Below are 72089 nucleotides of genomic sequence, written 5' to 3'. Positions count from 1 at the left end.
AGAGGCCAATTAAACTCCAAAAGAATTTCATTGTACCTCCCAAGTTTTCCCTGCTGTGTATTGATATCCTTTGGCATTGAAATTTAGTTTCAAACTTTTCAAAAACTTTGGCAAGGCGTTGGAGTTGATAGAGGACTACATTGAAGTTTTCAGCAAATAAAAAGGAATGCCATGTCCTCCTTCCCCAACGTGGTGCAGAGCCCAACCTCCTTTGCCCAGCGGTGAAAAGATGGAATAGAAAATAAAGTTTAAAACTGTAGTAAAATGCATTGGCATATGTAAAACCAAATTCCTTAAACTCTTTTCACATCTCCTTTGCGTAGCAAACAAAGCTGAATACATGGTATGGCATTGAAGTTCAGTAAAATGCAAATTCATTGGTGAAAAAGCAACCTTGTAGTCAGAACATGGTGTTAAAGGCCAATGTCTTGTCCTACATGGTGGAGTGGTGAGTGAAGAGGCAACAGAAAACTTTTAAGCAAATGCTTTGGGCAGCTTCTCCTTCCAGAATGTTGCATGTGATTAGAAGAGGCAATAAACTCCCAATGAATGTGCATTGGTAGACATCCTGTCCCTCACGTGAGCCATGAAGCTTCTAGCATCCTCTTCCTTCTGCGTGGCACATGGTATGGTGTTGAAATTCTATAAGCTTTTTAAACATGTGCCAATCCTCCCTGCCATGAGTTGAAAGATACAGCCCCTGTGTGGATGGTTGAGGAAAGCCAATGTGGAAACTTTCAATTAAATGCAGGAAGCAGTCGTAATCTCCTCCTATGTGGTTTTGGCAAAGGGCATGCTTTAAACTTCAACCAAATGCATTGGCAGTTAACACAGTGATGAAGGTATTTGTCAAAAAACCTTCGAGCAAAGGTAAAAACACCATTAAAATGCATGGGATAAGCTCAGAAATTGCAGTCCCAGGAAAATACATTATCCCACATTAGCTGGGGAATGTAACTTTTTTATATTTATATGCAAAGCTCTACATAAGTATAGTGTCGAAAGCTTGAGGTTTTTGACGGATGGTGCTGATGGCACCCAAGTGGACCCCAGGCGTGTGAGCGTGCTTCTCGAGGTGGCCAAGGAGGCTGAGTGGTGACTAGGTGGACCCACGTAGACATGGATCTCGAGGTAGGCAATTTTTACAGGCGTGTGGGCATGCTTCCCGAGGTGGCCAAGGAGGCTGAGTGGCGACTAGGTGGACCCACGTAGACATGGACCCACGCAAGTTGAGGAGATCGGACAGTGCACGCAATCTCGTGAAAGAAAGACGCTCGAAGAATAACCATCACAAAATAGCGAAAAGCACGTGCTCAAATAGCTCAGGATGGTGAAGGTTAAAGAGTGAGCAGGTTCAAGATGATCCAACAACTCAGGTGACTTCATGGCCTGAAGGTGCACATTTGTTAGCCTTCACAAAATGGCGAAAGATAGGTGGTGGGTCCAGGTGGAGGTCCAGCTCGCGGGTCCTATCCAGTGGTGCCGAGGTGGTGATGATGAGGCAATGACATGGCATATAGATGGTAGTCCAGTGGTGAACAGGTGGTGGTGATGAGGCAGTCCAGGTGGCAAATCAGTGAGGTGTCATCCTAGTGGATCCCATCAGCCAATCGAAAGTTGCCACGTGGCAGGATGTCAAGGCAAAATGGATTGAAAAATCAAATTTAATTGTATAGTGCAGACTATAGGAAAAATTCAAAAATTTAAATGATGGCTTGCATAAAGTGGATTAATTCGCTCAGAGGATATTTTTTGCCAAAAATGACAAGTATTATATACCGTTGGAAAGCTCTCGAAATGAGGAATCTATGAGAGAAATTTCCATGGGAAGGAGAATGGAATACTTTTCAGTTAGGGAAGAAGGCACCTGGCAAATTTGGTTGCAGACCTAATCTTTTCCCTCTTCTTCTTAGTCTCTATTCTTCTCATTTGTAAAGCATCTCAAGAATTTTGTAAAAAAAACTCTGGCAAAATATATTTTGGGCCTTTTCTAATTTTTGGAAGATCACTCTAAGTTAGATGTAGAATTTGATAATGGATATAAATATACAGACTAGATCATTTTGAGCTCACATTTCTGTTGTCTTCTTGCATGCATTTATTGATTTACTGTGCTCTTCTAAATAATCAAGGTTTATTTGATTGGATGGGGATTGCAAGGCAATCTTACAGAGGTATTTTAGGTTTTTCTTTCAAGGGGAAGAATTAAATATACGTAGAACCCCTTTGTTAGTGAATCAATTGTGTTTTCTGCTTGAATTTGATGAATAGGTTTAGCATAAAGGAAAAACTTACATATATGTCAGGCATATATTAAGTTAATGAAGTTGAAGTGATAGAATGTATTGAAATGTCCAAATTCAGAATTCTTGTATAGCTTAGGTGACTCTGAAGCCCAGGATAAGGCACTAGTTGATAGTTCTGATACTTAATATAAGTACAGATCCGATAGCCAACAAGATGAGACGGGGGGGGTGAATCATACAAACTTAATCATCAATGAAAACATCATATTCAACCTCGGTAACATATATCAGTCATAGAATAAAAACTATCAAACATGTAAACTCCAAAGCATATGAACAATATAAACCTCATAACACCAGATTTAACGTGGAAACCCAAATAGGGAAAAACCACTGTGGGATTTTGGACCCACTAAGAAATATACTCTTCTAGAGTATGCTCGGTTAAAAGCCAATCCTGTTAAAGATTACAAAACACATTGCTAGATGTGACCCAGTTAAGGGATTTCCCTCAGATCTGCTAGGATCTTCACTTTGTTAGAAGTGACCTTGTCAAAGGATTTCAAACACTCATTTAGAATGTCACCTTGTTAGAGGATTTACTTATAAGACTGTTATGTCCACTTGGTTAAGAGATTTCCTGTTACTTTCACAAGCTAACAGTAATACAATCTATCTGCAACTTTACATCTAAAATGCTAAAGCAGATTCTTATTTGTTCAACACAATCTAGACATAGAACTATTCTTGTCTATCTGCTGGGCATCAATACTCAGTTATTCCAACAGGTCTTCAAGCTTCTGTGCTCGGTGATCACTATGTAGCATCCCTGTGCATACACTTGCCTGCATACACTGTTTATCAACAATTCCTTATTTATAAACAATCATCTAACTGCTTAATCTCCTTGATCACATTTCCCATGATAAATCATAACCGTCAGATCTTCAATCTTGTCCAGGTTCATTGTATCTTACGATCTGAAAAATGTTTTACCTTGCCTCGGAACTTGCACAATCATCTTGGAACTTGTGTTAGGGTAATGTGGTTCAATCTGAGCTGTAGATCTTCTTGCCAACTTTCCATTGCCTTAGATTTGTTAACAGACTTCTTCCACGGCTTGCCAATCATTGATCCGCTCCAGCTCATCAGCTTCTTTCATTAAATATCACATGTAAACATTTAATGCATTCTGTTATAGCGCAGTTACAACTCGGTGAATACTAAACTTTACTCGGTAGACATTCTGTCTTTATTAACCGACTGCTATAACCTTAGGGTTTACCGACTAGGTTCCTTAGGGTTTACTGAATAGGTTCTTTGCTTGATAACATAGTGTAGTATTAACCTTTACATTTTACAACATATGTATGATATTAAAACAATCTAAAACATCAAGATCTTATCATTGTCTGACTCGGTAGAGTTGCTCATTGAATAACTTATCCCTTTATTCATCATATTCTTTCCTGTGTCTTTACCGACTTCTTTATAATCTTAATATCATATTTCTTAAGATATGGCAACATCATACTAAATTAGAAAATCAATTTCTTGACATCAATGACAAAATAATAATATCAAGACAGTAAAACATCTTTAATCAGTTATGTCCATAATCATCAACAACCTTCTTAATATCTTTGTTATATTGCCAACACTAGTATAGTTTTTCTAGGTTCCATAACCTTCTTGGTGATCAAACAAAAAATGATTACAAGTCTTTCTTTTATATTCAGTTATATTCAAAGTGATAAGGTTTGCATAATGTTGGCACTGGTCTTCTCTGTAAGTTTTCAATCATAGTTGTGAAAAGTAATCACAAAGGGTAAACCCACCTAAGCTAAGTGAAAGGTTGAAGTGTAGAAGGTTTTTGTATAAACCTTGTTATATGTTGTCTTTTGTTTTGGTTTCATGTTGTTTCTCTCCATAAGCAACAGAGGCTTGAGAACTCTTGCAGAGAGAATAAGGAAATCAAAATTTGAGACCAACAATGTGCACATAAAGTAAAGTTATCATCCTTAGGCTACCACAAGCCATATTCTGATGCACCTTGCAAATATCAAAAAATCCTTTTCACCGTAGTCTCATGATTTTGTCTAGGATCACTCTAAAATCTTGAAACAATACAAACAACATTCATAATGTTAGGCCTAGTTTGAGTCAAATAAAGAAGACCTCCAATCATATATTTGTATCTTGTAGGATTTACTGGTGCAGAAACATCTTCTCTTGTCAATTTCTCACTTGTAACCATATGAACCATATGAGTACTTAGCGGTTTAGAATCTCCCATACCAAATTTCTTCAATAATTCCTTAGCATATTTAGTTTGACAGATGAAAATACCTTTGTTAGTCTGAGTAATCTGCAAACCGAAGAAAAATTTCATCTCACCAACCATAGAAATCTCAAATTCTTTCTCCATATTCTTAGAAAATTCTATGCATAACTTATCTTCACCTCTAAAAATAATGTCATCAACAAATACTTCAATAATCAGTATACCATCATCAGTGATCTTATAATATAAATTAGTGTCAGCACTACCTTTAGTAAAACCAAGCTTCAAAAGATATTTATCCAACCTAACATACCAAGCTCTAGGTGCTTGTTTCAATTCATATAAAGTTTTCCTTAACCTTTCATGCCATAGCCAAATCTCCTCGATTTGTGTAATCAAACATGTCTTCTCACCCGAGTTCAAATGAAATATATTACCTTTTGTCTGTGTACTGGTTGCAATCTCCAAACTAGATCTGTTAATGATTTTGCATTTTCCATCCTTGAACTGTAATTGAAATCACTTATCTACCAATTGTCCTATACTCAAAATATTATGCCTCAAACCTTCAACATAATAAACATTGTTAGTATTTTTCTTACCATCCAATGATATAGTTCCTTTTCCTTTGATCATACATGTTGTCATCTCCAAATCTAACTAGACCACCATCAAATTCTTGCAAAGATAGAAACTTCCCTTTATCTCCAGTCATATGATATGAACAACCACTATCAATTACCCATTCATCCTTATCTTCAATTTTAGCAGCAAGTGCCTTCTCTTCCAGTGTTGAATCATCTTCCTTGATATCCAGGAACACCCATTCCTTCCCATTGCCAGACCCACTAGGAGAGTCTTCTACCGATTCATCATTAGAATCAGTAATGCCTTCCTCATCTATGTAGCATGATTTGTTTCAGTTTTTCTTGAACTTATACTTGTTTTGATATCCAGGGTTAAGCTTAAATGATCTTCTAGCTCTTTCTTCAAATATTGAATTTATTTCAGGACATCTAGATGCAAAATGACCAATCTTATTAAATGCAAAACATTTAAAAGGTGCTTTTCCTTCATACCTACTTCCTACCGGTCCTTTAGGTACTCTTCTAGTAAATAGCACTTCAAGTTTCTCAAACTCATCATCTTCTCTCTTCATATCTTCTAATTCCTTTGCATACAAGGCTTTCTAGTCTTGCTTTTGATGTAGATGTTTGAAAAAAAGGTTTAGTCTTCACAACTCCAGAAGGTCCAAATTCTTCAAGTTCAAAAGAAGATAGTTTCCCAACCAAAGTATCTCTATTGATAGATGTATTAGCCAATAAAATCAACTCATTAATAATAGTAGCCTTCATTTTGTAAGCTGGTGGTAGGGCTCTTAGGACTTTAGAAAACAATTTCATCTTCGCTCAGATTTCCACCACAACATTGAATTCCCATAACAATCTCATTTACTCCTTCCATGAATACAGTAATCCTTTCATCTTCTTTCATCTTCAGGTTTTCATATCTCACCTAGTAACCATCAAGTTTAGTAATCTTCACTGTAGGGCCACCTTCATTAAGAGTCTCCAATATATCCCATATAGCCTTTCTAGATGATTTGTCGGTTAATCCCATTATTTACTGATTAGAAACTGCACACAAGAGGGCTTCTCTTGCTCTACAATCATTCTCAAGCTCCTTGTCCAGGTTTTTCGGAGGAGGATTGCCAAATCTTGGATTATAGGATGTGACACCATTCTGCATGATCTCCCAAATCTCCTTGCCAAGACATCTCAGATGAGTCTTCCTCTGAATCTTCCATACTGTGTAATTTGTTCCATCAAGCCTTGGAATATCCCTCTGAAAGATAGCTCCAGAAGAACTGGATGAACTTGAACTGTTAGTCACCATAGGATCTTCCTCAAGTGGTTAAGCTTTTTACAAAGAGGATGATGACTTTTATACTAATTGGTAGACAATTCAAATAACCAAAAGACAACTGAGAGGGGGGGGGGTGAATCAATTGTCACATATTACCAAAACCATTAGCAATTTAAACTTTAATACTAGAATCCAAAACATTAATACCAGAATAACAGATAAACCAATTAAGTATAAATAATAATCACATAATAAATACCATCCATATGACACCAAGATTTGTACGTGGAAAATCCGGTAAAGGGAAAAACCACGGTGGGAAGCCTACCTATAGTCAGATAATACTTATGGAGTAAGTATATGAATTACAATTGAGGGGTCTGCACTTGCAGAAAGACCAACAATCTAGAGCACATTGCTCATAACAAAAGGAGTTTCCTTGACTACATAGAAATCTAGACTACAATTTGGAGAAGTGTTGAACTACAAAAGATAGCATCTCCTATGCCTGAGTATATTTCCGGTTAATCTAAATACTAGAGGACTAAATCCTCTTATATAAACCCAATTTTATCTCCAATGATCGACCAACTCCTCTGCCATGACCTCTAATATGATAATCTTCAATGAGATCTTATTTCTCTATATATATACTATATACACTTAAAAATGGTCTGAAGATAATTAATTAAATAAGCAATTATTTAATTAATCCTCCTCCCCAATTTAATTAAATTCACTAAGTAATATGATTAAATTTCCCCTTTCATCTACTTATTAATAAATCCAAGGATTTATTAAATAGGTTCATTTCACCCCTTTAATTAATTAATTCCCTCCATCCAAAATCATTTCTTCTAATCCTTTAATTAATTAAAACAAATCAAATTCATGAGTTGTTGAGATTAATTATCCTTTTCATATTATTTGAATTTTTAAATTCAAATTCTCCTAACTTCTACCACTCCTAAACCTAACCCATTCTACCTACCACTATGTCCCCTTTCATCCAACATCTTCTAGAACCTTTGTGACACTTGTCACTAAGTGTTCCCTTTCATCCTACTCCTTCTAGAAGCCTCTTGACACTTGTCACCATAGAGATGATAGATTTTCCCTTTAATCCAACCCCCTTTGCCATCCTCCTCCAATTTAACCATTGATATCTTCAGATCAATCTTGATCGTTTATTCCTGCCACATCACCCCTAACCTTGGAAAATACTATAAATAGACCTCATTTTGGAGCAATATTGGTCCCAATTTCATGTCCTAATTTTAGGTCCCAATTTCATGTCCCAATTTCATATCATTCTTGCATATCATGATTGCATCCCATCTCATTCTTAGCTTATGCATTGCTATTATAGGCATCTAGCTTCTAGTTTATCATTTTTAGCAATGTTATCATGCTCAATTTTAGCTTAAATCTTAACTTAATCATGCTAGATCAATCATTCATGTAGCTTAATCATGCTATTCTTGCTAAATCATGCATTTTCAGCATTCAAATCCTCCATCTAAGTGTAGTCAAGTCACTGGAATTTGCATAATTAGATCTGAGAGCATTTTTCATACTCGCATTTACTAGGAGGCAATAAGTCGATTAGGTATGGTTTTGTCTTTCATTGTTTCAATTTACTAACCATTGCTTGTAATGATTTATTGAGTGCATTGTGGTTGTAGGTACAGGTACACTTCATAGAGCACGTCATTTTGGCTCCCACCGTAGGGCAAAAATCATCATTTTCGGCCTCTCAAGCTTCAACAAACATTCATCTCTGCCAGATCAGAATCAGAATGTCGTACGAGTTGATTTTCCAACTCGTACGAACTACCTTTTAGCCCAGGATGACACTTCATCCTGACTCGTACTAGGTATAATTCTGACTCGTACGAGCTTTTACATTAAAAATTCTTTATTTGTTCTAGCTCATTCCTGTGTCGTACGAGTTGATTTTCACTGTCGTACTAGAGCAAATTTTGTTTCGTATGAATTTTTGGCTTCAAAATCTTATGTCGTATGAGTCTAGTTTTATTCCTATGCAAAGTCTAAATTTGTGTCATATTAACTGGTAAATCATGTCGTACAAGTCTCTGGTTCTGTGATTTTTTGAAAAACTGCAAATTAGAATTTTCAAGTTTGTCTATATGTTGGTAATTTGCATTTTTGAAGGCCTTCTAGTCATTTTTATCCCTTGAAGGTGCATAGCTAACATATTCTCTTTCAAAATCTCATCTACAACTCTTGGAGACCTTTCCAACGAGTTAAACAATTCGTAATTTCAAGTCCCGAGCAGAAAGTTATGCCTATTTGAAGTTAGGATAAAATTTCATATAGTTTTTTTTGAAAATTGCATAGTTTGGATCACTAATGCTAATCTTGTTATGTCTATGAGATGTTTGCAGCCTAACTCTTTTTTGCAGGACACTTTTCAAAGACAAATTCAAAACATAATCACGACTACTAATGGATCTATTTTGTAGGTTGCCTAAGGATTCAACAAAAACTTTGTGTATTCTTTAAGATTTTTAGGCACACTTCAATTTGGGCTAAAAAAAAAAAAGAACTATCATGTCTTATGTGCTTGTGATGATAGGCGAGTATGCTCTCACCTTTCTTAGGTGAGCAGAAAGCTAGACTCATCCTTTTACTTTCATTAGTGCATCTCTTTAGCAGGCCTGCCCTCCCGAGGAGTTATTAACTCTTAGCCCTTAAGGTTGGTGAGAGGGGAATGACCTAAGTGGGAATGGCTAACGCCAAGTAATCCAACCCACTATAAAATAAATGTGTTTTTAATGAAAATTAAAGCAACAATAGTGCTTGGGAATAGCTCTCCTCCATACCTTTGGGTATATCAAACCTTGGTTTTCAAAGCTGGGAGACCTCTTAATTGAGTTTATACCCCGACGCACCGAATGGATCCCTTACTAGTGTCGGTTAAAATAGAAGCTACCCGATTCACCTCCAAAAGGGTGATAATCTTTGTGCAAGAGAGATAGCAACTCTCCCAAGACACTTGCCATATCGTGCCCCCATTAGTGTTTGGAGTCGGATAATATGGCATTGAGAATCCATTGCGTGAGACTCAGCGGCCGTATTCTGATTAGCTATTGGGTGTGTACCTAAGTCAGCAAGCAAAGGTTTTCATTCTTAGCCAACTTCCTTAGGGTTTAGCTTGATTGAGAGTCATGTATCACATCATGTGTTTGTTGTGTATTCATCTCTAAATTGAAAAATCAGACACTTAAAACTGGAAAACCAAAGTAAAACATCAAAATTCAGTGATCAAAACTCAAACAAGCAAACAATTTTTTCAAATACCTATCATACGAGTTAGAAGTCTCTGTCATATTTCTTGATCCTCTGTCGTACGAGTCAGGATTCTTTGTCGTACTACTTGATCTTCTGTCGTATGAGTCAAGGTTCTATATCGTACAAAACACTGCTTTACATATGAAGTCACTAGTCTATCATTCTATTTTGTATCTCTTGTCGTTCTATGCTACATAATCTATCGTACGAAACTCTGCATCTGTCAGTCGAGAACTATGTCTTACATGCCTATTTCAGATTTATCATTTCTGCCTGATCAATTTGTAGTAAGCATAAACACCTGTTGTCTGTCAATCCATGTTTAGATTGTCTGCTTGGTTTGCTTGGTCAAGTTATCATCCGTCAAAATCAGACTTTAGAAAATATACACCTCAAGGTTTTCAAGTGCTTACCCCCAACAAGTTCAAAATCTAAACATCTCAAAGTGCATTATCACTCTCTTTGATAAACTGATCACTCAAACAAAGTTTCTCATTAGGATCAATCATCCTTTATCACGAAAGTAAAACGTTTGGTCAGGATAACCTTGTCCCACATCGTAGGATAGATTGTTCCTACTGGACTTGGTTCTTATCAAATCATCACCATCGCACTCCTAAACCGAAGATCAAAAAACTTGCAAACTTTTAAACACTTGAATTCTTTTTTTAGTGTCATATCACTCTATTGCCTTGAAATTGACTATTGATCACTTACCCAAAACAACTTTTAGACAATCAAACCCCTGAAACAGAAACATAAACATTTGAAATAGCTGAAGATCATATCAACATGACATACCAAAGAAAAACACAAGAAGAAAATAGAACAAACCAACATATAAGAGAAATCAAACAAGTTCAAAATCAAAATCCAACTATGTTAAAACCTCACAAGGATTTAAATACATCTCAAAAGAAAGGTGGCTCTTTTATGCACCTCTTAAAAAGATCCCTAAAGGATTTGGCTAAAGAAGATCAAAATCGTGCACCCATATCTAACAATGATCCATCCATCCATAAGAAAATTGACTCTCCAAAGGCATCTATTCCTACACCTTTTGAAAGCTTGCAAGAACCTTCCATAGCATCCTTGCCAAATAATGCATCCAAAGCTAAAGTTTGCCAAAGGATATCCAAAATTTCCCTCAAACCTATTTTAGAGGATCCTATTCAAAACTCATCTCCTTCATATTCAAGCATTGATTCATTGCAAAATCCCCATAGCGCTTCCTTGCAAATTTAAGTCCTCATTCATAGAATGCTTGTTAAACATGTCCTAATAGATGGGGGAGCTGGCTTGAACATTTTCTCTATGAATCTTGTCCATGCTATAGGCTATTCAGAAGATGCAGTTGATCCCTGGAAAAAGATAAAAATCAAAGCACATAATGAAGAAGAACGTTCTTCCAAGGGAATTGTGATACTACTATTCAGGGTGGGACCTTTACAAAAAGATACAACATGCCAAGTTCTAGACATGGACCTACCATACAATATACTCTAGGGGAAACCATGGATATAGGATATACAAGCTATTACATCAAAATGTCTTCAATGCTTAAAATTTCCATACAATGGATAGGAAATCACAATATCAGTAGACTCAAAACCATTGCAGTGTTGTAATAATCTGAAATCAGCTCAATAGGTCATTGTTTCACATAACAAAGAGGTAGAAACTTCAAGCAAACAATCCAAGGAACAATCATTTGCATCAATTTTGTCAAACATGGAAGAACAAATGCAACTAAAAGATCAAGGAACTAGAGAATATTTGCTATCATGGAAAAACAAACAAGAGCAACTTCAAATTGAAAGGGATGAAGAAGCAGACGTAGAAGTCGATGTAGTTCACACGTATGCAGAAAAAACATTAGGAACTAGCCTACTTGAATCAGAATCACATTTGACTGACATGGACTTAACCGAGGACGATCAGGATTTTCTTATACGAGGTCATTTTGGTGAGAGTATCATTCTAGACATGGAAATACATACTGACATCTCTATCATGACCCCTAATATCTTTGAAACTATTCAACCTGAAGATCCTTTATCCTTAAGCTATCCTGAACCTATGGACTAGGAAAATGAAGGACATACTGCTATTGATACCTTTCCGAATGACCATGCCATATCCTTATATCTTGATGAAATCAAACCCGCAACAACTTTCACCAGTGGTTCTGCTAACGTATCTTTAGGTCAAGTGGGTGCCAAATCTCCTAGTCGCAAAATTTAAAATCAAGGAAACAATATCAGGTCTAATGCTGAAAACCATTTATTGGCAACATTAGACCAAGAAAAAGTAAAAATAAAGGACACATCTAATGGTGAAAACCTCCTTGAGGCATCGAAAGATGGGAGATTTGACACCTTACCTAAATACTATCAAGAGAAGATATCTATCTTAATAGAACCAGTAGAGGTAGTTATCATTGGCACAATTGATTTACATCCAACAATCTCTCTATCATAACCAGCAAGACAAAAATACTTGAAACCATTCAAAAGATGGCAAGTCAATTTTACCTGGTCCTATACAGACATTTCAGGGTTCGATCCATATCTTACAATACATCACCCGAATATCAGTCCAGGAGCAGACATCAATAATGAAACACATCATGGATCAGGAGCATAGTATAAAGCATTGGTAACAAGTATCAAAATGGCTGTAGAATGGAATATTAAACAACTTCAAGTCTTTGGAGACTCTCAGCTTGTCATTAATCAAATCAATGATGACTATCAAACAAAATATGACAAACTCATGCCTTATAAAAAGATAGTGGATGATATCAAGAAATACTTTGTAGAAATAACTTTTGAACAGATTCCAAGAAATGATAACAAAGCAGCACTCAACATGGCTACACTTTCTTCTCTATTGCAGATACAGGAAAATCAACAACGTTATGAATTCTTGGTTGAAGAGTTGTTTCATCCCACCTTTAATTGTCCTGATTCCCAAATCATCTGTCAAATTATTGGACACGATTCCTCCTGCTATGGCCAAACTTACACATACCTGAAAGACAATATCCTACCTCCTAACTTATCGAAGAACCAAAAGAGAAACTTTATTTGTCAATCCTCTCATTTTACTCTTGTCGCAGATACCCTATTTAAACGAGGTCTAGACGATACTCTCTTACAATGTCTCAAACAAGAAGAATCTGAGAAAGCCTTACATGAAGTCCATAATGACATTTGTGGCACTCCTTCAAGTGGTCTTACCCTTTCAAAAAAACTCATATGCTTGGGTTATTATCGGCCGACTATAGAATGAGATTCTTTTAAGATAGAAAGAACATGCAAACAATGTCAAATCCATGGGAACTTGTTGCATGCACCAACACAAGAACTACATGCTTTAGCAACATCTTGGCCTTTTTGTCAATGGGGACTTGATCTAGTAGGAAAGATAACTCCTTCTTCATCTAATGGACACAAATTCATCCTTGTAGCTACAAAATATTTCACAAAATGGATTGAAGTGGTACCTCTCATCAACATCACAGGAAAACAAATTGCTGCATTTATCTTGAATTACATCATCTGTCACTATGGAATACTAATGACCATTATCACTGATAATGGGTGACCATTCAAGAATCAAGATGTACAAGAGCTATGTGAGAAGTTCAAAATCCAACATAGATTATCCACACCATATTATCCATAGGGAAATGGGCAGGCAGAAGCATCTAACAAAACTATACTGAAAATCCTCAAAAAGACAGTGAATGATGCCAGGAAAGATTGGCATATTCAACTAAACCCTACTCTCTGGGCCTACCACACCAGTATCCACACACCAACATGTGCCACACCTTTCTCTCTTGTATATGGATCAGAAGCCATATTGCCAATCGAAGTAGAGATACCTTCTCTACATGTATCACTAAAAGGTCTCATCCTAGATGAAGAACAAAGAGTATCTAGACTACAAGAGTTAGAATTGATCCATGAACGTAGACACAATGCCTTTGATCATCTAAAGGTATATCAGCAAAGAATGTACAAGAGCTATAATCATAAGGTCAAACCATAAATCTTTCAAGTGGGAGAACTAGTGCTAAAGGAAAATCCACACAACCAAGCAGATTGAGAAAAGAAAGGCAAATTTGAACCAAACTGGTTAGGTCCATTTGTGGTCACATCAGTATTTGGATCAAGAGCATATCAACTATCAACACAGGACGATGATCAACTTGAAGAACCCATCAATAACATGCACCTGAATAAATTCTATGTCTGAAAAATCAGAAAAAATAAAAAATAGTGAAAAAAAAAAAATTAAAAAAAAAGGGAAAAAAGAAAAAAAAAAAAAACAATGAAAAAGAAAAAAGAAAAAAAGAAAATATCAGAAAAAGTGCAATAAAAATAGATGGTGAAAACCAGGAAAACAAGCGCTATCTGTTAGCTAGCTCTTCCATCTATTAGTTCATGTATTCTTTCCGCTTGCATTCATTTTCCATCAGCGTTGACCATCATAAGCCTTTATACATACGCAAGCATCCCAGGTGGCTTCTTACCATGGTTTGGATCATTGGATATATCATAACGACTTTGTTTCTAGGCTTGGGGCAAAATCTTGATCAATTTTGAGCTTAATCAAATAGGTAGAACAAACAGTTAGACAACTCTTATCAAGCGAAAACTGAGAGACATCTAGCATTGAACACGAGATCAAACTATCAACTATCAAGCTATCACGAAATCAATCTAAGCACATCACACACTTTTCAGTGTATAATATTTTTTTGAATAATGATTGTAACATGATTGTTCAAATTTTCTATATTGATTTTCGCTATCATGATTTCTGAGTGACTCGAGGATGTCATTGACTAGAGGAACAAGGAAGAAACATGATATTTTTCTTGTCTACTGTCTAAAAATTAATCATTAATATGAGAAAATTTGTCTCGAGACATGATCATCGAAGTATCATTGAAGACATTTTCGATTTGCATATTAAAATGATTAATACTGCTTGTTTTACGCAAGCAACACTCAAATCATCTTGGTTCAATTATACCTCGATTCTTGTGTTAACTTTGTTGGTATTTTGGTATGGTTTTGTCATTGATGTCAACACCTACTAAAAACAAGCACTTTGGAGATCCAACAACATTCATCGACAAGTAAGTAAACTGTGCAACAGTTACTAGTATATGGTTCACCGGTAGGATATAATGTTCACCAGTACCTAGAATGATATGGAAGACACTTGATAATGTCAAAGACATCGTGTGGACACTTTGTTTTGAAGAATTAATCATTGGTATATTCATATTTGCATATTTTCTTTTACCGACAAATAGGTCCAGGGCTATCTAGGGTTACACCGGCATGTTTATCTTTTCCAGATCTACATGGCATGCTATGCAGATGATTTATTATTGATGTAAATGCATTAAGCCGACATGTTCAATTGGTTATTGCATCAGATATTATATTGTTTGTAAAATGATTTTATTGTAATGTCTTGTAGAGCCAACCTACTAAAATTGGTCTTAGGGTATGGTATATATGTAAGATCTTATTTGTAAGATCAAGTGTGGAATGCGAAAAAGAATTGAGTGAAGGTATATGCGAGATTAAATAGAGGTATACATGAAGACATCATTTGAAGGTGAAGTTAGGTTTTTGTAGAAGCATATCAGCATTACACCGGTACTGAATCCAACATATGAAGATGCTATTTTGTGCAGTACATTCTTATTGGATTTAACCATCCAACTGTAGTCAATGTGACTCCCATTTTGTGATTGAGTAGTGAGCTCTAGGCTGTTGGCCTTTCTGCATGTGCAGAACCCATTTATGTACACTTACTATCTGCAATAGTATCATCTGATTGTGGGTAAGGTTTCCCACCATGGTTTTTCCCCTTATAGGGTTTCCACGTACAAATATTGGTGTTATGTGTTGTGGATGACTTTATGTTTATGTTTCATGCATTAATCTTTACTGGTATAGAAATTTACTGATAACACTGTCTACCGGCACACTTAACTGGTTTATCGGTATTAAGCATTAAGTTGGTTAATTGGTTTTTGGTTTGAATTTATTAGACAATTGATTAACCCCCCCCCCCCCCCCCCCTCTCAGTTGTCTCTGGGACCTAACAAACTTTCTATATCAAAATCTAGGAAAGTAATGCTCAGGTCATCATGGTTTAATTATACCATCGATATTTGCACTCACTTCCCACATTTCAAAAGCTCAATGATGACAAAAATGCAAAATAATCCAATGACTGGTCTGGTCATAGCTTTGCATTCCATTGCATTTAATTTGCATTTTAGCTTGCATTTCATTCTTACATGGGATCTTACAATCTCCTTTTATCCAAGGTTAAATCTATCGCAGAAAACATCAAAGTATCATCACAAGTGTATACGCAATCAGAATAATGACTCATCTCTCTCATGATATTATCAACCCAGTAAAAGAAAATCTTATGCTATCTCTCTCAATAGAATCAACATCAGCATATCAAAATATTTTTGCAACTTGATATCAACAAACTATCAGTTCTTTATCTATCAACCTTATCAAATCAAATCAATCAATCAAACCTAATCAATTCTATCATGTCTTATACAGGATGTATCCTTCCTGAAACTAGACATTCTGATCATGTCTTATACAAGATGAATCCTTCTTGAAACCATACGCTTTGATCATCGTTGTCTTATATAGGATGAATCCTTCCTGAAACCAGACTGAATCTAATCAATCAAGATTTTTCAATCTTACCCATCTAAGCAATCAAGCTAATCGAAGAACTCGCATTTTCATCAACCATAGTTGTAGAAATCAAATCAAATATATCGGGATATCAATCTTGCAAAAACTCCAAAGATCAATTATCTCAATTGATCTCCCGAGGGGGCATCATCATATCAGGATTTAGCAATCAAGAGCTGGGGCATCCTATCAAATCAATAGCAACATCAAAATGAGATTATTCTTTGAATCAATGTGTCATCACACCTCGCTTCAAAGAGGGCAAAATGTATACACCTAAAAATGGTCTGAAGATAATTAATTAAATAAGCAATTATTTAATTAATCCTCCTCCCCAATTTAATTAAATTCACTAAGTAATTTGATTAAATTTCCCCTTTCATCTACTTATTAATAAATCCAAGGATTTATTAAATAGGTTCATTTCACCCCTTTAATTAATTAATTCCCTCCATCCAAAATCATTTCTTCTAATCCTTTAATTAATTAAAACAAATCAAATTCATGAGTTGTTGAGATTAATTATCCTTTTCATATTATTTGAATTTTTAAATTCAAATTCTCCTAACTTCTACCACTCCTAAACCTAACCCATTCTACCTACCACTATGTCCCCTTTCATCCAACATCTTCTAGAACCTTTGTGACACTTGTCACTAAGTGTTCCCTTTCATCCTACTCCTTCTAGAAGCCTCTTGACACTTGTCACCATAGAGATGATAGATTTTCCCTTTAATCCAACCCCCTTTGCCATCCTCCTCCAATTTAACCATTGATATCTTCAGATCAATCTTGATCGTTTATTCCTGCCACATCACCCCTAACCTTGGAAAATACTATAAATAGACCTCATTTTGGAGCAATATTGGTCCCAATTTCATGTCCTAATTTTAGGTCCCAATTTCATGTCCCAATTTCATATCATTCTTGCATATCATGATTGCATCCCATCTCATTCTTAGCTTATGCATTGCTATTATAGGCATCTAGCTTCTAGTTTATCATTTTTAGCAATGTTATCATGCTCAATTTTAGCTTAAATCTTAACTTAATCATGCTAGATCAATCATTCATGTAGCTTAATCATGCTATTCTTGCTAAATCATGCATTTTCAGCATTCAAATCCTCCATCTAAGTGTAGTCAAGTCACTGGAATTTGCATAATTAGATCTGAGAGCATTTTTCATACTCGCATTTACTAGGAGGCAATAAGTCGATTAGGTATGGTTTTGTCTTTCATTGTTTCAATTTACTAACCATTGCTTGTAATGATTTATTGAGTGCATTGTGGTTGCAGGTACAGGTACACTTCACAAAGCATGACATATACAAACCCTCGACCATAAACAATTAGGTCGGCCACCAGATAATAAACCAATTACATAATTACAAACCATGTTGGCCTAAGGCCAAACAAATAATATCAACACATAAGACATCCTTGATATACATCAATAGGTCCTATCCACATGTTTCGTTAATGTCGTTCCACAACCTAGATCAGTCGGGACCTAGTATAGGTGCATACGCTTCAACAATGATCTCCATCCACCAAGTCTCGAACATGATCACTAAAAATATCCTAAAACTCTACTAGAAGCTGCACCAACACCACTTATGCAATTCATCAAAGATATCCACCAAAATCTCTATCGGTGAAACCATAGCCGAAACCAGAAACCAAGCTTCTAGGCAAGCAGGATAGCATCCGATCATCAGACCAAATCCAATTTTCCATATATGAGCATGAGTATCATGAACAAGACAATTCCATCACCATAGTATACCAGAGCCTACCAGATCATGCGAGATCCAAGTTAACGAGAAACCACTCAACCTAACGGGACCAGAAGGGTGCCAATAAAGCATCCAAACAACTAGTGTTGGCATCAATGACAAAACATAAATGAAACACATAATCAATTCCACCCAATGGGCAACAAGATCAACTGGTAACCCTAACCTATTAATAAGTAGAACACTAACCGATGAAGCTTAGAGAATTGGTAGTGATGTTCTATGATCGAATGATGAGCAAAGATGATTATGCCATGTATGCATAATGCATGTGATGAGTTTCAAAGTGGTTTTGGTATGTAGAGATAATTGTTTTATCTTGGGAATTAATAAATGCATAGCATGAAGTGAATAATGAGTGATGAGTTATAGGATCCAATGTGCAGTGATCTAGGAGCGGTCAAAGTTGTCTTGAACAATGTGCAACTGATTTCTATGCAATCCAACAGTCATGTTTGAGCTGATATATTTGTAATCTCAATGAGATCTTAGGTTTTGTGGTGTGTTACTGACCTATTGTATTTATTTTTTAAGGTCGATGAGTTGTTTGTAAATTGTGTTGGCAAAATTTGGCTTAGTGTGACTTGTTGTTGAACCAAGAGTATCTATAGAATGTTGTGAAGGAAGATAGGAGCATAGAAGGATCTAATTAAGTAGAGCAGTGCTATTACCAGATCAACAAGACCATGTTGTTATCTAAGAATTGCAATAGTAAAATCCCCTAACCGGGTAAGCTTTAATAGGATTTTCGTTCAAATCCTCTAACCAGGTGATCCATTAGCTTGGATTTCAAATCCTCTACCGAGGTTACCTTTTACAGGGTATTACGTTTAACAGGATATTGTAGTCAATCCCTTAACTAGATGGTCCTTAACTGGATCTGTTCCTAACATGACATTTTTGTAAAGCTTCTAACAAGGATTGGCTCCTAACAGGGCAAAATTCAAAAGAGTTCAGAACACTTATGGGTATTCATCCCCACCGTGGTTTTTCCCATTTAGGTTTTCATGTGAAAAATCATTGTGTCAGTTGCTAAATGATCTTGTGTGTGTTTTTGATATGGTTAATATGTTTAACTGGTAATACCACTAAGACATGTTTAGATGACCATAAGTTGCATTTTTCAGACACAGAGTCTAAACTAGTTAAGTAAAGTTAAGTTTTGCAAGTTGTTTATAAGTTTGGTGAAGTTTTCTATATTTTCTATCTACTAATTCACCCCCCTCTTAGTAGTTGAACGGATCATTATTGATTCATCATATTATCAGATTTCAGTGACAGTTGCACATCAGAATTCCCTATTCAGCTTTGTACTCTGTATCTCAATTCCATTTCTGTATCAATCTATTATTTACTGTTATTCTAATTCTTTTCGTTACTTCTACTATCTTAGTTTGTTTGTGTCCTTCATTTGACTCATTCCTATTTCATATTAGCAAAGGAATAGAAACCCTAAAAGTATTCCTTGACTCTTTTTTCACAATAGTTAGTAAAATTGAATCACTTTCTTAGGCTCTTTTGTATTCCAATGTATGAATGAGAGTGGGATTAGGTCCTAGTTTACTTGAATCCCATTTTCATCCATCACAACAAGGAGGGAAAAGAGAATGCAATTAGTTTATGCTCTCAATGAATTTTATACAATTTTGAAATAAAGTTGAAGTACTAGTAATGAAACTAGTGATTAAACAGTGCAATATAGTAATATAATGATTAGTTAACTACTTAATTAAGAATAACATGTTATAGAAATGATAGATTTCTATTGACATATCTAAATATGAAAATGATATGCAGTTAAACTCAAATCTAAACATCGAAATAAAAATTATGCAAGTTATGTCGGGTTCACCAAAAATGTAATTGGCAAGAATGGGGTTCACTAGTCTTATCATGCACACTAGGGATCAAACCCATCAACATTAACATACATTAGAGAATAATCAATAAGCCCGACTTCAAACCCTTGGTAGAGTTGATAACAATGATTTGGTTATTCTCCTTTCGTGATTTGATATGATTTGATAAGATAAAATGAGAAATAATGCAAGAACTAGGGACTTTGACAACAATCAATATGAATATTAAGCTACAAAGTAGATATAATTTTTTTGAAGATAGTCCTAGAAATATGAATTAGAAAGGAACCTGTATATATTGTTTGAGCCTGAAAGTGCTAGTCTATGTGACTACGTGCCATTGGATAGAGATCTGATGCAAACTTTGTGAATGGATTTTGTACTAGGATGCCCTATAAATCATCTTTCTAAAATTTTATCAAAAAAGTATTAGTCACTGTGGCTGATTGGTAGTGATAAGGGTTTTCTACTTCTTCAAAGTATGGATGCCCTTGTAAGGAAGATGCTGAAGACCTTAAGGAAATGCATAATTGAAATATTATACCTTTGTTATGAATCTCCATGCATTTAATTTTTGATGAAAGGTTAATATTTCTAGGTGGGAGATCATGTATTCCTTCACTCATGGAGGAAACACATAAACTTGGTCATAGATACCATCTTGAATGCCTGAATTATTTATCTCTCCTTCACTGCCTTGAAAATGTGTGTTTTCTTTCTCAAATTGCTTGATAATAATTGAATTAGGATATGAGAGATGTTTCAAATGAGGGGGTGATACTTTCTTTTATACTCAACCTCAAGAAATGTGTTGAAATTTTGGAAAAGGTCGACATTGGGAAGCACTTTTTTGCTCAACATTTTCTGATTGTTGGAGGGTTCAAGTTTGGGCCTCTTTTGGCTAGACCATGGAAATAGATGCCATGGTAAATGAGATTATGATGCTAGGTTCTCTAGTTGAATCCTCTTGGGATGGACCAAGGTCAGAGAGAAAGAAAGGGTGGTGAGCTTAAAAAATCAGGCACTATTTTGAGCTGAATTAGTCAATCGTGGGGGCATGAAGGGAGAAAAAACAAAGTGAACCTCAAATGAGTATGAAATTGTGTGAGGATACAATTGTGACATAATAATATTATACTTGAATGTAGGTTAATGTAGTTTATTTCTCCTTTTACCCATATCTATTGTTGATTAAATTGTGGAATGCTTAGAGTTTCTTATTCTAGCTTGTGAATGATAAAATATTTCTTTATATAGGGTTCATAGGGTATTTACAAATATAGATCAACATCTAATGGTAAAATAAAAATATCAATATTGGATCACAAATGATAGAGGTTGACACTCACACAAGTTTAAATTTGGACCCGACTTGAAGGAACTAGGGCATTGGGCACTATAGTCCACTTAGACTAGGGCACTGGGCACCCCAGTCCTCTCAAATATGGACCAAAGAAAGTGGTGGTAGGGTGTTAGGATCTAGAACATAGGATCTAGTCTCGAAATTAGCTTATGAGGATAGTAGGATATGATAGGGTTGAAGTAGACAAATAACCTAGAAAAATGCACTGAAGTAGGGGTCTAAATAGAGTGTGAAATTATAAAAGGTTACTATTTACTACACTACATTTAGCCCCCACCTTAGTGGGAGTATAAAATTACACTCATACTCATGGTCAAGTAGAGATAATGAGATAGAGAAACTGAGGGAAAGACAAACTAGGGATAAGATGACACTACTGATGAATACTAAGAGGGTGGGGGGTGAATTAGTATACCAAAAAATACTGAACTCAAACTCTTAAATAGTTTAGCTAGAAAACTGGTATAATAGATTCACTATTAAACCGGTTAAGATAAATGCAAACCAAATAGCAAATAAATCATTCACCCAAAAAACCACAATCACCATAACATAAGATATTTGACGTGGAAACCCAAATGGGAAAAACCACTGTGAGCAGAAACTCACAAGTAACTATCTGCAAAATAGAAACCAGACCGGTTAAGGTCATACAATGTTCTTCACTAGAACAGATCCTGTTAGGAATCTAGATCTCTATTAGGAGATAAGTCCTGTTAAAGACTACCTTGTTAAAGAATTTCAGATCCACAGTTGTGAACCACCTTTTTAGAGGATTTACAAAGGCTTTACTGGGCCTACCCGATTAAGGGTTTCAGACTTGTCAAAGATGTGAGTAATCAACAAGTGAGTGATCTAGATACTAGCACAGTATGCTTGGTTAGATCCTTGATAGCTCATTGTGAATGCATTTCACCATTACTTCAGTCTTGAATATCTCCACACACTAACTCTTCACACAGACCTAATCTTCTCTGCAAAGATCGCACATAACCTTCTCATACATCATACATCTCTCCTCTATACAAACCCTAAACATGATGTCCTTATAAAGGAAACTGATTTCATGTCGGTCCAATAGGATTAAACTACAAGTTCCTAGGTTCAGTGCATCTAGACACATTTGGTAACACGACACAAAATCACCACCAAAGTGTCAGTGGATGATAACTCATCATAGAAATACCGGTTGGTAACTCATCACAGAGTAATACCGGTTCATACAATATACCGATAACCAGTTGTCAAAAATGAAAACTGAAAAATGTTAACTACCGCTTTGTTCCTATCTACTCCAACTATAATAATAATAACTCTAATTGAAATCTCAATCCGAAGTTTGACATTCATCTAGTAAAGTTACTATTTTCATGGCTAGTGTTCATTTAGTTATCAACCCAGGGACGTAAAACTTGAAATGGGTCTGCACTATATATGCACTAAGCTCCTTCAATGGCTATTCTGCATTGCTGCAGTAACTAACATTATGCAGAAAGGAAAAGAAAGAATGGAAATCATAGAAGGCTACTTGAAAAATTATAAAAACTATGCTGGAATGATCTAATGTAAATAACAGAAATAACTCTGTTCTGGCTTGGCTATAGGAACAGTCAGTGGATCTATTTCTAGTGGCTGCAGGAAGAATCCATGCATGAACTTCTACTACAACTAAACGAGAAATAATTTCAATGAACATAAACACAGGATCACTCACCAAGTGGCCCCCCTTGGATGAGTGATATCAAGCTTCCAACAAAATACTTTTAACAGATCAGAACAACATATTTTTCATTCATTTCTTCCTGAAAATGATTACATGTTCTAAAAGAAAAACTCCAAAATGCCTGTCAAAATTCTCTGCTCTATTCCTTTCTATTCTGTCTAACCTCTAAGAAAAAGGAAGAGATTATTATAAAGAAAAGGTCAACTACAATGGACAACTCAAATCACACCTAAAAGAAGAGGTAGATGATTGACAGATGAAGAAGATAACTAGAGCTTGGCTGCAGGAAACGTGGATCTAAACCGAACCACAGTCTTTGCACGCCATAGCGATATTTTGTGAATTCAATGCCCACTAGAGTTAAAATCCCATAGTGATGTATGGCTGCTCTAGTTATGCCATATCTTACGCTCGCTCGGCTGCTCTTCAATTTGATCTCCAGTTATCTCATACGTGATTCTTCATTCCCTAGGCGCGAAAGGAGAACATCCATTGCGACATCATTTATTATCTGCACTAAACAAGAACAACATACAAGGACATGCATATGTATTTTACTTAATTAATACATTCATTTACTCACATATAACATTATCCCAAATAATCCGCATAACAATAGGAACAAACCACTTGGCTGCAGGAATAGACCGGCAAAGTTCAAACATGATTTCATAAGTTCAGATTTAGACATGGAATACATATAGTCAATTCACAATACTTTACTACTAAAATGCAACCCAAAAGATGTCAAAAACCTAAGAGTTTTGATGGTAAAAACATGACAAAGTATCAACTTATCATGCCCCAAAACTTTAAGAGTTTGTTGATCCTGCAGCCAAAGGAAAATTTTTGATTCTTGCTACCCTTAAATCACCAATAGTGCCCTGACCTGTCCCCCCTGAAGCCAAGTTCCAATAAAATCCTTTCATTTTTTCCAGCCTGGCCCATCTAGCTGTTTCTTCTATGAATACATCATAATTTTGCTCTATTGGCTGGCATACCAAGAGTGGCCACATAAGGTCAGAGGTTGAAAGATCAATGGTAGCCAGTTGTTGGCTTTCTCCCTGCCTAACTGTATGTATCTGGGGGCTCCTTGCATGGCTGCATGAAAATTTTGTAGTGAGTAAGGTTCTCCCTATTTTAAATGTTTTGGTAGATTATTCCAACGTCGAGTTAACCCTTCCATTGTAGCTGTCTTGCTAGTTTGAACCAAATGCTCATATGCTTGATAAAATTATTCTCTCATTGGAAGCACTATTTTACTAACATCATCTCTTATTAGTAACTTTTGCCAATCATAATAAAAAAACCCTTGGTTCTTGTGATTCCCTTCTTAATGGAAATGGACAGTCAAGCTCTAATTTTTCATACTCCCTAGCTTGTGGCCCTATGATAATCTCATTTTGGATCCATGACATTAAAGCTCTAATATGGATATCCCCAATATACAATAAAGGATTCCACTCCTTGTCTGAAGGTACAACATAGTTATGTAAATATAATTCACATAGCAAATTTTTCACAACAGGTGGAGAAGTATGATAAGAAGAAAAGAATTATTTAGGTGTTTCTAAGGAAGGATTAAGGTCCCTAACAATGTGGTTTAATTTGAAGTTTAGATACCGCTCTTTCAAATGTACTACATAAATTCTTGGAGGTGCCCTACACTGCATCAACTTAGGAACTATACCATAAATTATTTCTACCTTAGCTTCTAATTCTTCAATTTTGTTATCTCTCTTTTCAATCTCTTTTTGCTATTTATCAATAATCCCTTGCAACCTATCCTTCTCTATTTCCCATTGTCTATAAAATGTTAAAGCAATAGATAAAATACTTAGGGATAAAGGAGGTCTTATAGGTACTACCTTAGATCGTGAGGTTTCTTCAATAAACTCCTCATTCTGAGCTGGCATACCTCCCATATTTTCCTCAGGCTGCTGTAGAATATCTTCAACATTTTCTTCAAATTGCAGTGCCACAGAAGCAAGATATTTAGTTTATCCTCAACAACATTTTCTTGAATCTCCACAACATTTTCTTGAATTTCATCCTCCACAGGGCTTCCTTCTTTTGAAGTTTTTGCTGCAATAACCTCTACTGGATTATCGATAGGTTGAGTCTTCTGTGTCCTCCTTCGTGTTCTTCTCACATACACTTTTGGAATGGCTACAGGAGCTTTTTTTTTTTGTCCTACACCTCTTGGCTGCATGAGGAATCTGAGTTACCTACGACCGGGTAATAAATTCTTCCTCTGTTTCACCCATTTCTAACTCTTTTCCCTTCCTTTGCAAAACTGGCGAATCTCTTTGAAGAGAAGTAGAGGGTTGTTCTTCAATTGGTTCTGATTCAATATTTTCTTCCATAATAACCATGACTCCTTCAGCAACAAACAAATCCTCATCTTCAACAGGCGGATTATTTGCAACATTTTCTTCTTCAACCAGTGGATTATCTGCAACAAGGGCATCATCAACCCTAAATTGCTGTAGATCCTCAAATACACCCCATTCCATTTGTGAAACATCTCTCAGGGACCACTGTACAAGTAGCTTAACCAATCCATGATGGCTAACAGAATGATTTCCATTCTTTCTCATCTCCTCAGCACTTGTAGAAATGAGATGGTATAATAAATTAGGTACATTAACTCGCCGACCATGCTGTAGATGGCTAAGTAACTTAAAATGAGGTGAATGCAGGTTTGAATACCACCCTTCACATGTAATGTATTTAATAACATACAAAGCTACTTAAGGCCAATGTGCTGGTAGAGAAACCCTTCTAGTTCCTTGTCTATCCACCATTAAGGGTCCGTTAGTGGGAGTTGTGATCTCTGCCCTCGTCTTTTGATTCCAGAAAGAGTTCTCCTTCCTGCAGCAACCCTATTACTTCTTCTATTCACTATTTTGTAGCAATTACCCTCAAACCTTTAACCATAGCTTCCCCTTCATCAAAGGAATGCATGAATTCTGCAGCAATTTCTTTGTTGTAATCCCTGATTTTCAAGAAGTAATCCAATTGGCTGTGGTTTCAGAAATAATGCTCACAAACACCATCCTATAGCAATCCTTCATGGACCATTGGCTCATGGCGAATTAAATCACCACCCATCTTTTACTCTGATATTTTTCTCTCTGCAGTTGAACCAAAACATTTGACATTATTGTTAAAAATGAAATCTCTTTACATATCTTAATTCTGGCGGCAGACTTTATTATTCACTTGCGTGAAATAATAACATAATTAGTAATGATGGGGAGCATATCAATTTGGGGTACCAAAAAGGACTGATAATTAATCATATTGGAAAACGAACCATAAAGTACTCGCCAACTTAACCTAGCACGTGTCCACACAAGCTGACAAGATTTCGGGTAGTGGAGCATATTTAAACAGGATATAATCATAATGAACTAATAAATGCATAATTAAAATAAAATACAATATACACGTACCTACAATTGCACGAAAATGAAGGTGAAATGAAATGAAATGATAGGTAAGAACGTGGGATGGAATGTCGTGGATAGGATTTTATGCACGGAGAAGAATATTCCCATATAAAATGGAAATATTTTATTATGAACTGGCAAATATGTTCACTACAAAGGCTGTAGGAACATTACCTTTATTAGCTTGCTTAATTGCAACAGGAAGCTCATGAGTTGCTGCAGAATCTGTATTAGTTGCTATAGGAACCTTTTCAGTGGCTGTAGGAACCTTTATGTCACTTTGTGGAACAAACTGCTATAGGAACTCTTCTTTAGTAGCTGGCTTATGATATAGTCTTAGTCAGTGCCCATTTACTAAGAGTTTAAATCGAACAGGATCAATTGTAGACAAATGGATTTCTCCATTTTTGAAAACTTCTTCTATCTCATAAGGACCTAACCACCTGGTTTGAAGCTTTCCCATAGCATCTTTATATCTGGAATCATAAAGTAGTGCCCAGTCACCAACTTTGAATTTCTTTTCCTTGATATATTTATCATGCCATTTTTCTCTTTGATTTTGAATCAATTCTGTCTAGTGAACAACTATCTTTCTCCATTCATCTAGAGCATTTAATTGCTGAATGCATTGTTTCTATGCTTCAAACAATGTCATATTTAATTGCAAAGCTATTCTCAAAGTTTTATGCTCAAATTCAATAGGCATCATTGCTATTTTGCAATAAACCATCTCAAAAGGTATGAAACCAATTGGTGTTTTCCAAGTTGTTCTATATGCCCAAATTGCTTCTGAAAGCCGATGAGACCAATCTTTCCTATGAATAGACACTATTTTTGTAAGAATAGCCTCAAGCTCTCTATTACCTGTTCATTAGACTGTGGATGATATGTAGTAGATTTCCTGTGTCTTATATTGTATTCATTGACCAAGGCCTTTATCAATATTGAAGTAAATTGAGGTCCTTGGTCAGAGACAATTTCCCTTGGTACTCCATATCTTGTAAATATCTCCTCATAGAGAAACTCAGCCACCTTATTATCTCTTGCATGTGTCATGGTTCTAGCTTCTACCCATTTTGTTACATAGTTTATACATACCAAGATATAAGATTTTCCATTAGAAGGGGGATCAATTGGGCCAACAAAATCTAATCCCCAATTGTCAAATGGTGCAACTGATATTTGAGGATATAGTGGCATCTCATCAGATTTTGTAGGTTTTACCATTCAGTGACATCTATCACATTTCCTTGTGTACTGAGCTGCATCCTTGTGTAATGTGGACCAATAGTATCTTGTATTAAGTATTTTCAGTGCTTTTCTTTTGGCAGCAAAATGACCTCCACATGGTTCATCATGACATGCATGCAGGATGTCATAAGTTTCATCTTCTCTGACACATGTTTGCATGACTTGGTCAGGTCCAGTATAAAATAGATAATCAACAATCCATGAAAAGTTAAAACTTTTTTCAACTAGCAACCTTTTTTCCCTAGGAGAGAAATAAATTGGCATCTTAGCTATAGCTAGATAGTTGGCAATATCAACATACCAAGGAGTGTGAGCCTGTATGAGAAACAAATGTTCATTTGGAAAAGTGTCATCTATAATTGTAGAATCTTCCTGCAATTGAAGACGTGAAAGATAATCTGCAACCATATTAGACTTCCCTGGCTTATCAACAACTGTGATATCAAATTCTTGCATCAACAATAACCAGCGAGCTAATCTACTAGTGATTGATGGCTTATTCATGAGATATCTTATTGCAGTATGATCTGTATGCACAAATATGGGATACCCTATGATATAGTGTCTAAATTTGTTAAGTGCATATATGACAGCTAGCATTTCCTTTTCAGTAACTGTATAATTCAATTCAGGTCCCTGCAAATTCTTACTAATATAATATATTGCATTTTCCAATTTGTCAATTCTTTGGCCTAGCTCTACTCCTATTGCATAATCAGATGCATCTGTATGGATTTGGAGTGGTAAAGACCAATTTGGCCCCTTAAGAACCGGTGCTTGAGTCAAAGCATGCTTAAGCTTTAAGAAAGCTTCATTGCATGCTGGGGTCCATTTAAATTCTGCATCTTTGGTAAGCAATGAATATAAGGGACTTGCAATTTTATTGAAACCTTTGATAAACCTTCTATAGTATCCAACATGACCAAGAAAACTTCTCACATCTTTTTGCTTCACAGGGTCATTAATATGCTGAATGACCTCAATCTTTGCTGGATCCACCTGTATGCCTTGTACAGATATATGATGACCAAGAACTATTCTTTCTTCCATCATGATAAAACACTTCTCACTGTTTAAAGACAAATTGTAGTCTTCACATCACTGCAAAACTTTCTTCAAATTACCCAATGCTTGATCAAATTCAGAACCATAAGTTGTGAAGTCATCCATGTAAATTTCCATAATATCTTGAGAAATATCAGAAAAAATACTGATCACTTCTCTTTGAAAAGTGTTTGGAGCATTACACAACCCAAAAGGAAGAACATAATATGCATACGTGCCCCATGGGAAAGTAAATGTTGTCTTCTCTTGATCCTCTGGGGCTATCTGTATCTGATTGTAGCTACTAAATCCATCAAGGAATAAAAAATATCTCTTACCAACAAGAGAATCTAATATTTGATCCACAAATGGCAATGGAAAATGATCTTTTCTTGTTGCTAAATTCGGAGCTCTATAATCAACACATACCCTCCATTTGCCTCCTTTTTTAGGCACTATCACCATAGGTGATACCCATTGACTGTCAGAGATAGGATAGATAAACCCATTTTTCAACAATTTCTGTAATTCTTTTTTAACTATCTCCTTCAAGGCATGATTGACTCTTCTTTGAGGTTGTCTAAGTAGGCAACAATCATCCTTTATGTAAATACGATGAGTACAAACTACTGGATCAATCCCACTCATATCCTTGTAATCCCATGCAAAAGCATTTTTATGGAGTTTCAACAAGTCTACAAGGCCCTCTTTTTGAGTATCTGATAGATCTCTTTTGATATTCAAATATTTATTCAATTCCACCTCTATCTTAATAGTAAGATCAATCTGGTTTATATCAGAAAAATGAGAAAAAGATAATTCCCGCGGCAACAAAGTATGCAAAATATCAGTGGCTATAGGAAAGTCCAAACTTGCAATATTCAGAACCAATTCCTGCAATTTTTGCTCTTCTATAAATTCATTTATTAGTATTTTATAAAGAATTGATTCCTCATCATATAACTGCATGAGTGGTCCTCAATTAATCATCATAAGGTGATTAATAGAGTCAATTTCTTCAGATTCCTCCCCCAAGATAGGCCAAATAGCTTGTTGCTGCTCAAGCTGTGGTTGTGCTGGAGAATACAAGGCTAATGTTTTTGTAGAACTCCCATCTAAAATGGTCATGTCTCCTGATCTACACCCAATATATGCATCAGCTGTGGCAAGCCAAGGTCTACCCAAAATGACCGGATATCCTCCCAATGTTGCTTTTGGAGATAGAATCATAAAGTTTGCAGGATATTCCCAGGAATCTAGAATAACTACGACATCCTCTATGATACCGTTAGGTCTCACTATAGAGTCATCAACAAGTTGTAGAACTATGGGTGTAGCCCTTAAACTATTGATCTCTAGATGTTTCATTACTTCCCTTGTCATTACATTAATGGCTGCTCCTAAATCAACCAAAACATTCTTTATTTGACTGCCATTAATGACTATACTCACAACAGGACTACCTGGATCATAATACTTTGGAATTGTAATTTTACCTAACATGATATCAGCCAATTGACCCATAACATGCACTGTTTGTGGATCTTTTTTCTTCCTACTAGGTTTCTTTAGGCATGCCTCTCTCAATGTCTTACCATATATAGGCACATCCTTTATTGCTTGCAACAATGGAATTTTAACACAAATGTTCTTCAGTTGATCAATAATATCAAAGCTTTGTTGTTGTTCAATGGGAACTTCTTTGTCTTGCAATCTATGGGGAAATGGTGGCAATATTTGACTCTGGGGTATTGTATCTGTTGAATTAGAAATTTCTTACTCCTCCTATACCTCAGTGATAACTGGATGAGAGGGATTAGTTAAAGTTGTTCTAGATTAGAGGTGTATGTCATCTAGTGATAAAGAATAGGCTGGGTACTGATTAACATCAACTACATAAGCTTGTTGTTGTTGCTGAGATTTGATATTTGAATTTGGCAACGGTTGAGTAGGCAACTGTGTTGGTTTAGGCGGTGCAGCAGTAGCTACAAGAGGAGGCATTAAAGCAGGAGGTTGTGGCTACTGAACAGGAGGCTGATATCCAGAAGATTGGGCTGGCCATGATTGGTTTCCCCTCCATTGAGAGATAGGTTGCCAATTCCCTTGAAACTGGTTCCCTTGACCCTGAGGTGGATACCAGTTCCCCTGTGGCTGTTGCCACTATGGAACTTGATTAGCAAATTGCTGCCCCTGGCCTTGTGATCCATACCAATGTGGATAGTTACCAAAATTTTGAGAATACTGTGGTTGCCATTGGTTATTTGGTGCATAAGAATTACCACTATAACCAGACAAGAAAGTGGATCGGGTGGCATACCTTATCTTTGAAAATTTGGTCTTCTTTGAGCAACATAGAAGACTTTCTCATCCTCACCTTGAACTGGTTTGAAGTCTGGTACTTCCACGTTTGCAACCATCTTACATCTGCAATCTTTCTTCCGCTGTTTACAATGAGGACAAAATTCTGCAAGGAATGCATCAGCTTCCTCATGCTTCTTCTTAGCTGCCAATGTATTCAACTGGGTAGCCATATTATTTATTATGTCCTCCTTGAAGTATTTTAATAGATGACTAAGTTCCAATCTAGAAAATCTAGTTCCAGATGCTGATAATGGTGCCCCTGGCTTGAATCTCCTATTCTTCTTAGATGTAGATCTGGAATACTTTTTGCAAATTTGTCCTATTTCAGCCCAAGTAGATTGTGTAATGTCACCTCCTCCCATAAGATCTAAGGAATCGGTGCATTCATCACTGATACGCCTCAAAAATATCAATTTGAGGGAATCTTCATTCAGAGTACTATGCTTGGACTTCTTGACACTAAACAAAAACCTTTCCAGATAATCTTCAAGACTCTCATCTTCAGTTTGTGTCATTCTAAAGATATCATCCCCATGACGATCAGTGCCTCTACAATAATTTTTGTATTTTGCAAGAAACAACCATTTCATCTCATCCCATGTATTGATTGTGCTACTAACCAAGCTCATAAACCATCTCAAGGATGACTCCTTCAAAGTGCCAGGGAAATTTTTTAGTCTATGGGCATCTGTAGTATAGTCAAAACTCCTATAGAGAACATCAAACTCAAACAGAAATGTATCCAAATCCTTTGTCACCAACCCATAGAATTTAGGGAGTGAAGATGCTGGAATGTTCTTAAGGTTAGCATTATCATGCTGATCAGAGATGGGAAACTCAAACGTTAGACCTGATGGCAGTGGTGGATTATTCCCACCAGAAGGAGGGTTCCCTTGCATTGTACTTGTGGGGGTTGTTACTATAGGAAATTCTTCTTCTTGTGGACTAAAAAGGAACTGAAGACTACCTTCTAGAAATTCAGATTCAGGGTGATTCATTGTGGGGCTTGGTAAAGTTCAGCAAAAGGATTTATATCTGGGAAATTATCTTCTACATGATTAGGATGAGTGGGCAGAAATCTACCTCTAGGGTCTCTTCTTCTGCTATGCATGCAGATTCATGAAATTTTCAACCAATTAAAAAAACTATAATAACCATAAAAGGTTCTGAGTTTGACACCATCCTTGACAACGACACCAAAAATGTCTACTCCAACTATAATAATAATAACTCTAATTGAAATCTCAATCCGAAGTTTGGACATTCATCTAGTAAAGTTACTATTTTCATGGCTAGTGCTCATTTAGTTATCAACCTAGGGACATAAAACTTGAAATGGGTCTACACTATATATGCACTAAGCTCCTTCAATGGCTATTTTGCATTGTTGTAGTAACTAACATTATGCAGAAAGGAAAAGCAAGAATGGAAATCATATAAGGCTACCTGAAAACTTATAAAAACTATGCTGGAATGATCTAATGTAAATAACAAATAGAAATTACTCTGTTCTGGCTTGGCTGCAGGAACAATCAGTGGATCTATTTCCAGTGGCTGCAGGAACAATCCAGGCATGAACTTCTACTGCAACTAAACGAGAAATAATCTCAATGAACATAAACATAGGATCACTCACCAAGTGGGCCCCCTTGGATGAGTGATATCAAACTTCCAGTAAAATACTTTTAACAGATCAGAACAACATATTTTTCATTTATTTCTTCTTGAAAATGATTACATATTCAAAAAGAAAAACTCCAGAATGCCTGTCAAAATTCTCTGCTCTATTCCTTTCTATTATGTCTAACCTCTAAGAAAAAGGAAGAGCTTATTATAAAGCAAAGGTCAACTACAATGGACAACTCAAATCACACCCAGAAGAAGAGGTGGATGATTGATAGATGAAGAAGATAACTAGAGCTTGGCTACAGGAAACGTGGATCTAAACTGAACCACAGTCTTTGCACACCATAGCGATATTTTGTGAATTCGATGCCCACTAGAGTTAAAATCCCATAGTGATGTATTGCTACTCTGGTTATGGCATATCTTGTGCTCACTCCACTCCTCTTCAGTTTGATCTCTAGATATCTCATACATGATTCTTCATTCCTTAGGTGCGAAAGGAGAACATCCATCGCGGCATCATTTATTATATGCACTAAACAAGAATAACATACAAGGACATGCATATGCATTTTACTTAATTAATACATTCATTAACTCACATATAACATTATCCCAAATAATCCATATAACAATAGGAACAAACCACTTCGCTGCAGGAATAAATTGGCATGGCTACAGGAATAGACCGGAAAAGTTCAAACATGATTTCATAAGTTCAAGTTTACACATGGAATACATATAGTCAATTCACAATACTTAACTACCACAATGCAACCCAAAAGATGTCAAAAACCTAAGAGTTTTGATGGTAAAAACATGACAAAGTATCGACTTATCAGTTCCTTCATACCGCTTGAGATCCTTGAACCGCTTGAGGTCTTCATACCACTTGGGTTCTCCATACCGCTTGAGGTCTTCAATCAATTTGTGACTAGTAAACATTTTCTGCAAAACATCGATAGTCTAAAGACTATAATACATAATACCGGTTGAAACAATTATCGGTTGAGCATAACTCATACATCAAGAAAGTGAGTGTCCATCAATGACAATCAAAACATCATCAAAATGCCAACAATCTCCCCCTTTGGCATTGATGGCAACACTTAGGAAAATTTGACATCTAAGTGTTTTTACAATAAAAATATGCCATAATCAAAATTACTCCCCTTAAGCATATACACTATCCCTTTTGCAGAAATTACAATGTATACTACTCCCCCAAAGTGGTAAAATGAAAGTATACATGAAATGGTAACATTCACCAAAATTTTAAATACTACTCCCCCTTTGCCAACAATGATAAATTAATGCAGAATAACCCCTATTTCCTTGTATATAAAAATAGAGTAAATGTTTATAATAAATAATAAAACTTATCAAAAATAGATTTAAAATCCTGCATAAAAGTTTTCATGGCCAATGTCCATGACTCAAGTAATGAGGTAGCAACCTCACTTTTTGTCTGCATCTAGAATAACAATTATTCCATAGCATCAATGGTACCCATCTCTCAAGTTACTGTGATGGCTTCCGGATTGAGAAAACATTTCTGAAGAATCTGCAGTCTGGGTAATAAGAACAGGTGAAGCTCCTGCAAATCTTTTGTCTGGTTGCAGATTTCTGATTCCACCCTGGCAGTCTGCAGCTGACAATGATGAACCGTTTGACCATATGTAGTAAATGAATCATATGGCATCTTGAAGGTGTTGATGTATGCCTGGAACTCTGATTGGAGTTTATCTTTCTGCTTAAGCACATCATCACAAAATAGATGGGGTTGGCAGATTTTACTCAACAATAATTTGCCCTCATCCATAGCACCCCTGATATCCTTCTGCTACTTCAAAAGTTGTGACTGAAGCTCATTCAATTTCTTGACTAAGGCAGTGTTGAGTGCCTTTTCATGATTCTTTTTTGCAGTGGCTACAACAACATCTTCCAAGCATTGTACTTGGTCCTCTACTATATTACAAAGGAGTTTCAGTTTGGACAAAGAGGAATCAGTACTGGGGAGATTAGTATCGGGAATCTGACTGGTAAGGGTGTCAACCACAGTTTGTATGAAATCCCTTTCCTTCTTCCTTCGCAACTCTTCTAGTCTTTCTTGTGCCAGATTGATGCCTCATAGCAGCTCAGACTCATCTGTTGCTTGAAGGTCAATTAGACTAGTGGTGTCAATCGGTTTGGCTTGACCACTGATTGCCTTGGGAGTCTCCACTTGTTTGGTTTTCTCTGCTTCCTTCTCCTTTGCTGCTCTTGTCTTGTCCTCTTCTTTCTTCTTTTTCTCCTCTTCTTGTTTCTTCTTCAGTTCTTCCTTCTTCTTGTCTTCTTCCTACTTTTTCTTTTCTTCCTCCTTTTTGTCCTCTTCTTTCCTCTTCTCCTCTTCATTTCTCTTCTCCTCTTCTTTTCTCTTCTCTTCTTCTTGTTTCCTCTTCTCCTCCTCTTTCTTTTCTCTTCCTCTTTCCTCTTGTCTTCCTCTTTATTTTTCTCTTCCTCTTTCCTCTTGTCTACCTCTTTCTTTTCTTTTTTCACTTGCTCTTTCTTCATTTGTTCTTTGTCCTGCTTCTCTTTTTCAGCTTTTTTCTTGTCCTGTTTCTCTTTCTCTGCTTTTTCTTTGACATTTTTCTCCTTCTCTGTGTCTAGAGTGACATCCTCAACATATAATGCATCCACATCAATGGGATCATTTTTCTCTGTGTCTCTTTCCCCTTCACTGTCAAATGCTTCATCTGGTTTGCCTGATGTTAGATCAGGTGCTTGTTCAGCCTTCAGATTGGCCTCAGACACTTGGTGTAACTAGAAAATAGCTTTGGCATGTAAATGTGTGTCCTTCTCCACTTCAAAAGCTTTACCTTCCAGTAGCCTAAGTATTCTTCTTCTCATGAAGAAGAGGCCTTTGTTCTTATCCATTATCTCAAATAATTCAGAATTAAAGGCATCGGGAAAGTATTGTGCAAAGATTCTCTCCCTTATTTCCTGTTCCTTTTCAATGGCAATACGCCATTTATTATCTAAAGAATTGTATAGAGAATCTATTGTAACCGATCTGATTTCAGACAACGACCGGTCATTAACACACAAATATTTGATAACTTCCTGCTCTACTTCTTCTTTCTCATTATTAGTGAAATCATCAAAATACTCTTTTAAATCATCAAGCACTTTCCTCTTTATATTCTTTAAAGTCCTCTGACAATGTGTCATTGGCTTATAAGAGGAAATGTCTATATTTACCAGTGCAGAGGTTGCAAGAACATTACTGATAGACTTGGCTTTCTTGCTTGTTTGCCTTGTCTTCTTTGGTTGGATTTTTGGTTTAGTATCCTTTGACTCCGGTGAGCTAGTTTTGGTTTTTCGCTTCCTCTCAAAGACTTTAGTAGGAATAACCTTTGGTTTCTTCTTAGCAGGTGACTTCTTGGTCACTTTTGGACTGGTAGAGGTAACTGGTGTAGATATCGATGGCACTACTTTATCCTTTTTTTGTTTTGGTTCTTCAACCGGTGTTACCCTCTCCAAGTAGGTATCGGTTCACTTTTTCTTCGCATCTAATGGTGAGGCAAGCAGGGTAGAGGCATACCCGATCAACATATCATACATCACTTCATACCCCATTGGTTCAACTGCTTCCTTTCTCGGTTCCACTGCTTCCATTAGGCAGTGATCAAAACTTATTGTGAAGCAGATGTCATCTTCATATTTTTTCACAATATCACCAGATATCCTCATTCTCTGGCTCATTTTACGCTTGAATTCATCAAAAAATTTATTAAGAACCTCAGGATATCCAGTTCCCATTGCTTGAAGACTTTCCCTAATTTTCTTGGAGACTGGTTGGTCAACAGACCATTGAACATCACCTACTCTAGGGAACAAGCCTTGAAAGTAAAAGAATAGGCTGACCAAAAGTTTTCCAAACCTGAACCTTAGAGAATTGTCCTGTTTGATGGAATTCAGGTTCAATAGCAATTGCTTTTGCAAATAGGTACATAAGTCAAATGTAGTGCCCTCCTTGATCATTTGGTAAGTGGCATTCACTCCAGCAGTAGGGACAAAGTTCATTCTGATGGCATAGAATATCTGGTAACCAATCACCATACAAGCATACTTCACCAGATCATCTTTGATGGTGTTGACGATCATCGCCTGTTGGTTGCTCAGAGAACCGGTGAGCTTAGTCATTTCAGTCTTGGCGACCTTCCTTAGAGCTGACACCTCTCCAATGCTATAGAAACTAGTGATGACATGAATTGCTTCCGGTGTGATGTCATGCAGCCGCTCGAGATACATTTTATCATCGTGCACTCTGCTAAGGATGATGCGAATGTGATCTTTTGAAAATTCTTCCATAAAATGCACTACATTGTGCAGTTTCATCTTCTCTAGGATGCTATAATTAGGTTTGATTTTCTTTTCATCCCCATAGAATAGACCTAGCTGGGAATGAATCACTAGAGATCCTAGGTCTTCCAATTTACAATCAATATATCCTGAAATATCTTCCTCAACTATAACTCTGGTGGGTATCTGGGATAGGGCATTATATTTCATCTTCTTTTGAATAAATTCAGCTGAATCTACAGGTGCACTAGAACTAGAGTGCGATGCAGATGCCATGATAAGAAAGAAATTCGAGAAATACCTTCATAAACTAAAATTTAGGGTTTAGCAATGTCTCCCACAATACACCACTTCAGTTGCTCGATTATTGCTTAGTGTTCTTCACTGATAGATTGAAAATGAATGCTGGATTCCTCTGCAATATTTTTGAATTCACTTTGAATCGCTAGACAAATTGCTCTTTGTCGCTCTGCTCTTGAAAATTCTTTGTTTGAAAATAGATAAGTGAAAATGATGACAAAAATCCCTTTTTAAATAATCTTTCACCTACCATAATAAATGCATCACCGTTAGGGTACAAACCCTAATTTTTCCTTTTACCACTTCAAGTCTTCTGTCGATTGACAGGTAATGTATACCGGTTAAGGTCTTTATCGATATAAACCGGGGGTTCAAATATTTCACTGATATGCTCCCCCTCAATTTTTCTGAAGCTCAGTTTGCCGGTTCAGAGACTTCCACACTAGGTGCAGAAACCGGTTCATCCTGTGACACTTCTTCAGGTTTCTTTTTCCAAGTTTTATTCATTCCCTCTTGAATGGTTTCAAAATCATGCTTCCCTTCTAGAGTGATTAGTATATCATCTGATAGGTTCTTTCTCATTCTGTAGGTTCTGCCAGTGTGTCCCAGTTTGTTGCAATGATAGCATACCATTCAAGGTGTTTTCCATGGTCCATTATTTATACTTCCATTCTTTCTTTTGCATGTTGCAGCAGTGTGACCGCTACCATGACAAATCAAACAAGTTGCTTTTCAACTAGTTGCCACTTGATAACCACCTGACCGATGGTCATAGGTATTGTACCGGTTGGGATTCCAGTTCACATAAGGTTCTGGGATAACTCCTTGACTCCTTGGAGGGTATCTCTCAATGTTGTGCAAAACAAAACTGCATTCAAATTCTCTATGCCCAAACTTGTTGCATGCATAGCAGTTTCCATTGAGTCTATTGGATCTAGGCTTATTATTTAGAAAATAAGGAAAATTATTGTAGGCCTTGCTTCTACACACATTAGCAGTATGTCCTTCCTTGAGAAAATTGAAGCAAATAGGTTTAAACTTTTGCTTACCTTTATCCTTGGATGTTGTTTGCTTCTTTGATGCTTCAACTTTTGTTCCAAAGGTATCACCTTCCTCATACCTAGAGAAACCAAGTCTAGTGGTATTCTTTATCAGCTTTGCCGATTCTAGCTTTTGCTCTAGCTTAGTGAGACTCTGATTGAATTTGGCAAGTATCTACTTTGACTCAGTAAGTTCCTTGGAAATAGTAGTATTGGATTCCATCAAGGTTGCATTCTCAGAAATAGCCATGTTTAGTTCACCTTGTATTCTTCTTTTTGCACTTTACTCTCTTGGAGATGAGTGGTAAGGGTACTAATTTCTTGCTTTAGCTTGGAGATCTCATGATCTTTATCTTTTACCAGATCCTTATCTTTCCTTCTGTTCTCAAGCTCTTGACACATTCTGATAGTCAGTCCTTCCAACTTTTTTCTTAGGTTGGCTTTAGATTCATTCAGTTTTTCAACTTCTTCGACTAAGGCATCCATTTCTGCTTCATCAGAAGAGCTATTTTCAGTAAGTTTGATTAGTTTCTCAGCATACTCTCTTCTTTTGGCCAAAGAGGCTTTAAACTTGACCTTGAGTTCATGATAAGCTCTCTCAGTCTGAGTGAGATGATGAGTAAGTTCCCTCACAGTGTATTCCCCCATATCTTCTTCCAAGTGGTTAGACTTATAGAAAGGTTGGCTCTAATACCAATTCATGAATACTAAGAGGGGGGGTGAATTAGTATACCAAAAACTATTGAACTAAAACTCTTAAATAGTTTAGCAGATAACCGGTATAACAAATTCACTAATAAACCGGTTAAGATAAATGCAAACCAAATAGAAAATAAAGCATTCACCCACAGAACCACAATCACCATAACACAAGATATTTTACATTGGAAACCCAAATGGGAAAAACCATGGTGAGAAAAAACTCACAAGTAACTATCTTCAGAATAGAAACCAGACCATTTAAGGTCAGACCAGTTAAGGTCATACAATGTTCTTCACCAGAATAGATCCTGTTAGGAATCTAGATCTTTGTTAGGAGATAAGTCCTGTTAAAGACTACCTTGTTAAAGGATTTCAGATCCATAGTTGTGAACCACCTTGTTATAGGATTTACAAAGGCTTTGCTGGGCCTACCTAGTTAAGGGTTTCAAACTTGTCGAAGATGTGAGTAATCAACAAGTGAGTGATCTAAATACTAGCACAATATGCTTGGTTAGATCCTTGATAGCTCATTGTTAATGCATTTCAGCATTACTTCAATCTTGAATATCTCCACACTCTAACTCTTCACACATACCTAATCTTCTCTGCAAAGATCGCACATAACCTTCTCATACATCATACATCTCTCCTCTATACAAACCCTAGACATGATTTCCTTATAAAGGAAACTAATTTCATGTTGGTCCAATAGGATTAAACTACAAGTTCCTAGGTTCAATGCATCTAGACACATTTGGTAACACAACACAAAAACATCACCAAAGTGTCAGTGGATGATAACTCATCACAGAAATACAGGTTGGTAACTCATCAAAGAGTAATACCGGTTCATACAATATACCGATAACCGGTTGTCAAAAATGAAGACTGAAAAATGTTAACTACCACTTTGTTCCTTCGTACCACTTGAGATCCTCAAACTGCTTGAGGTCTTCATACTGCTTGGGTTCTCCATACCGCTTGAGGTCTTTAGTCAATTTGTGACCGATAAACATCTTCTGTAAAATACCGATAGTGTAAAGACTATAATACATAATACAGGTTGGAACAATTATCGGTTGAGCATAACTCATACATCAACAAAGTGTGTGTCCATCAATGATAATAAAAACATCATCAAAATGGCAACAACTACATTCGGGGAGCAAGCCTTGAAGCTTAGGAATCTAACAATCTACACAAAAGATTCAAATGTACACATATACAAAGCAAAAAATATTAGTACTAAAGCAAACAAAAGGTTCCAAGTCAACTAGGTGAAGAGATCTCGATGTGAAGGTTGTCTAAACCACTAGTATAATTCTTAGAATGTTATTGTAGAAGCACAAGTGGACTTCAAGAAAGAGACAAGAGAATACACCGATTTGTGGTGGTGAAAAGGGGTCCATGGTCCAACAACTAGAAAGTTATGTTATGGTAGGGGCCACATGAAATTCATTAATTACACTAGCCAACAAGTTATTCTATGTTGAGTAATCCATGTATTGTAACAAAGTGATCATGCTAGAAAGCTACACTATACTAATTAATCAATGCTTAAGAAAGTGTAATCTAAAAAAATGATCATGTTAATTAGTTATGTAAGATGACCAAAACCTAAGAAAGTGTAAAACATGCTAGCAAGTTGTGTTATATTAGGTGATCCATAGATCATTAATGCTTCAAGGGATCAAACTAGTAAGCCACACTCCACTAGATGATCATAGTAAAAGGTTATATTCCATGAAAGTTTCTAAAGATGGATTGATAACTATGGTGTTGTAAATTGTAATTGATCCAATTTACACCTCATGTTTATGCTTCCACTGTAGTGTGTCCTATATCCATCTCTTCTCTAGGTCTGATTCGACCATATTCCCCAACTTTGATATCATGAACATCATTTTGTGGGTCCTATCATGGGATACCCTCCCCCTTTGGTTTTTTATTCCGGTCCTATTTGTAGAAGGACTGGGACACCCTAGTCTGGACCAAGGCACCCCAAAATGCTTTGGCCCCTCTCAAATGGGCCCCAATTTTAAATAGGGTAGGTGCTATATCTCCCCATTATCATTTGAGTCCTAGCATCTAAGTCTTCATACTCCACCATTCACGCATCCATGAATCATTCATCATTAAGGATCTTGAGAGATTCAAAGCTACATATTCATCCTTCAAGCATTGAAGAGAAACATGACACCATCCTCTTCTCATAGGCGTACTCTAGTGCAAAGGGGGCAAGATCAAAATATTGATTTATCAATACCTTTATATCCTCCTTATTCTCCTAGAGCTTATCATAGTCATCAAAATATTTGTAGTTAATATGATGTTATGAATTTTATTCATGACCTATCTTCCCACATAACATTAAGCGAAGATGAATCCTCAGATGATAAGGACCTTCTTCCCAACCTCTCAAAGATGATATGAATAATGATGATAGAAAGGAGAAATTCCCTAAAAAGGGTATTCCTTCTTCATATAATTTTCCCTCTGATACTTCCATGTGCCCTTATACTACAAATTTTAAAGAGATTCATGATAATGACACTTCTCCACAATTAAAATTTTTTATAGGAGTGATCAACAATTTTTAAACAAGGTTATAGTGGAAAGGACTTGGAAAATATGAATAAGGAATCAAAGTCCCTATAAACCCTCCTTCACAAGCTAGTGCAAAAGGTCTAGGAAATCCTCATCATTCACCTATGGATTATCTCCTTGGGGTGCAAAGGTTTAAGGAGTATCTTGCAAAACACATAAATTATCATCCATCTAAAGGTACTTCTTCCTTAAACAATCCTTTTCTCTCATATCATCAAACCCATGATCACCATGCTAATGATTGTCCCAATTTTTAAAAGGGAATACAAGAACTCATTGATAATAGAAATATCAAAATCATAGAAGACAATCCTCCTCCCTCTAGCGACTCTTGTCCTACATCTCAAGAGACAAGACCTACTCCTATTGATGATCAAGAGAAATTATCTACAAGAATCTTTTGGAGATTGAAGTATGATAATAATGTTATTTTCTCCTTTATTAAACTTAATCACAATTATAAGAATAGGGAAGGTGAATAGCATTGTCTTTTCATTGTGGTTATTCTTATTCTCTTGGAAATTGTAAATCTTTTAAAGCATTTGTTAAAGAACATATGATCAAGCTCACATAGCTCTTAGAAATGATCTTTTACTTTTTCTTGCTGAAGAGGTAGTGCCTTAGCAGTCCATTCACCCTTTAATGTTTCTCCTCACCCTATGACATTAGTAGTTAACTTCATTGAGGTCTCATTGTCATGAGTGGTGATTCTTTTTCAATAACAATCATCTTGGGGCAGAAACACAATTCTTCCTTGTTTCCTTTCTTGGGGGTCAAGTATAATAGATACTCAATTCTCTCTGTCTCTATCTGTCTGTTTGTTTGTCTGTCTATCTATCTGTTTGTTTGTTTGTCTGTTTGTCTGTCTATTTGTCTGTTTGTCTGTCCCTCTCTCTATTTGTATGTCTGTCTATCTGCCTGTATGTATGTATGTATGTATGTATGTATGTCTCTCTCTCTCTCTCTCTCCCTCCTTTTTTGAAGATTACCTCTTCTTTCATATTGCATTTTTTATAATGTTATTTCCTCTCTTGCATAAAATTATCCTTCTTACAAGTACATGTGTGTTACTTGGGTAGGATCTATTCCTTTCCTGAAATAGTATGTCTCTTATGAATTAATCTCTCCTTAAAATTTTAATGCTTCGCATTGTCTCTATGCTTAGGGGGGGCATTGATCTTTTCTATCCTTTTTAAGGATCCACTTTTCCTTTGTTGAGTGGTGTCTTCTTATGGTATAATGTTATTCCTTGTTAGAAGTTGTTTGTTTTCTCAAGGATTCTCTCTTATGAAAGAGGTGTATATCCTAGACTACAACATCTTCTACACTTGGAAATGCATATCTATTTTAAACAAATTCTTCACTATGGGTTAAAAGTGTGTCATCCTTCATCAAGGATCCCTTTCACTTAAAAATAGGTGAAGGTATGCATTCTTGTTTTCCTTCCTCTCTTTTGGCCAATGATGTTATTTTTTCTCAAGAAGCTCCTCTTGGAGATATATGTCTTTTGAGAAAATATATCTTCCCCTCCAAGGATTTCATTTACACTTGTTGCAAGATCTCTATTTTTCAACTATCATGTCCTTGCTTTTAATATTAATGCCTCTTTAGCTTGGATTTATGAAAATTATTGCCGAAAAGGATATCTCCTTGGTGTTGAAGGCATGCATCCTTGTTTCTAGATTCCTTGAGACATCAACATAGGGTTGTGTTGACATCTTAAGGTGGGGAACAACCTATCACCCTCTTTGTATCATATTGTACTATATTTTTTCATGTCTTATATAGGGTGTTCAAAGTCAAAACTAGACAAATCAAAGCCTTATACAAGATGCTTCATGCTCGAAACCAGATGTAACATTTAGATATGTCTTATATGGGGTACACATTCTCAAAACTAAACAAAATAAAGTCTTATATGAGATGCTTCACGCCTGAAATGAGAGACATTTTCATTTTCATTTCATGTCTTATATAGGTTATTACATGCTGGAAACCAACGAAAACAAAGTTATATATGAGATTCTTAAATCTTGAAATCAAAGAAAAACACATGTTGGAATCAATGAACACTGAGGGGGGGTGAATCAGTGTTTTATAATTTGCAAACTTATCAAGCTGATTCTTAAACCACCAGATGCATGAGAAAGTAATCAAAGTGTAGGAACATAAAGTAACCAACCACACAATCATAACACCAATATTTTTACATGGAAACCTAGAAACGGAAAAATCATGGTGGGATTGAGTACCCACAATATTATTTTACCATGAACAGTAGTAGAATAATATTACAAAAGGGGAATGCACTTGCATATTAGGCACACTACCTAGAGCTCACTACTCATTTAAAAAAGGGCTACAACCTGGAGGAAGGATCATTGTCTTACAAAATATTACAAGATGATTACCGTGATAAATGAACTAAAGTGAAGCATCTTACTATGCCAAAGTATAGTTTCGGTTAGGCTCATAGTGTCTTCTGCAACTAATCTGTTATTCTCCTTTGTTATTCTGCTCAGTCACAAACCGAAGCAACAAAATCTTCACCAAAATCATTAATTCACTCACAAAATTCCTTCGCTCATCACAAACCCAAAATGATCAACCAAATCAATCTTATATATCCACACCATGAAAAAGAATCATTTACTAAGTCAGCTTCCAAAATTTCCATTACACACAACATGAAATGTGTTTCACCAAGTCGGCTCAATAAGATCACAAATCCAAATGCAGACCAAAACAAGATGATAAAATGCTTCCCATAAGTTGGTCCAATTGCCTCAAAGATGAAACTAATCACCAGAATCACCCTAACAAATCCAGAACAGATGCTACCAAAATAAATTTGCCCTAACTAAGTTACCAGATACCAGAGCTCTAAACTTGCACACAATTCAACACCAGATGTTAGGATCACAGAGTAATCTATCTCGAACCTCAAACCAATTTCCTTGATCACTGTAATCAAAAATAAATCATCGAAATCAAGATGTGCACCATGATCTCATGCTCTACTAGTTACTGTGTTCCACCTTCTAGACTTATGCCTTATGAAGAAAATGACTTTTGGTAAATCAGTTCTATGTACACCAGATGTGATCTGTGAACCGAGTTTCCATCAATGACAACCCCTAAACATCTATCATACACCAATATTCACTGGGATAGTGTCTCTTGCCAACAATCTCCCCCTTTGGTATTGATGGCAACACTGTGAAAAATGAGCTGAATGAACTATACATTGCAAAAATTTAAATTTTCAAACTATCAAAGAATATACAAGCTCCCCTAAGAAAATACACCATTTTTCACTCTGCTCTCTCCCCCTTTGACAAAAATGCCAAAAATTCACCAAAATTGATATACAAAGATATGTACATCTTCTCACAAAAACTTGAAGATGTTTGCAAAAATTATTCTAAGGGACACCAAATGATAATCTCATGCCTTCTTTAAGCTCTCCAAACTGCTTATCATTATTCTGAAAAGGTAGACATGCATTTCTACTCACTGTCTATCTGCCAGAACATGCCTATCTAGTGCATCCTTAGCCTCTTACATGATACTCATCAAAGAATATATTTGGGTAGTAATAAGATTCCTCATTTCAGACACTCTACCCAAAACTCTATCCTTTTCTTGATTTAGACTCTTGATTTTATTCAATATACTCAAAACTTGGGGTTCAAAATTGCTAGCCAAAGCTGATTGTGGTGTGTATGACTATGATATGCTTGCTAGCTGACCTTCACATTCCCTTATTTTCTTGTCAATGTCTATGGTGAAATTGGAAAAAATCAGACATAGCCTGTATATATTACCTCCTTCATTAATTTCATCTTGAATACTTTTTAGCGCAGTAACTAAACCGATTCTATCATCTTCAATCATCTTCAAAAATTTCTTTAATTTCATTGCATTGAATAGATTCAAAACTTTGACTTTTTTTGCCTTCTCTAAAGACTCCAAATGGGAACTGACAACATTTAGCAAACCCTTGAGCTTACCAGAGGGATCAGATGTATCTGGTTTGAAAGATGGCATGATTTTCTCCAACATATCTCTTGCCAATGATATTAACTCTTTATCAGCAGATGGGACTTAAGCAAGTCCTCACTAGCTTTGTCTTGAGTTAGAGTTGCCAATTTAAGTTCTTGAATAGGAGATAATGAGCTCAGGTCTATCGACCCTTGACCAAAATCATCTAAATCAATAGCAACTTGCTTCCCTTTATCAGCACTAGTGTCTCTTGCCACTATTGTTGGAGACTAATCTGCCTTCTCCTTATCAACAACCTCTGCACTCTCATCCTTTCCACCTTTCTCACCAATCTCCTTATCCTTTTCAACATTATTTGTCTCCTCATCTGCTTTCTTTGATACAACTTCTATAGCCGGAGGTTGTTATACAACATCACTAGAGATATCATTTGCACCATCACCAACATTATCAACTAGAGTTTGATCATTTGACTATTCTTCCAAAGTGTCTTTCTCAGGTGATTGATCCTTTTGTTTATCGGGAACAATGACATGAAATTCTAGAACAAATGTGTCTTGAGATAGTTCTTCCGGATTCACATCAACTCTTTGATCTTTCAAAAAATGTCTCAAAATTGTTTCAGTTTCCTTTGTCACCTCATCTATCTTTCCTAGCATGAGCTTATTCACCCTCTTTTTGCTTCAGAATCTATCCTTGGCAAGCTTTAATAATCTGACAACTTCACCTCGGGAGATGATAGAATATAGATTCACTAACACATATTCCTTTATTTTCTCATGCTATTAACTAGTTGTATGCCTTTTCCTATCCAAAATGTCATATAGGCTTTTATGAATCATATATGAAAGTTCTATCAATGCCTTACTATAGACATCCATATATTCAACAAGTGCTTCTTCAACTGCCCTCTAATATTTATCATCAAAATTTTCATAATATGTAGACACATTTTTCAGATTCCCATCCTTAAGGATCTCATCATTTAATTCCAAAGTCAATTGGGGCACTATTTCAAATGTGCCTTCAATCTTACCAGATTTTAGAGAAGCATCTATTTCAAACTTCTACTTCTTGCTTTCTCTGGCTTTTCTGGATGATTCAGGTTCTATTCTTGACTTCTTTGTTTACTGAACTCCCCCAGATTGTGGCTTCTTCACCACTCTAGCATAGGTGGCTATCTTTTTCACCTCTCTCACTGCTTCATTAGATTCTGTCTCTATATCCTCAGTAGTGGCAGCAACATATACTCTTTGAGGTTTCTCCTTCTTCCTCTTCTTTGCCCCATTGGTTGATGATGTTGATTGTGATTTGGGTAGAGGAATTGGCTTTTGTGCACCAGAAGTAGGTGCAAACTGAGACTATCTTGGCTTGGCCTTCTTTGGAGGAGTGGAAATAGGTTTAGTCTTCTTTGACTTGCCCATGTCTTCCTCCTTCAGTACATCCTATTCTCTAGCCCTTTGCATAGCCTCCTTGGATATGCCTATTTTTTCTGCTAACTCCTATACCTCTTTCCTTACTTTCCTCTTCCTGGTAGGTCCCATAAACTTCTTATGTAAGTCAAGATCCTTTTCCCGACAAGTTACAAACATTTCTTCCTTATCATCCACCAGTTGACTTAACAAATGCTAAGCATATGCCTCAAGTGTGATAGCATCCACCTCATACCCCATGGGCATGATCTAGACAGTTCTTGGCTCAACTACTTCCATGTGGCATTGGTCCTTATCAACCATAAAGCATATAGTTGTCTCATATTTCTCAATAATTTTTATAGGGATCCTTTCCTTACTATGCATTGTGGCTTGAAAATATTTGAACTATCCCCACAAAGTAGATTTGTATGCAACAGTATCACCTAAACCTTACAATCCTTCCTTGATCTAAATGACTACTGGTTTATCATATCCCCACTGAATCTTTCCAATACTAGGGATTTCATTTAGGAAGTATAGTGCCAAACAAACAATCAAGGAACCAAACTTGTACATGTTTCTTGTCTTGCTTAATCTTCTTCAGGTTGCTTAATAACTCACTAAGAAGTACTAAACAAAGATCATACCTCTTGCCTTCCTTTAGTATCTCATGGGCTATAAAAATAGTGGTGTGGGATACATAATTATGCCTGCTCTATTGATATACCTTATACACAATCACCATCGAGGCAAATATAGCATCATGCTCTATGATATCATTGATATTCATTGACCAACTATCAAACTGAGATCCAGTAACCTTTGTTACCATTGTATTCTATACTTTTCTCAATCTGGGGACCTCACCAGTTGCATTTAAACATGTAACTACTTCAATGTCTTTCTTGGTGATCTTATGAGGTTGTTCCAGCCATATGAATTCATCATGGATTTGGCTCAGAATGTATCGGACCCATTCGGGTTCATCGAACATTGGGAAATGATTGAATTGGATGAAACTCATGTTGTGTAGTGACTTAAATTTTGGCTTTAAATTTCCCAGACTATCAATCATATACTTGGTGTAAAGTGAAAGTATTTATGCATTTCCAGGTTCTTCAATGTTGTAGTGGATGTATGCCCTAATATCTTTGTTGTGAAGTACGCCATATGGGGTAGAGGAAAATGCGCCTTCTGGATCATCTTCAGTGGATTTGAATGGGTGCCTCTTGAACGCGGGCCTTGCCCTCTCAGTAGTTTCGACCACCAATGGAGTCGCAACACCAAATGTAGACGCAAATTCCATTTTGAATTAAAAGTATGAACAAATATCTCACAAACAAAAAATACATTTTGATTCTCAATTGGGTGCTTGAAATTGCTGACTGATCATTATAGGCTCAAATTTAGCTGCTAAAACTCTTTCACTCTACTGCTCTTTTCTCTCATTCACATTGTGAAGAATGAGCTATTGAAATGCCTTTTTATTTTTTGAAAAACTAATTTCAAGTTATAATAAATGCACAACCCTAATGACTTTTAGATACTTTTTTTCATAAATTCATTCTCTAGATTACCAAACCGCCATGAAATCTTCCAGATAATACTTGCACAGTTAATCTCCATCATCTTCAACCATCCTTGACTGGTTACATATCTTTTAAAGGGGGGTTTTAAATATCTGTATGATAATATACCCTTTAAGGCAAAAATGCCCTAGTTACTGGATGAGGTTCCATCACCGAATTCAGGTGTGGAGCCTTTTGAACAGTAGAATCTTCTTTCTTTACCCACATCTTCTTATACTAATCTCTGATCTCTTCCACTTTATCTTTTCCTTTTTTGTATGATTTGTTCCTTTCCACCAGAGCATTCTTGCTTCTACAATATCTTACAATATGACCAGGTTTGTTGCATGCATGACAAACAACATTCCTTTGCATAGGCCTGAGGTTCATCTAATTTGGTCTCATCCTACATTGGTTAGATATATGTCCAAACATTTCACAAGCTTAACATCTCTTATTCTAAAAATTGTTTATCATAGTTCTACACATGTTTGGCTTGTGACCAAAATTGTTGCATATGAAACATTGACTAGTAAAGGTAGGACCATTATTTATCATGTTGTTCATCATCCCATTATTCATCTTACTTTTGCATTGACTTGCTATATGACTAAAATTACCACAAACAAAGCATTTACTATTAAATTTATAGGCATTAGGCTGTCTAACCAAATGTTTCTTGTCCTTCTTATGATTGCTTTGTCTAGAACCGGAGGATTCTCCTTTCTCAAATCCAAGTCCTTGCGTGTCTTTCCCATGTCTCTAACTTTCCAGCATCTCTTCCAACCATTTTGAACTAGCTTTGAATTTTTCTTTGTACTCATTAGCACTAGTCAGCTCATCTCTCAGAATTATAATCTTCCTTTCAAGTTCTTGTCCAACATTCTTTTTTTGCACCAATTCAAGCCTTAACTAATCATTCTCATATGTTAGTCTACAATGCTCATTAGATTTTTCCTTCAATGACTGAGTCAGGGTTTCTTCATTCTTCTTCTAATCTTCAATCTCCTTTGTCAGCTTCATGACAATAGATTGCATTGCATTTTTCAAGATTGCATTCTCTCTAGCCGACTTCTCATATTCATCTGTCTTGTCTTGTAGGGCTTGATTGTCAACATTTTGATCTTCTTTCTCCTTCATCTTATCCATCAACACCTTTCTCTTTTCTCTATAAGATCTCACTTGATCTTTCAAGGTTTCAATAAAGTCTTCAGCTACATTCAGATTTCTTTTCAGGGAACTCACTTCATTTCTCGTTGCATCAAGATCTTTAAGTGCCACAGTAAGTTATTTCTACAAACCGGAGTCCATTGATTCAATCTTCCAGATCTTCCCCAATCTATTAGGCTTCTTTAGAGGAAATAAGATTTGATGCCAGTTGTTGGAATCAATGAACATTGAGAGTGGGGGGTTGAATCAATGTTTAATAATTTACAAAGTTATCAAGCTTATTCTTAAACCACCAGATGCATGAGAAAGTAATCAAAGTGCAGGAACATAAAGTAACTAACCACACAATCATAACACCAATATTTTTATGTGGAAACCCGAAAAGGGAAAAACCATGGTGGGATTGAGTACCCACAATATTATTTTACTATGGCCAGTAGTAGAACAATATTACAAAAGGGGAATATAGTTGCATTTAGGCACACTCCCTAGAGCTCACTACTCATTTAAAAAAGGGCTACAACCTGGAGGAAGGATCATTGTCTTACAAAATATTACAAGATGATTACTGTGATAAATGAACTAAAGTGAAGCATCTTACTATGCCAAAGTATAGTTTCGGTTAGGCTCATAGTGTCTTTTGCAACTAATATGTTATTTTTCTCTATTATTCTACTCAGTCACAAACCAAAGAAACAAAATCTTCACTATACTCACAAATTATCTCACACAGTCTTGCTTCACTCATCACACACCCAAAATGATCAACCAAATCAATCTTATATATCTACACCATCAAAAAGAATCATTTACTAAGTCAACTTCCAAAAACCGCATAACATGCAACATGAAACACATTTCACCAAGTCGACTCAATCCAATCACAAATCTAAATGCGGACCAAAACAAGATGATAAAATGATTCCCATAAGTCAGCCCAATTGCCTCAAACATGAAATTGATCACCAAAATCACCCTAAAAAATCCACAACACACTCTACCAAAATAACTTTGCCCTAATTGAGCTACTAGATATCAGAGCTCTAAAATTGCACACAATTCAACACTGGATGTTAGGATCATGAAGTAATCTATCTCAAACCTCGAACTAACTTCCTTGATCACCAAAATCAATATGTACACCATGATCTCATTCTATACATCACCAAAATCAAGCCATGATCTCATTCTCTACTGGTTACTTTGTTCCACCTTCCAGACTTATACCTTATTAAGAAAATGACTTCCAATAAATCAATTTTATGTACACCGGATGTGATCTGTGAAATGAGTTGCCATCAATGAAATCCCCTAAACATCTATCATGCACCAATCTTCACTAGGACAGTGTCTTTTTCCAAAAATATGGAATAGGATGAGTGGAACTAGCAAAACATAGATAGATTAGTTTGACTCTTCTCCGCAACATGGATCACCTAAAATAACACAACTTTTTAGCCGTGACATCTATGTCCCCTCTCTTTTCTCTTCCCCATGATTTCATAGCTTTTCTATTTGTGGATCAGGGTTCATCATTTGATGCATGCTCTTTTTCTTTTTATGTGATCACTTGTGTTCTTGTGATAGCATTCCAAGAATGATAATAGAAATTGACATTTTGGTTATCGAGGTTTCTTCAACTAGTTGACTTGGAGCCGTTTTGTGTTTTTTATTGTGTGTCTTTTGTCTTTGTTTTCCTTTTTTGTCTTATTTTTTGTGTCCTTGCATAAGATTGTGAGTTAAGATCCTAGGATTGGGTGCTTGGTTCCTTAAAATTAGTGATGTCTTATCTCCTTGTGATCTCGCTCCTAATTGCTCCTCTCTCTCATCTTTCTACTTTACCTTGAGTATTTTTATAGGCTCACACTCTCATTAAAGTGGGGGCTAAATGTATTATTATAAATTGTAACCAGTGTAATTTACACCTTATGTTTGTGCTCTCATATTAGTGTGTCCCATCCCCATCTCCTCTCTAGGTCCAATTTGACCCTATTCTACAACTTTTTTTTCATGAACATCCTTTGGTGGGTCCTATCATGGGACACCCTCCCCCTTGACTACTTATTTTGTTCCTATTTGTAGAAGGACCAGGGCATGGGATTCCTCGGTCTGGACCAGGGTGCTCCAAAATGCCCTGATTCCTCTCAAATGACCCCAATTTAAAATGGTGTAGGTTCTATATCTCCTTGATAGAATTGTATTCTCAGGAGCACACATGGCCGTTGGAGGTTAGCCTAATCAATAATCTTTTTTTTGTTTTTTCTATGAAAGGGTTACCCCGCGACCCATCCCAATGCCCAACCTACCTTACCTTGGTCTTACTTATTGCCTAGTTGGGTTTCAAGAAGGGATGAGTTGAGGCGAGACTAATCCCCTATGGGGAGGATCCACAGCCTGCAAATAATCCTCCCTCTTAAATTTAGGGAGGGAGTCGAACCTGAGATCCATGGGGAGTAAACCCATAGCCCAAGCCACCTTACCTACCAGTGCAAACTGTTGGCATATGGACACTCCAATGAGACATTGTGTGTGATTGAAGGTTTTGTCATTGATGGCAACCTTGCAATCCTATGGCACCGACAAAGCATTACTCAAGAAACCTTGCAATCCTATGGCACCGAAAAAGCATTACTCAGGCAACCTTGCAATCCTATGGCACCGGCAAGACATTATACTGGCAAAGCATTACTCAAACAAAACAGTGCTCCAGCATAGAAGATGTACACCGACACAGAAGGAAATATGTATACCCGCACAGAGGCTGACAAGATTTTTAATATGTAATATTTTGTTTATCATTGTAAGCCGACTTGGCAAATTGTAAAATGACTCTTGTATATGAAAGAGATCATTGTAGGCATTTGTAGGATATGGATAGAAAGCAATAAATAAATTATAAGGCAGACCTAATGTGCGAATTGTAGGTCAAGGGTATATGTAAAGAACAGAGAAAGAACCGGTACTGAATCTAGTATTGAAGATGCTATTGTAAAGCAGTATAGAATATTGGATTTGTGTAAATCCTCATTGTAAGTCAGTGTGACTTCTTATTGAGCAGTGAGCTCTAGGCAGTTGGCCTTCCTACATGTGCAGGCCCCTATTGTAAGTAATATTCTCTTATTGGCCAGTAAGTGAATATTGTGGGTCACAAATCCCACCGAGGTTTTTTCCACACCGGGTTTCCTCGTTAAACATCTTGTGTTATGGTGTTCTTTTCATGTGGATGCTTTTGATTCTGTTATTTGCATTAATTCTTGCATACCGGTATACTATTACTTTATATTCTGCATATTCAGTTTTAAGAAAATTTCATTACCGGTCAAATACTGATTCACCCCCCCCTCTCAGTATCTGTGGGAACCCTAACACAAACTAGCCTAATCAGTAATTTACCTAGGGAACCCTATATAAAGACATCTTATCAATTCATTTAAGATTTAATTCTCCACACCCCATCATTCATGCATTTGTGAAGTATTCATCGTTAATCATCTTCAAAGATTCAAGGATGCATATTCATCATTCAAGCATTGTGGAGAAAATTTACATCAATCATCATGCAAGCATGTGTATGTGATTAGGGTTTTCCATGTTCACATGTTTTTCATGCCATTAATTTCAACATTTGTGATTAAATTCAATAAGCATTGCATCATCATCAACAATTGCAGATCTGAGGTATATCTCCTTAACATTTATTTTAATATTTTCATTATTTCATTCATGGTTAAGTTCAAAATTGGGGTTTGACTTAGGAAAACCCCTATACCCAACATCTTTCCCTTTCTTTTTATGTGTAGGAATAGGTGCAGGAGTTGTACTTAAGGAATTCGATAGTGTCAACATTGACAAATAGGTTTAGATTTCGACAAAAAAAATTGGAGGACCGTGTTGGCAACAATGCAGCAAACTGAGTAGGAGGGGGGGGGTGAATCAGTTTGCACCAAAAACTTCTACAACTTAAATCACAATTAAGATTTGATAATTAACAGTTAAATCATTAAACAACACTACATCAATAGCACACATAGCACCAAGATTTTTGACGTGGAAAACCCGGTCAAGGGAAAAACCATGGTGGGAACCTACCCACAATGAGATAATACCTTGTTAGGAGTAAATGAAATATTACAATGGGGAATGTAGATGCATTCAGGAACACTGCCTAGAGCTCACCACTCAAATAAGAAAAGCCAGAAAGGCTACAACCTTAAGGGAAGGCTCACTGCCTTACAAGAAGTCTCACTGACTTACAAAAGCATTCAGACTACAATTTGGATTATGTGAACCATGAGAATAGCATATCCATATGCCTGAGTACAGTTCTGATTAATCACACAGTCTCCTTTGCAACACTTCTCTTCTCTTCTTCTCACTTCCCAAGGATGAAATCTCTTATTTGCACCTACAACTAGATCATACACTTACACACACTTTAGAAGACATACATCTTACATGATTATTACATTTATTTATACAAGACATCAACCTATATTTCAAGGTCAGCTAAGCTCTTAATACAAATTTTAAAATAAGAACCTCACACGCTACCACAACATATGTAGACCAAAATAATATCGGCTAAGACATAGTCTAGACCCAAATCAACACTGCAAATTCACAACACTTCCAACAATTATGCCTCGATCATCCACAACATGCTACAATCCCATAAACATCGTATAACATGAAGACTATCATCAAACCAAGAAAATATTCAATAATGCGCACAATGATCAATGCGGACCACCAGTAATCATAGAAAATGATCTAGAAATATTCATGAGAAACATGAATTGTACCACAACAGCCGCAACAACTTTAATTACAAGAATCATCATGATGTCATCACTTAAGATCAATAACAACATCAAAACTGATTGTCAACATGAAATATTTTCTTGTGGACATCCAAATCATGAACCAATCAAACTAATGATACAAATCAACATCTAGAACACATCCTCTACATCCGCAACTAAAGATATAGCAATTCCAAGAAATTGGAGTACAAACCAGAATACTAAATAACATAAATAATTGAATATCAATCTCAATACTGGATCTCATAACTCGATTAGAACATCACGTAGACCATTGAAAATTATGCTGAATCAACTAGAGATAAGTATCTCTAAACCTATTAAACCACATCATCTCAACTGCAATACTTGACCAAACCAACATATTTAATCTGACTGCAACATTGGAATACATAGAAGAATATGTTGATGTCAATGACAACACATCATTCCAAAAAACTCACATCAACATCCAACAATATCCCCCTTTGGCATTGATGGCAACATATAAATGTGAAAAACAATGAATGCAAAGAAATAAATTATCCCTCTAACAAAACTCAGAATTCACTAGCAAAACTCAAAATTCACAAGTTTTTTTCACATGCTTCTGAAGCAAATGCCAATATCTAATACCAGTTGTTGGAATCAAGGATCCAAGGAACACTGAAAGGGTGGTGGGGTGAATAAGTGTTCTGCAATTTCAACTTAGTTATCCAGATCTATAAACCACTTAATGTAGATTAAGAAAAGTAAAATGTAGAAACACAAAGCAAGGAGCAACAACACGATGACACCAAGATTTTTACGTGGAAACCCGGTTAAGGGAAAAACCATGGTGGGATTAAAACCCACAATATTAGTATACTATGTTAGACGTATAAAATATTACAAAAGGGAATGTGCATGCATTCATGCACACTGTCTAGAGCTCACTGCTCAGATTACAAATAAGGGATACAACTTTGGAAGGCTCACTGCCTTACAAATGTTTGCAAGAGATTACAATGAAGTTTTAACTATGAAGTAGTATTTGCAAATGCCTGGATATAGTTCTGGTTAAGCATAAAATATATTCTTACTCAATTCTACAACCTCTGTTATGATATTCTACTTCAATCCGAAGCATAATTCTAACACTTGCACACATGGAACTGTGCATAATTGCTCATACACACTTCACACACTTCAACCACATGCACAAATACCCATTAAAATCGATCTTATATATCTGCATCACAAATTAAGAACCATTTCATGTCAACTTCAATAACACACCACAAAATATGAAATGTGTAAATGAGTTGGCTCAAATCCACCTTTAAATCATATGCAGACCAAAACAAAATATCCACATGCTTCCCACATGACATACCATCAACCTCGAATATGCAAACAATCACCAAAATCAATCTACAAGATCCACAAAAGCAAATCACCACATGCTACGATTGTTATACACTGTTCATACCAAAAACATGATTACCAGATCTTCTAAATTGTATGAAACTCATCACTGGATGCCACAACCCTATTATTAGGCATATTACATGACCACAAGCCTTCTCTAAAATGCACATAACAAAATACACAACCAAAATAATTTTCTAACCAAAACTGCTCACTATCGGATATCCTGCTCTGCTAACTGAACCTCACCAGACTCAAAAAAACTTCACTCAATCAACTGGAATGATGAGGACATTAAGTCTAGATACCAAGACTGATATGAGTTTCCATCAATGACAAAATCTAAACATACCTACAGTGTCTCTTTCCAACAATCTCCCCCTTTGGCATTGATGGAAACACATATCAATCTTGGTATCCGCACTTCATGTCCTCATCATTTTAGTAGATTGAGTGAAGATTGTTTGAGTCCGGTGAGCTCCCATTAGCAGAGTAGGATATCCGGTAGTAAGCAATTTTGGTTAGCGAATTATTTTTGTTGTATATTTTGTTATGCAAGATTTTAGAGAAGTCTTGTGGTCATGTAATATGCCTAATTCCTGGATTATAGCATTCAGTGATGAGTTTCGTGCAAGTGAGAAGATCTGGCAATCATGTTTTTGGTATGAATAATGTATAACAGCTGTAGCGTGTAGCGATTCACTTTTGCAAATCTTGCAGATTGATTTTGGCGATTGTTTGCATATTGGAGGTTGATGAGCTATCATGTGGGAAGCATGTGGACATTTTGTTTTAGTCCTCATATGCTTTAAAGGTGGATTTTAGCTGACTCATTTACGCGTTTCATCTTTTGTGGTGTGTTATATCAATTGATGAGATGATGATAATTCTTGTAATTCAAGTTGTTGTGTCTTAATTCATGTTGCTTGTGAATATTTGTAGACCATGTTCTATGAGTACTAGTGGTTCGCATTGATCTTTGTGCATGTTATTGAAGATTTTCTTGGTTCGATGATATTCTTCGTGTTATTCTCTAATACCAATTGTTGGCAACAATGCAACAAACTAAGAGGGAGGGGTGAATCAGTTTGCACCAAAAACTTCTATAACTTAAACCACAATTCAGATCTAATAATTCATAGTTAGATAATTAAACAACATCACATCAATATCACACATAACACCAAGATTTTTGACGTGGAAAACCCGGTCAAGGGAAAAACCATGGTGGGAACCTACTCACAATGATATAATACCTTGTTAGGAGTAAATGAAATATTACAATGGGGAATGTACATGCATTTAGGCACATTTCATAGAGTTCACTTCTCAAATGAGAAAACCAAGAAAGGTTACAACCTAAGGGAAGGCTCACTGTCTTACAAGAAGTCTCATTGACTTATAAAAGCATTTAGACTATAGTCTGGATTACATGAACTATGAAAATAGCATCTGCATATGCCTAAGTATAGTTTCGGTTAAGCACATAGTCAGCTCTGCAACACTTCTTTTCTTCTCACTTTCAAAGGATGAAATCTCTTGTTCACACCTACAACTCAATCATACACTTACACACACCTTGGCAGGCATACATTTTACATGATTATTACATTTATTTATACAAGACATCAACCTATATTTCAAGGTTGGCTAAACCCTTAATACAAATTTCAAATTTATAACCTCACACGCTACCACAACATATGCAGATCAAAACAATGTTGGCTAAGACATAGTCTGGACCCAAATCAACACCACACATACGCAAAACTTCAAATAATTACACCTTGATCATCCACAACATGCTACAACTCCATAAATGTTGCATAGCATGAAGGATATCACCAGACCAAGAAAATATTCAATAATGCGCACAACGATCAATATGGACCACTAGTACTCATAGAACATAATCTAGAAATATTCACAAGCAACATGAATTGCACCACAACAACTCCAACAACTCGAATTACAAGAATCATCATCATCTCATCACCGGAGCTCAAGAACAACATGAAATATTTTCTTGTGGATGTTAGTTCCCAAGGACAACTAAGGTGGGGGGGGGGGGGGCGTGAATTAGTTGTCAAATAAATTCAAATGAAAACAACTTGACCAACTTTAATGCTTAATACCGGTAAACCAAACTTTTATGTCGGTAGACAGTTTTATCACTTAATTATAGTACCGGTAAAGATTAATGTATGAAATAGAAACATAATAACATCCACAACACATAACACCAATATTTGTACGTGGAAACCCTGTAAGGGGATAAACCATGGTGGGAAACCTTACCCACAATCAGATGATACTACTGTAGATAGTATGTGTATACAAATGGGGTCTTCACATGTAGAAAGGCCAAGCGCTTAGAGCTCACTGCTCAAACACAAATAGGATTCACACTGACTACAATTGGATGGTTAAATCCAATAAGGATGTACTGCTCAAAATAACATCTTACTATGCTAGATTCAGTATCGGTGTAGTTCTCATTATCTTCACAAAAACCTTGCTTCACCTTCAAATGATGTCTGCATGTAAAGCTCTGCTTATTCTCGCATATACTGAATTATTTCTTCCTTCGCATTCTACACTTGACCTTACAAATAAGAGCTTACAATTATATCATAACCTAAGACCAATTTTAGTAGGTCGGCTCTAAAGGTAATTACAATAAAATCAATTTAAAAATAAAACAATATCTGATGCAATAACCGATTCAACATGTCGGCTTGATGCATTTACAACAATAATAAAACATCTCCATATCATGTCGTGCTGATCTGGAATAGATAAGCTTGTCGGTGTATGACCTAGACCTATTTGCTGGTAACAGCAAATATGCAAATATGAATATGCCAATGAAGAAATATCCAAGATAAAGTGTCCAAACGATGTCTTCGACATAACCAGGTATTTTCCATATCATTCCAAGTGCCGGTGAACATTATATCCTACCGGTGTACCAGATATTGGTGACTATGCATAAGTCACTTGCTTCTCGGTGAACATTTCCAATTCTTCAAAGTGCTAGAGTTGATAAGTGATAGTAGGTGTTGACATCAATGACAAAAACCATACCAATATACCAACAATGGACATCCAAATCATGAACCAATCAAACTGAGGATACACATCAACATCCACAACACATCCCATACACCCACAACTAAAGATATAATAATTCCAGAGCAATTCAGAGTACAAACTAGAATACTGAATAACATGAACAACTAAATATCAATCTCAATACCGGATCTCATAACTCTATTAGAACATCATGCAGACCACTAAAAATTATGTTGAATCAACTAGAGATAAGTATCTCTGAACCCATTAAACTGTATCAGCTCAACTACAACACACTGACCAAACCAACTTATTTAATTTCACTGCAATACTGGAATACATAGAAGGATATGTTGACATCAATGAAAACACATCATTCCAACAAACTCATAAAAACATCCAATAATCTCCCCCTTTGGCATTGCTGGCAACATATGAATGTGGAAAACAATCTATGCAAAGAAATAAATTATACCTCTAACAAAACTCAAAATTCACTTGGGTTTTTCACACATTTCTCTCCCCCTTTGACATCAATGACAAAGACATATACAACACAAATCTGAAAATCAACATTGACTACTCCCCTTGAGTAGTAGCCTCACTCATCAATTTGGATCACAAGATATTTTTGTGAAGTACCAGACTGATGTAAATCCATGCATCTTAGTTCTTATCAGGAGGAAGATAGATTAAATAAACCATATAAGCCTAAATATCAAAAGAAGTGTAACTATGTTTCTGATGAAGGTGTGATATATGATGAGTTGGATAAAAGAAATTCAAGAGATGAATTTGTGTTCATTGCTATCAAAGAAGATGATCCTATAACTACATATTCTACAAGCTTCACTAATGAGGAGAAATATTTAGCTGCTAAAGTAGAAGAGAAAGGTGAATGAGTAATTGACATTGGTTGCTCTCATCATATGATAGGTGACAAGAGTAAATTTGTGAGCTTTGAAAAGTATGATGGTGGTCTAGTAGGATTTGGTGATTAAAAAAACTTGTATAATTCGTGGTAGAGGTACTATTTCTCTTGATAGTAAGCACAATATTGATGATGCATTGTATGTTGAAAGATTAAATCACAATCTTTTGAGTGTTGGTCAGATGGTTGATAAGGGATATAACTTGCAATTCAAGAATGACAAATGTGAGATCTTGAGTAGCTCTAGAACTAAGATTGCATTAGGAACACAGACTAAAGGTAATATTTTTCATTTGAATGCTAGTGGTAAAAGTTGTTTAATTTCTTAGATTGATGAAATCTAGTTGTGGTATAAAAAGACGTGTCATGTAAATTTTGATTGCATGGTTATGATAAGCTCTACTAGAGCAGTAAGAGATTTGCCAAAGTTGATAAAGCCATCTAATCCTATATGTAAGGAATGCCAATTAGGGAAGAAAACAAGAGTTACTTATAAGAGAAAATAGTATAATTCAAATGGATTATTGGATCTTGTGAATACTAATTTGTGTGGTCCTTCTCGAACAAGAAGCTTGTAGGGTGACATGTATTTCATGTTGCTGATTGATGATTATTCTAAAATGATGTGGGTTACCTTCTTAAGGGAGAAATTTGAAGCATTGGAGAAGTTGAATATTTTCAAGACTATGGTTGAGACAGAGTCTGGTTTGAGCTGAAGTGTCTGAGATTTGACAAAGGTGGAGAATTTACCTCCAGTGAGTTTAATGCATATTGTGAAGAGCGTGGGGTTAAAAGATAGTTATATGCTCCTAGGACACCACAATATAATGGTGTTGTGGAAAGGAAGAATAGAAGAGTTCAAGAAGCTGCTAGAACCATGGTGATTGAAATAAATGTTTCACATATATTTTGGAGAGAAGCTGTGAGTACTCCAGTATACACTCTTAATTGGGTAAATGCCAAAATTGGTACTGGTAAGACTCCTTATGCTTTATGGTTTGGTCATGCTCCTACTATTAGATATTTTAAATTTTTTGGAAGTAAATGATATTTCAAAAGAGATGAAGATCTTGGAAAGTTTGATGCTAGATGTGATGAAGGAATATTTCTTGGTTATTATACTAAAAGTAAAGCCTACTGGTGTTATAATAAAAGATTGAGAAAGATTGTTAAAAGTGCTAATGTGAAGGTTGATGAAGGTAATATGTATCATATTAGATCTTGCAAATATTATTTTGATGATCAGGATGCCAGTTCAGATAAAGAAAGTCAATTGCAAACTCAAAGTCAAGATCAGATTGATCTAGAAAAGCTTGTGAATGAAGGTGAAAATTCTAATACAAAAGAAAGAGTTCAAGAGCCTGTAATTATAGAAAATCATAAAACTCCCAGGTATGTAAGGTAGAATCATTTAGAAAATCAGATCATTGGTGATAAAAATAAAGGTGTGATTACTAGGAGAAGACTTACTAAAGAAATTTGTTTGATTTCTAAGATTGAGCCTAAAAGTGTTGATGAAGCTTTTAAAGATGAAAATTGGATTAAAGCTATGGAAGAAGAATTGAATAAAATTGAGAAAAATGATACATGGATTCTTGTTCCTAGACCTAAGGATAAAAATGTAATTGGAACTAAATGGGTATTCCAGAATAAGTTGAATGAGCAGGGTAAAGTTGTCTGAAATAAAGCGAGACCTATTTGTAAAGGTTATTCATAGACAAAAGGAATTGACTATGAGGAGACCTTTTCTCCAATAGTTAGAATTGAAGCTGTTAGATTATTACTTGCCTATGATGCTTATAAAGATTTCAAGGTTTATCAGATGGATGTCAAATTATCCTTTCTTAATGGTGAGTTGGAAGAAGTCTACATTGATCAACCAGATGGATTTATGCCGACAAAAGAAAAGGATATGGTTTTCCGATTGAAGAAAGCATTGTATGGATTAAAGCAAGCCCCCAAATCCTGGTATGCCAGATTGGATAGGTATTTGATGAAGCTTGGATTTGATAAAGGTATTGCTGACAGTAATCTCTATTTCAAGATTAATCAGAATAATATTTTTACTGTTGAATTTTTTGTTTAACATTATCTTTGGAGGAAATGATTGCCTATGTAAGAAATTTGTTGAAGAAATGCAGAATAAATTTGAGATGTCTATGATTGGTGATATGAAATTCTTTCTGGAATTGTAAATTAATCAGCTGGATAAAGGTATTTTCATATCTAAGTCTAAGTATGTGAAGTAATTGCTGAATAAATTTGGTTTTGAAGACTCTAAGCTTGTTAGTACACCTATGGTGACCAGATGTAAGTTGACAAAGGATGATGATTCTCTGAAAGCTAATCAAACTAGATATAGATCTATGATTGGTGGTTTGTTATATTTGACTTAGACTAGACTTGATATAATAAATGTTGTATGTCATGTTGCTAGATTTCAAGCTGATCCTAAAGAATCTCATGTTGCTGCTATAAAAAGGATATTCAGATATTTGAGAGGAATAGTTGATTTCGATTTGTGGTTTCTAAGAATGATGATTTCAATTTGAATGCTTTTATAGATCCTGATTGGGTTGGTGATGTTGATGACTGGAAGAGTACTACAAGTGGTGCATTCTTTTTGGGTAAGAAGCTAGTCTCTTAGGCAAGTAAGAAACACAATACCATACATTATTGTTGCTAGCAATTATACTCAATTTATCTGGATGAAGATGTTGAAAGATATAGGAGTTATTTATGATGAGCCTATTTCTATATACCATGACAATTCAAGTGCTATCAATATTTCAAATAATTTTGTGTTGCATTCCAAAACAAAGCATATATCAATCAAGTTTCATTTTTTGAGAGAGAAGGTGAATGAGAAAGAAGTCAGATTGGAGTATGTATCTACAAAGGAATAGGTTGTAGATATCTTTATGAAGGCTTTGCCTAAAGGTACTTTTGAGTATCTCAAAGAGAAGTTAAGGGTGACTGCCCCTCCTAATAAGAACTAAGATGCATGGATTTGTATCAGTCTACTGAACTTCACAGAAATATCTTGTGATCTGGATTGATGATTGAGGCTCCTACTAAGAGGGAGAAGTCACTATGATGTTCAAATTTATGTAGGGGAGAGAATCAAGATTTGTGTTGTACATGTCTTTGTAATTGATGTCAAAGGGGGAGAGAAGCATGTGAAAAACCCTTGTAAATTCTGAGTTTTTCTAGTGAATTGTGAGTTTTGTTAGAGGGATAATTTCTTTCTTTGCATTGATTATTTTTCACATTCATGTTTCCATCAATGCCAAAGGGGGATATTGCTGGATGTTTCTGTGAGTTTTCTAGAATGACATGTTGTCATTGATGTCAACATATTCTTTTGTGTATTCAAGTGTTGCAGTTAGATTAAATATGTTGGTTTGGTCAGTGTGTTGTAGTTGAGGTGATGTGGTTTAATGGGTTTAGAGATACTTATCTCTAGTTGATTCAACATAATTTTCAATGGTCTGCATGATGTTTGTATTAAGTTATGAAATCTGGTATTGAGATTGATATTCAGTTGTTTGTGTTATTCAGTATTTTGGTTTGTACTCCGAATTGCTTCGAAATTAGTATATCTTTAGTTGCAGATGTATGAGATATGTTTTGGATGTTGATGTGTATCCTCAATTCAATTGGTTCATGATTTGGATGTCCACAAGAAAATATTTCATGTTGATAGTTAGTTTTGATGTTGTTCTTGAGCTTCGGTGATGAGATGATGATGATTCTTGTAATTTGAGTTGTTGTAGTTGTTGTGGTGTAATTCACGTTGCTTGTAAATATTTATAGATTGCGTTCTATGAGTATTGGTGGTTTGCATTGATCGTTGTGCGTGTTATTGAAGATTTTCTTGGTTCGATGATATTCTTTGTGTTATGCGACATTTATGGAATTGTAGCATGTTGCAGATGATCGAGGCGTAATTGTTAGAAGTGTTGCATATTTGTGGTGCTAGTTTGGGTCTAGACTATGTCTTAGCCGACATTGTTGTGGTCCACATATGTTGTGGTAGTGTGTGAGGTTATTATTTTGAAATTTGTTTTAAGTGTTTAGCCGACCTTGAAATATGGGTTGATGTCTTGTATAAATAATTGTAATAATTATGTAAGATGTATGTCTTCCAAGGTATGTGTAAGTGTATGATAAATTTGTAGGTGTGAATAAGAGATTTCATCCTTCGGAAGTGAGAAGAAGATAAGAGAAGTGTTGTAGAGAAGACTGTGTGCTTAACCAGAATTGTTCTCAGGCATATGTAGATTCTATTCTCATAGTTCATGTGATTTGTATTATAGTCCGATTTCTTTTGTAAGTTAGTGAGACTTCTTGTAAGGCAGTGAGCCTTCCCTTAAGGTTCTATCCTTTTTGGGTTTTCTTATTTGAGCAGTGAGCTCTAGGAAGTGTTTGTGAATGCACGTGCATTCCCCATTGTTATATTTAATTTACTCCTAATAGGGTACTATCTCATTATGGGTAGGTTCCCACCATGTTTTTTCCCTTGATCAAGTTTTCCACGTAAAAAATCTTGGTGTTATGTGTGATATTGATGTGGTGTTGTTTAATGCTTTAACCGTTAATTATCAGATTTGAGTTGTGCTTTAAGTTGCAGAAGTTTTTGGTGCAAACTAATTCACCCCCCCTCTTAGTTTTCTACATTGTTTCCAACAGATCGGGGAAAATTTGTGCTACCTAGTATCAAAAAATCAAGTTGCACATCTGAAGACAAGTTCTAGACATCTTATTTTTCCTTGATCTTAGTTGGTGGCTTTGTAAGACATCTGTAGCTTACTATTTCTATCATATCACTTCAATAATCCTTTATTTTACCCCAATTTCATAATTACACTACAATTCAACTTAGAAAGAAGGAGTTTCACACCACACACAAAATATGGTATATTTAATCAATATTCTTAGCCCTTTTTGTAATCAAATTGTGGCTAGATCTATTGGATTTACCCTCTTCTTTTGATGTAGGATTAATTTGGATAGTTAGTGGTTTTATTTGATGAAACCCTTATTCTAAATTTACACCGTTGAAGTAATCATGCCTCAAAGGGCATTATAGAACACAACACTACCACTTTGGGGGTTCATTAATTATTGAATACAAGCAAAAATGACTCATATGGCGAACTTTGAGATGTCAAAATATTGATATGTTGATATCTTAAGGAATATAGAGATCCATATCAAGGATAAAAAACATTCAATACCAGGAAAATATCCTTTTCAAATAATGCATGCATTCCAAGGTAGAAAGAAGATTCTTATAGAGGATGATAGTATTCAAGGAAGGAAGAGATCATTGTTAATGAACATCTTACTGTTGTAACGCACTGATACCGACAGTAAAATGAGAGGTGGGGGGTGAATCAATTTACTCACAAGAGGTGGGGGGTGAATCAATTTACTCACAAGTACAACAATTAATTCAATTATAAACCTTATACTAGAGAACAAAATAATGAAAGATATATCATGAAAGCACAACACACATAACACCAATATTTTGATGTGGAAAACCCGAAAAGGGAAAAAACACGGTGGGAAACCCTACTCACAATTAGATGAATACTCTATAGTAGTATTATGAATAATTACAATGGGGTCTGCACTTGTAGAAAGGCCAACAACCTAGAGTACACTACTCATCACAAAGGGAAGTTTCATTGACTTACATAAACATCGAACTACAATATGAAAAGAAATGAACTATGAAAGTAGCATCTACTAATGCTTGATACAGTTCCAGTTAAGCATTGATGTCTGCTCTGTAATACAAAACCTTTCCAAACTTCAATGGAACGATATGATGCTATTCACACATAATCCTTTCTCTGATAATGCAAACATAACCACCCATAACCATCGATTCCTAAATTACATGAATAAGTCACCTATAAATACAGATCATCAACCTTATTGACAAGGTTGGCTAAACCCCTAAACCCATTAACCCATAATTACAAAAATTACATAACATGATACCACCAGACCAATATTATGATTTACATTACATAACATGGACCTAAATCAAATATCCAAATAATTATATCTGCCAGAAATTCCGCTAAGACCAAAATCCAACACGCTTCACCAACCAGTAGAAAACCTTAGTGAAGTAACAAAAAGTTTAACCGGATCCAAATATGAGCATCATAATAACACACCATCCAATGCGAAGTAACCAAATGCTCGGGACACGATCAAGAAACACCTTCAACATGAAAGAAACCGATTCCATAGGACATACCCTGTCACGCCCAAAATTTTAGGGCAAGAACGGGATAAATTTTTTTTTTTAAGTCACAACTTAAAAAATCAACTTAACAAATATAAAATTCTATAACCTGTTTTGTCTTAACTTCATGTGAGTTAACTCTAACCACTAACTCAAGTAAGCAAACTATTATTTAAATTTAAATGCGGAATACTACATGAGTCAAATTAATATCTCGTCAAAATTAGTCAATAGAATAATTAAATCAAAAACTCTTAAAAATAATTGATGCAGATAAAATTAATCTCCAATAACCATTAATTGTATATATATATATTTTTTTGGAACTAATCAAATTAGTCCTAGCTCTTAGTTCATAAAAGTCAACATTTTATTTAAACAAAAAATAATTTAAAACTAAATCGACAAAAAGGGTCAATTGAATTTGAAATGAGAATATGTTCATTAAGGTTTAATCCCATAATCCTATATCTAGGTGAGATAAAATTAATTTCCCATGGTCAAAAGAGCTCACCCAGTTTTATTATATATTATCAAAGGATTATACTTCTTAAGTAATTTTAATTTAAACATTTATGTTTCTTTTTAATAAACTCATATGTTTAAAAGAACATCACTAAAATGTAAAAAAAAACCTAGTAAAAATATATTTTACCTCCAAATATATAAATACTATATATATATATATATATGAACTTAAATATATTCCACATTGAATAAATCAACCATGAAAACCCTGTAATGCCCCGCCAGGAAACCCCGAAGGGTTTAAGATTAAAACACTCAAATAGAGTGTAAATTTTTTTTTTTTATAATAATAATTAAGAGGGTTAATAAAAGGGTTACAATATTAAGATAAATTGAAGTTAACTCAATTCATTATTAGACACGACACTAAAATACAATGGATATTATCTGTCAACTTAGTTATCACAGCGGAAGGCTCAAACAATCCTAAGGAGTTTCCTAACGTGATTACATAATCTTACCTAACTCAACTTGCGTCTTTAGACCCATTAATCTGGATATCTTAATTACGAGATCAAGCATAGATCTTAATTATATATGTGTTCAATGGTTTGACATCTTATAATTTTAGGAAGCGTTCAATTGCTTTGGTTAGTGAGGGGGCCATCGAGAGGTTAGTTACTCAAGCACTTTGATTCGAAATTTCATTGGGAGGTCTCCAAATAGGTTCAAGCGTTTTAAATATAACAAAGTTCTTTCATTAGCATTTAAAAAAAAAAAAAACCATCCACACCTGACATCATCCTTTAATGCTATAAACGTGCTTAATGAGATTCATTCGTTTAGGATTAAACTACTATTAGTAAAACGAGGATTCCATCATTTGATTTTAAAGTATTCACCCACATTTGTTATCTCCTTTTTTTTTAATATTAAATGCATGGTTAATGAGAGAAATTTATTTCTTAAGGATTAACCATAATTAATTTAGTGAAGTCCCTTCGTTTGGTTTCATACATAACCAACTATTGAGATGCAGTCCTTAAATGAAAGATAAAATGTGCGTAGTCATGGAATTCGTCTGAAGTTTTAATAATGCAATTAAATGGACTAATTTCAATGAGGTGGATATGCATGAGAACACACGAGAGCATCTTCCCTTTCAAAGTATCGTTAACTAGATGACGTTCATCATTTCAAGGTTAGAGAAGTAAGATCATAATGACATTCTTCTCTTAGAATTAAAATACAATTACCTGATTTCATATCACTTTTTTTTTCTTTTTGTTAAATGAACTTAAAATGAGAGAGATAATTTTACTAAGTTAAATTGTATAAACCACAAGCCAATTACTCTCCCATTTTAGATTTATTTTGGCAATCACAAGGGATTCCTTTTATAAGGAATTAAAATATGGATACCTATTTGAGTTCGCACTATTATAAGTTAAACTAGTGAGGATTATTGATTTATAATTACAACATGAATTACTAAGTATATTCATCCATTATACAACATGGATACCTAATTGGGTCCACACGGTTATCAAGTTAATCTAATGAGTATTTTTGCTAAGATTAAAATGTGACGTAACTTAACCATTTCGTCCAATGTATTGAAACATAATTGACATGGCGTGATCCATTTTCTAAGGTAAAAAGATAGATATTTATATGATGTTCATTCTTTAGTTTTCCATTTAAGAATTGTGACATAAATCTTAACTTCATTTCCTTTTTACATCCATTCCATTTATATACTTAATAACAAGTTAATCCAATAAAGTATTCTAACAAGATTCTTTCCACCATTACAACTTAAATTAACATTATCAATTCACTTTTTCCACAACTTTAATCTCAATATTTAAATACCTTGCCATATCCATAATTCACCACGTTTTACGAGTTTAAAAGACTATATTTATCCATTTGAATAATGTTAAGCACTTAAATTTGATTTCACTAAATTTCCACCATACACTTAAGCAAGAGTATAACCATTCATGATAACTTAAAACATAAAACAAGTACGCTAAAAACATCACATAACACAGGTATGATCTCGGAGTTCACCCCAGATGGGCTACATCTCTGGGTCTGCTCAACTGCAAGACCCCTTTGGTATTATGTCGTTAGGAATACAAAATTTATAAGTCTTTTACATCTTGCCACTTAGGCGAATAAAACCAATAAACAATAGACACCTCAGACGTTAATTACATAATGATCCCTTTTGTAACGGATCCTATTAAACACATCAAGTAAAAAGGACAAGGATTCTTAACCGGTGGAACCTTAAATGGGGACTAGACCGACGGAGTAATTACAAAATATACGAAGATGATTTTCGATTCAAATTTCATACTCTCCTATATTTTAGTTTTCATTTGTAAGATTATCGAGAGATCTTAATCATAAATTTTGAATGACAATGAAATTTTTTTTTTTTTTTTTTTAAAAAGAAGAACGACGTCTTATTAAGATATATTTCATGACGTTAGCATTGGTGTTTTATTACAAAGGTCTTCATATACAGTCAATATTTGATCTCTTCTCCAGTAAACTGTCCTATGAGATTTTGTTCCAAAATTAAACGTGATCAAAATAAATTTAACACTACATGGCTAATCAAATGTTATTTCTAAATGAATCCACAATTTATATTTACATAAACTTCGTATTTAATATATATATATATATATATATATATATATTTATATATATATACATATATATATATATACATATATATATATATATGTAACAATATTTAGCGAGATAAAAGTTAAATAAAACTAATTTTAATAACCTCCATTCAACAAAGCAAATAAGTAAAACAATTTTTATTTTTTTAAAGGAGATTGCTCGGCCATACCCTAGCCGCCGAGCCGAGCCCTTCCGTAGGGAGCTCCCGCGTGGCGGCGCCACTGCGGTGCCCGCAGGCCCGCGGTGCCCTGCGGCTACCGCGGCCCCTGCGGCCACCGCAGTGCCGCGGCCACCGTCCTCCTTTCCCTGCGAGCGGGGAGAATGAACAAATAGCGAGCGGGGGAGCGCGAACAAATGGCGAGCGGAGGAAATACAGACGGGGGAGCAAGCGGGGGAGGGGGTGGAGGAGCGGGTGGAGCTCCGCTCCCCGCCCTCCAACCCCAAACCGAGGGTTTTATGGCATACGCAGAGTCCGTTTCGGACCCCAAAAAAAAACGCACAGACCACATTCAAATTTTTATATGTATATATTTTTTTTGATATCATAGGAATCCGACTTACAGTTGGATTTGTCAAAATTAAATCTCAAATACAGGGATAGATGCATGCATAGCTCCCTTCATTTCTAAAGAAAACCCCAGTCTGTATTTTTTTTCCAGAAAACTCCCATCTTGTATTTACTATTATTGTTTTTTTTTTTTTTTTTTCATTTCTTATTCACAGCCCCATTCTTTTATCAGAATTTTTCAAGAAAAGACTTCATTAAGGGAAAACTAGATTTCCTCATCAAGTTTAAACACAAAATCTATGAAACTTCATCCTAAATCAGCCAAGCTTAAAAGAACAACTGCAACTATTCTTCAAGGAAAAAAAAACACATTCATGAGTAATATCCTCTCTCTCCTTTTTTTTTAACAAGAAATAGAAAGGTAGATTCAAATCCTACCTCATAGTGCAGGTTCCGGGCTTGAATCTTGAGGGAGAGCTTTCCCAACCTGCTGCTCCAAGGCAAATTTCCCCCATTTTCCTCCAAAAAAACTCCCAAGCCAAGAACCCCCAAAAATGCTTACAAACTAGGTTAAAAATGAAACCCTAATTTTGTCCTCCTTTTCAATTTCGAATTTAGGGTTTTATTTCTAAAATACAATAAATGAAAATCCAAATGGGAATCATTCATTCCCTCCTTGTTCATTTTTCTTTTAAAATTTAAAAGCTTCTATTTCATACTCAACTCTAATTTTTTTTTCTTTAAATCTCTTCCTATCGTTTTAGCCAGCACGTTATATTTTGATTAATTTAATTTACTGAAAATCAAACTTTTATGTTTTATCAACTATACAAGTAAGAAGAAATAATTTCTTTTAAATAATAATCATTTTCCCTTTTTCCCTCCAAATGCGAAAATGCGTAATTTATTACTATCCCCCAATCGACTTAAAAAATTTTCCTTTCTAAAATGCATAATTTATTAAAATCGTAGTTATTAAAATTAACTATTTAATTAACTCGCTATAACTTAATAAAGCGACATTTTTAAATAAAGGACTAATCTAATGCAAGAGTCTTGTTTATTCAAATTTCTCAATTACAAATGCATAAAAGTTACAAATGCGTAAATGAGTACACTAACCTCAGTTAAATACCTTAAGCTTGCTACAATAACAATTTAAAGCAATCTCTTAAATTAGTGATTAATCATATAAAGAAACCACCTATTTAAATTTCCATATCACTAATGTGCACATCTACTCATAAATTTAAATTTGATACTTAGGATCACAAACCTCACTTACCTCGTGCATGGCACGCAAATCGAGGGAGTCCTCCAAATCTCTCGACATGCATCCCAATGAAATGCAAGCCCCACGAATCCACACACGATGCCCACCTAACCATGGCTAAGGCAAGACGAGAGTTATATGACCATTGAATCCGAATTCAAAAGATGAAAGAGCATACTCAACCTTGCAAATTCCAACAGAGATAAACCTTGCCCTAAGCGGTGTTGTACCTGCAATCCCCTGCACCCATGAATTCATACAAGCATGCATATACATATACATATTCAATGAAGGCGTTAGCTCAAGATTTACCTCAAGGGTTAGGAATCAATTACATTTACACGAAAATCGATGCAAAAGCACAATAATAAGTATGCACAATTTATTTATATTATCTAAACTACACTTTGCATATCGGTTAATCTACCATTCAGGAATGCCACAAAGGAAGTCAATCAAGGTTAAACGGGTTTTAAAAGTTCGACTAGGGTATGGGCATTACAAACCCTAATTAAAAGAAATTCATTATAAAATGCCCC

The sequence above is a fragment of the Cryptomeria japonica genome, chromosome 5, assembly GCF_030272615.1.
Source record: "Cryptomeria japonica chromosome 5, Sugi_1.0, whole genome shotgun sequence".
Taxonomy (NCBI): domain Eukaryota; kingdom Viridiplantae; phylum Streptophyta; class Pinopsida; order Cupressales; family Cupressaceae; genus Cryptomeria; species Cryptomeria japonica.
This window is presented reverse-complemented; position numbering follows the sequence as displayed.